The sequence below is a fragment of the Stenella coeruleoalba genome, assembly GCF_951394435.1.
Source record: "Stenella coeruleoalba genome assembly, chromosome: 19".
In the NCBI taxonomy this organism is placed as follows: domain Eukaryota; kingdom Metazoa; phylum Chordata; class Mammalia; order Artiodactyla; family Delphinidae; genus Stenella; species Stenella coeruleoalba.
In genome coordinates, this window is record NC_137165.1 from 30,814,428 (window position 1) to 30,875,375 (window position 60,948).

Here is a 60,948-nt window from a genome sequence, read left to right on the forward strand (position 1 = left end):
GGTGGTATGAGAAGAGGAAACTGGGGTCCTGAGAGACTTTTTCTTTCTGTGTGTGTAGCCAGGGGGTGCAGAGCTGGCAAGGCTGCTAGGTGTGCTGGGTCCTTGTTGAGTGATGGTTTTTCTGTTCTATTCAGGGAGAGAATGTAGAACCATGGACTCCTAGGGCCAGAAGAATCGCTTTCTCGTTTTGCTGATGGGGAAAATGGGGAAGGAACTATGGCTCTCCTATGTTACACAGGGTCTTCAGTCAGGAATAAAGCTGAGTGTGGTGACCCATGCCCTTTCCGCCGTCTCCTAATACCTTCTGGAGTTACGTGGTATGGGGGCTGTGAGGACGCTAAACAAGTTGCAGGTTGAGCCCCTAGGGGCCAGAGCCCCAAGGTTGGCTGCATTGCTGGGCCCGTGGTGGAGGGCTGCTGTCCTTTCACAGCCACGGCAGGATGCAGCTAGAACTGAGCCATCTGTTTCCTGCTGGGTCCACGGAGTGGGAAGGTCTGTCTGATAAGGTCGTGAGGATTTCCTAGCTGGCTTTGGTGCTGAACTTGTACTAGCCCTGAGAGAAGTGAGGGAACTGCCTTGATCTCATGGTTGAGGTCCTTTCTCTGGTGTTTACAGCCCACGTAGTGCCTGCCACACTGGAGTGTCTTTAATGTTGGCTTACACAGAATCGCTTCCTGGTTCTCCTGCAGGTACTCCTGGTACTTTCGTTCCCCGTTTTGCTTTAGCGTCTTGGCTTTTGGCGTTTGGAAATGCTGGTTTAGTAATGTGAGAGGTGGCAAGGGGCACGCCAGGGAGGCTTGCTCCTCTTCTACTCAGTGCTGTGTGACCCTGGAGTGGTCCTTTATTCCACTGGCTTTTCTGATTCCCTTGCTGAAGGATTGCGGGGTGGGCTTTTGAAAAGCAGGGTAACTAGAGGAACGAGAGATGAACGGGCTGTAAAGTGCTAGAGAGAAATAATGGAGCCTTTGTGGTGTTACATTATTAATGAAGGAGTGTCCTAGCCAACCTTAGAACCTGAGCTCCTGAGGTTCAGAGAACCGAGGCCGTGGACTGGGGGTGGGGTGGGGGTGACAGCTAAACTAATCAGACTCTCATTCTGATTTCTCATCCTCCAGCTGTCCTAATCACCTTTTTTCTCTTTTTTATTCTTCTTTTAGGAATTTGACAAGAAATATAACCCTACCTGGCATTGTATTGTGGGCCGAAATTTTGGCAGCTACGTTACACACGAGACAAAGCACTTCATCTATTTTTACTTGGGTCAAGTTGCAATCCTCCTCTTCAAGTCAGGCTAGGTGGCCGCAGTGAAGGTGTTAGTGGTGGCGGCAGTGATGGCAAGCAGGCGGCGTTGCTGGGACTGTTTTGCACTGGGGCCAGCATCAGGATGTCCTCTCCAATGGCTGTGCTACTGCATGGACTGTATACTCGATTTCATGTGTATGTCGCAGTAAACAAAACCAAACTTCTTTCTGTTTAGTTGCCTGGGGAAGAAGGCTGCTTTACGTTTATTTTTCAAGACTTAAATTTTTGTTGTTGTTGTTGTTGTTGTTGTTGTATTGCACTAGGAAATCTCTCCCACCCCTCTCTTTTCTCTTTCTCTCCCTATACAAATAAAAAGCCCTCAACAAAGCCTGTACGACTAGGAGGGCTGGGGAAAAGAAATAGGTTTCTGGAGGTGGAACTAAAACTGTGCAGCTGCCTCTTCTGGTGGTGGATGCTGCTTTGGGAGGGCCAGGGAGGCTGCAGGGGGGACAGCGTTAGGATTGACAAGGAGAGAGGGATAGGAAGGAGGGTAGGGAGATTGATCTAGTACCAGGGAGAATATTCCACTGAACTGTGATTCCACGGCTTGGGGCAGAGGGTGGGGCAGGGGCTGGATTCTTTAAGGGGCCTTGAGACGTGTTTGTCTGTGGTGTGTGGGAGTGGGGAGCAGACTTATCTTGCTGTCTTTGTCAGAAGAGTTTCTAAGTGAGGGCTGTGTCTTTTATTCTTTCATTCTTCCTGCCAGAGCTCATGCTAGGAGGATGTTGAGGGTGGGATTAGCTTGATTTTTTTTTTTCTTTTCATTCTTCTCTCCTTCTGTCTGCTCCCTGCTTAGCTCTCTGTTTTCTCATTCCTCCAGAGTTCTCTTAGAGCAGCCCCTGGTAGTTGGCTGGCAAGGGAATTTCTGGTGACTAGTTCTTAGCTAGGTCTTAGCAATCAAACCAAATTAATGTGTCCCTTGTTTTTCCTCTGTATATGTGTGTGAATGTGTGTATATCTTGGTTTAGGGTAGAGGGGAGGGAGGGGCAGGACTGTGGAATCTCTAAGGTGTATCGGTAGACAAGTGGGCCTTTATGTTAAAAACCTCTGGGGGCCTCTGTTTTGGGGGTGAAGATGGGTATCACCCTACCCGCCCTCAGCCATCTGGCCTAGACGCTGCTTGCCCTATGGCTGTCTGCTCCCGGGAAGGCTTTAGGAGGATAGTCCGGGATGAGCTGGGTCTCAGTGGAGAGGGAAAGGGACTTTGTGAGTGGTGGCAGCCTCTTGTGGGAGGCAGGGGTGGAAGTGTGATAAAGGCTGTTGAGGGGCTTTGGGGGAACTTCGGAGGTCAGTCTTGCAGTGGTGAAGCCAGGAATTAGGGGATGGAGCAGGACTGCTAGTGGGAGGAGATTCCAAGGGGAGTGCTCGGGAAATCTTGTCTGTGGATCAAACAGTGATGGGGTGGGGAATGGGGTGGGGGGAGTCATTACTGATTGAGCTGTTGATTCTTGTAAATCGCATTAAAAACTCTCATGTGTAGGGTTGATGCTGTGGAGGGGGTTTGGGATCCAGCTCATTCTCTTTTTTTTTTTCCGATTCCATCCTCGAGGTTGGTGGGGAGGCAGGAGAATGCCCCCTTCTCAAGCCTTTAGTGTGTGCTGAGCTTTCTTTGATGCTGACAAGGGAGGGTGGGGACCGGGATGGTGAGTGAGTTCCCTGTAAAACCCTTTGGTGGGCGCAAGACTGAGTGCTTGAGTTGAGGTTTATTTTTTTATGAGTGTCCAGATCTGTCTCCCCCTGCCCTCCCAGACTTGTGCGGCCAGTTGGAAATGTCTGGTGTGTGTCCATCTCTCCCTCGTTTCTGGAGCATCTCCTGTGCTCTGCATCCACGCCTCTGCCTCTTTTGGACATTAAAGGTCGATTGATGCACTTCTGAGCTGCTTGGGTTTCTTTGGGGGTAAAGGGGATGGCCTGGTGGCGGTGGTACCACACGTGGGAGGGGTGGGCATCTAGGGTGGAGTAGAACGGGGTCCAAAGAGATGCTGAATCAGGTCTCAGAGGACCTAGGCTTGGGCCCCTTAAGTGGAGGAAAATAACCAGCGGCGCTCACCCACAGGAGTTCTTGGGTCGTTGGTGGAGGTGGTCTGGTGAGCCTCATTTTGAGTCTTCCATATAGTCGATGCTGAGACCTGGAGACTGTTTCTGTTAGCTCTAGCCACTCAGGAACGGAGAAGCTGAGGATCTTCAGAAAGGTGGAACCTGAGTGGTCTCTGACTCTTGGGTTATCCTGGTTGTCCCACTTGGGGCTCCTGCCCACACACACCTGGAGAAGTCAGCAGTACCGAGACGCTTCTGAGAGTATCTGCCCACCCCTGTGACCCTAAGCCACTGGTGTCTGGGCTTATGGCTACAATTCTTGTGGAGGGTGTTTGGGAGCAGAGATGGCTTTATACTCATTTCTGTTGTCAGTTATTCACTGAAAAATGTTTCTGAGTTTTATACTTAGGCCAAGGATGCTGTTCACATAGGAGAACAGGACAGGGAAGTTCTCTTCTTTCATGGCATGTACATTGTAGTGCACAGAGCAGACGTACACATTAAAAAGCCAGTAGTGATAAATACTATCAAGGAAATAAACTGGGCAATGAGCTATTGGTGTTGGAGGTAGGTGGATCCGTTTCTTCCACAAAGTTGAAAGTTGGTGGGCTGGATCCTGGGGAGAAAAACCTCCAGGGCAGCGAGTTCCCAAGGGAGTAAGACGAGGGGCTCTAGAACCTCAACTTCTGTTCCCACCTTTGCTGGTATGAACGATTTGACAGAGCTGGAGCTTTGGAGGAGGAGAGGAGGCCATGGTCCACATTTTATCTGCGATAGGTGCCTCTAGGGTCAAAACTCATCCTGTCCTGATGGGAGAGGCAGTCCAGGTAGCATCTATGGACAGCACACTCCTGCACAGGTAGGTACATGGTGCTCATCTAGAAGGTTAATCCTGCAAGGCTTCCTGATGAGCCCCCACCCCATGGGGCCCAGGAGGGGCAACACTGGAGGATCGACTACAGAAGGGGCTGTGGAAGGCAGATGGGAACTGTGGCAGAGGAATGCAGCCACTGTCGGAACTGTGGCCAGGCAGAGGAAGCAGGAGCTTCAGTATCCCACCTCTCTTTCATCCTGTTCTCCAGTTTTCTGGGGACCTCCTTTTGGCCGAACCTAACAAAAGTCAGGCAGAGGACAAGGCTGACCCAGGGATACAGTCTGTAGGGGTCAACCCCCCCTCCCCCCAAGGAACGTAGCAGGAGAATGAATCTAAGAGGGGCAAACCAAGCCAGCATGGTAGGAAATTCTCTGTTGCTGTGGACAACGTGTCTGTCTCTCCCCAGAACTCGTGTCCTCTAGCCTAGACAGAAGGTGTGGCTGCCTCCTAAACTATCCCCTTACTTCCTTCAGGTCTTTCCTCAAACATCCTCTTATCAGAGGGGCCTGCTTACATCCTACAGAAAATAGTACCACTCCCCCATCACTGTTAACCTTACCCAATTTAATTCAGCATAGCACCTGCCAATGCTTGACATTCGTTTACTTATTGATCTTTCACAAGTAGAACATAAGCTTGAGAGCAGAGCCATTTTCTCTTTTCTTCACTGCTTTATCTTCAAGCCCCCAGAACAGCATCTGTGCTGTAGGGGATGCTTGATAAATGTTGATTGGCCAAATGCAAAAAAGAGTGCAAACAAGCATGGGCAACCCGGCTTTTCCTGAAGACACTTTTGCTTTTGGCTTGACTCCCCCTTGCTGGCCAAGCCCTGGAAAGGCATCAATGGGTCATTCCCCAAGTGTGTTCATGCCTCAGCCCTTCTTCCTTATCAGCTGTGGGAGAATGGAAGAGTGCGTTCTTAAAGTACATTTTGTTTTTAAAGCATTTCCGTTTATGTCCCTGAAACCTCCAAGCACCCCTCTGAGCTAGACCCCAGGCAGTCATTAGCCATATCTTTGGATAAGCAAACTGAATCAGAGAGGGTGGGTGACTTGCCAAAGCACACGTAGCTGGTAGCGTTACTAGTGCCCAGGCACTGTGACTTACAAGGGCTGACCTGGGTTTGACAGCAGTGTTCTCACTGATACTCCTTGAGATTTAGGCCCAGCTCTCTGAGCTTGGGAGTGAATGCCCTGTTCACTGATGTTCCCCTTCCTGGGCTCGCTTCAGCAAAGGCAATGAGGATAATTTCCAGGCCTTCTCTTCTCCTCACTACTCTTGTCTACCAAGCATTGAGGAAGTGCCCCTTCCTTCTTGAAGCTTCATGAAAGGGGTAATGAGTCTTCTGGATTTAGGAGAGAGCAGACTCCCAGAGTTCTGGCTCAGGACTCCCCTGAACTAAAGGCATAGCTTCCCCACCACTCTGGTAACAAGGAGTGACCTCTCATCTGTTGAGGTCATGTGTACCGGTATGTATATCTTTGTGACACCATGAGCTTGGTGTCCACACCAGTGTACATGCATACTCCTATGCACAGACTGCTGCTGTACCAGTATAGAAGGGTTCATAAGAAAAGGTCAAGGAGGACCCAAGTCCTTGTGCCTCTCCTCCCTTGCTTTGTCCAAACAAAGATGTGTTATAGTGAGGCTGCTGGACATTGCTGTCTTGGGCTTTAGAGAGAGGCCAAACATGCAAAAACAGTGTGGTGTTGTGGACAGACCTGGGGTTGAGTCCCAGCTCCTACACTTAACCACTTTATGAACTTGGGTAAGTCATTTGATTCTGAGGTTTAATTTCTTCATCTGTAATATGGGGATAATACCTATCTACCCAAAAGAGTGGTTATGAGGATCAAATGACATCATGTATGTGAAAGTGCTTTCAAATTGGAACATCATGATGGTGATGAAGATGCTGGTTATTAGGGTCAGTGATGATAAATCTTGGGGAAAGAATAAAGGATTCTGGGAAGTCAGGGCCCCCTGAATCTCCCCTCGTGTCTCGTACTGGCCTTCTCCTGCATTGTCCAATTGTATCATATTATAGAGAAGGAAGTTAAGAACCAGACAGGGAAACAAACTTACCTAAGATCTCATGGATGTTTGGGTTAATTGGGATGTAGAACTTGGTCTCCTAACTCCCTGGCTGGTCTGATCCTGAGGTGGTAGAGGGGACTAACTTATCACTTGGTGCTAAGCCCCCTACTGAACTCTGAAATGCCGTGTACTTGGTGATGGTGTACAATTCAGTGGTTTTTAGTATATTCAAAGAGTTGTGCAACCATCACCACTATCTAATTCCAGAACATTGTCATCACTCCTCAAAGAAACCTTGCACCCATTTGCAGTCACTCCTCATTCTTCCTTCTCTCTAGCCCCTGTAAACCACTAATGTATTTTCTATCACTGTGAATTTGCCTGGACATTTCATATAAATGGAATCCTACAATATATGGCCTTTTGTGTCTGGCTTCTTTCACTTAGCATAACGTTTTCAAGGTTCATCTGTGTTGTAACATTTATCAGTACTTCGTTCCTTTTTCTGGCCAAGTAATGTTCCACTGTGTGGCTATATCATATTTTGTCATTTTGTTTATGTATCAGTTGAGTGATTTTGGGTTGGTTCCACTTTTTGCCTATTGTGACTAGTGCTGCTATGGACATTGATATATAAGTTTTTGTGTGGACAGATGTTTTCAATTCTCTTGGGTCATTTTTTCTTTAAATGTCAGTTTACTTTTCTATTTGAAAAAAATCTAGATTGATATCGGAAAATTTTTTCTGTAAAGGGTCTGATAGTAAGTATTTTAGGCTTTGTGGGCCGTATGACATTGTGTATGTTGTGTATGTAGTTGTTCCGATTCCTGAGCTCTGCCATTGCAGCTTGAAAGCAGCCATAGCCAGTATGTAAACAAATAAGCATGGATGTGTTCCAGTAAAACTTTAAACAGGCAGTGGGTTAGATTTGGCCTGTGGATTACAGTTTGCCAATCCCTAATTTAGATGATAGACTCACATAATCCAACATTCCAAAAGTACAAACAGTGAAAATCCTCCCTCCCACTTCTCTCCCAGAGCCCAGGGGCTCCCCTCCTTAGAAGCAATTAATATTATGAGATTTTGTATCCCCTTTCAGGGGCAGTTGATAAAGAGCATATTTTTTTTAATTATTTATTTATTTATTTATTTTTGGCTGCATTGGGTCTTTGCTGATGTGCACGGCTCTCTCAGTTGTGGCGAGCGGGGGCCACTCCTTGTGGTGCACGGGCCTCTCATTGCGGTGGCTTCTCTTGTTGCGGAGCTTGGGCTCTATGCACACGGGCTTCAGTACTTGTGGCACGCGGGCTCAGTAGTTGTGGCTCTCGGGCTCTAGAGCGCAGGCTCAGTAGTTGTGGCGCATAGGCCCAGTTGCTCCTTGCCATGTGGGATCTTCCCGGACCAGGGCTCGAACCCATGTCCCCTGAATTGGCAGGTGGATTCTTAACCACTGCACCACCAGGGAAGCCCTATAAAGAGCGTATTTTTAAGTGGCCATGTAGTGTTCCACTGCGTTACAGATAGTTTAATAAATATGAAAGGACTAACATATCCGAAGGCATGCCCTGGAAGACAGAACACTATTCTAGGAGTGTCACCCTGACCTGCCCAATTGATTCCTCCATTAGAATAATCCTTTGAACTCCTGGGATTTGCCCAGGAGCTTTGGGGGCCATGCCTGATGAATATGTTGAGTGATCCCTTTTGGATCAAAAACAAGCTCTGACTCTCAAGGGATGCAAGATTTTCTTAGGTGGTTTTTGTGGCAGTCAGTTCCACCGCAGAGATAGAGAGATGCAAGCTGTGGATATCTATCCTACCTATTCTATCTATCCATCCATCCTCTATCTTTCAATTATCTATCAATCAATTTATCTATTATATCTATCTATATCTATCTATCCATCTATATTTGTTGCAAGGAATTGGCTTTTGTAACTGTAGGGATCAGGTAGGCAGGTCTGGAGTCTAGTGCATGCCATGAGGAAGGTCAGGCTGGAAACTCTTAGGCAGGTGCTGACGCTGCAATACACAGGTGGAATTTCTTGAGGGAAACCTCAGGCCTTTCAATTGGTTGGATCAGGTCCACCCAGATTGTCCAAGAAATTTCCTTTACGTAAAGTTAACTGATTGTAGGTGTTATCACATTTACAAAATATCTTCACAGCAACACCTAGGTTAGTGTTTGATTGAATATCTAGGTACTAGAGCCTAGCCAACCTGACACATAAAACTGATCAGCACAGACCACATCTGGTCAACCTGGCACCAATACACATCTCCTAAACCATACTTAATCTCCAAATAAAGATAATAACAAAGTCATACTTCCACCTAACATGATACAATGATCCTGTGTACAACTGAAAATGTGCTAACCCTTTCCCCAGAAGAGGAGGCAAAGCCTTTGGATGAAGTTCACTCCTCTCCTTGATAATCCTATAACTTCAATAATGTAAACTTAGTTTTTATTGATACATTTTATGTTAGATGACAAGGGGATAAGAGAGGGAAGAAAAAATACACAAATAAACATTCTCACAATAAAATAAGGAATAAATACTCATAATAATACAGCCTTCAGTTCTGAAATTGGTCAGGTGGTCGTAGCTGGTATTTATAACTACCTTCTTCTACTACCCATTCCATATTTCCTTTACCCTCAGCAAGCACCTCAGTGCTGGTTGTGGTTCTTTTCCTGGTGGGATGCCCCCAAACGTCCATTCTTGAAGGGTCTGTGCCATTAGAAGTCTTGCCTGAATTGTGTTGTTATGGTATTTCATTGGCGTTAGTCACGGGCTATGAGAGTACTAAGAGATGCCCTAAGGGATCTCCTGTATTCCAGACATACTTCTCCTTACCTCCGTTATGTAGTAGCAGCCCGCTTTCCCCTTGGCAGTCAGAATCAATCACCCCAGCCAGTACAGTCACTCCCATCTTTGTATATTTAGAAGGATGAGGACTCTAAAATGGAGGTAGCAGTCTTAACTTCCAGTTCAATGGAATCATTGTTGTGTTTCCAGGTGGAAGCGTTCCTCCCTTTGGAATGAAGATGTCTATATCAGCAAGCATAAGGTTGCAGACAGGAAGCAAAATTTTTCTTATGAATCACTAGGGTTAATATTGAATGCTGCCATGCCATTTCCACTCCTTGATTCCTGGAACCATGAATCCTAGCTGTGGGAGAAATAACACCATACATGGAATGCTGATTTGAGTACGGACAGTCTCCTGAAGGACGTTGCCCCAGCCCTGCAAGGTGTTGCCACCTAGCTAGTTCTGTAACTGGATCTTCAAAAGGCCATTCAGGGCTTCCCTGGTGGCGCAGTGGTTGGGAGTCCACCTGCCGATGCAGGGGACACGGGTTCGTGCCCCGGTCTGGGAAGGTCCCACATGCCGCGGAGCCCCGTGAGCCATGGCCGCTGAGCCTGCGCGTCCGGAGCCTGTGCTCCGCAACGGGAGAGGCCACAACAGTGAGAGGCCCGCGTACCGCAAAAAAAAAAAAAAGGCCATTCAACCTTTCTATCAAGCCAGCTACTTCAGGATGGCAGGCAATATAGTGAGACCAGGAGAATCCACGAACGTGAGCCCATTACTGCACTTCATTTGCTGTGAAGTGAGTCCCTTGACTAGAAGCAGTGCTCTGTGGAATACCGTGATGGTGGGTAAGGCATTCTGGGAGTCCACAGCTGGCAGCTTTTGCAGAAGCATTACATGCAGGGAAAGCAAATCACATCCAGAGTAGGAACAAAGCACTATCCCTTCCACGATGGAAGCAATCCAATGTAATCGATCTGCCACGAGGCAGCGGGCTGATCACCCCAGGGAACGGTGCCGGGTCTCAGGGTTGGTCTTCGCTGCTGGCAGACTGGGCACTCAGCACTGGCTGTAGCCAGCTAGGCCTTGGTGAGTGGACGCCCACATGGCTGAGCCCATGCATAGCCTCCATCCCTGCCATCTGGCTACTTTGCTTATAAGCCAATGGACAATGATGGGGTGGCTGGTCACCCTATCCACCTGATTACTAAAATCCTCCTCTGTGGAGGTCACCCTTTGGTGAGCATTCACATGGGACATAAATATCTCCACATTCCTTGCGCATTCAGAGAGGCCTATGACCTAGATTCCTTGTCACCAACTTTCCAATCACATTCCTTCCAAGTCCCTGGCTATCTAGTCAAACCATTAGCCACAGCTCATGAACCAAACTTATGCCTCTGGCCATTTCTTTTCAAAATGAACAACCAGGTGCCCTGATCAGAGTTCTGCCCACTGGGAAGATTTACTTTCACCACTGTCCTACAGGATGCACTAGAAAGGGCTGCAGTGCTGTAGCTGTCCATTTTGGGGGGATGCCTACATATCGTGCAGAACCATCTGTGAACCAGTCCTGAGTTTTCTCTTCCTCAGTCAGCTGGTTGTAGGGAACTCCCCATGAGGCCATAGAGGCAGGCTGGGAGAGAAAAGGCAATGTGGCAGGAGTAGGGACTATGGGTGTTTGGGCCACTTGGTACCAAAGAAAAGGAACTGAGATATAGATATTTATATATATGTGTATATACCCCCAAACCATATATAATATACATTCATACATATATTATACTATTGATAATATATGAGCAATAAGATAATATCAGTATATGATTCTAATAGGTGTGTTAGGATATATAATATATTAATATATGATATATTCTCTCTGTGTAAAGAGATTTACTGTAAGTACTTAGCTTATGTGTTTGTGGAGGCTGGCTAGGCAAATTTGAAATCTGTAGGCTGGCAGGCTGGGACTCTGATAGGAGCTGAAGCTCCAGTCCACAAGCAGAATTTCTTCTACCTCAGGGAAACCTCAATTATGTTCTTATTTATTTATTTATTTGGCTGCGTTGGGTCTTTGTTGCTGCGCGTGGGCTTTTCTCTGGTTGCAGAGAGTGGGAGCCACTCTTCGTTGCAGTGCGCAGGCTTCTCACTGCGGTGGCTTCTCTTGTTGTAGAGCACAGGCTCTAGACACGCGGGCTTCAGTAGTTGTGGCATATGGACTCAGTAGTTGTGTCTTGTGGGCTCAAGAGCACAGGCTCAGTAGTTGCGGTGCATGGGCTTAGTTGTTCCGTAGCATGTGGGACCTTCCTAGACCAGGGATGGAACCTGTGTCCCCTGCATTGGCAGGCGGATTCTTAACCACTGCGCCACCAGGGAAGCCCTCAATTCTGTTCTTAATGCCTTTCAACTGAGTGGATCAGGCCCACCCATATTATCCAGGATAATCTCCTTTCCTTCTTTCTTTCAACTGATTGTAGATATTAATCTCATCTATAAAACACCTTCACAGAAACACCTAGATTAGTATTTGATTAAATAATTGGGTACCATAGCCTAGCCAAATTGACACATAAAAAAACTGACAGAATTTGTAAACTGAGAAAGTTGTAACTTCTCTTAGAGGAACCCAAACATGTTCAAAGAGACAGGTCATTTTTAAAAGCAGTTTTATTGTAGTGTAATTGACATACAATAAATTGCATGGATTTAAAGTGTACGATTTAATAAGTTTTGACACATGTATATACCGTTAAAACTATCACCACAATTAAGATAGGAAACATTCCCATCACACCTAAAAGTCTCCTCTTAAGCCCTTGTAATCCCGCCCTCTCCCTTCCTTGCCTCCCTTGCAGCCCCTGTCACCAGACAACCACTGATCTACTTTTTGTCCCTGTAGATTAGTTTGCATTTTCCAGAATTTTATAAAAATGGAATCATACAGGGCTTCCCTGGTGGCACAGTGGTTGAGAGTCCGCCTGCCGATGCAGGGGACACGGGTTCGTGCCCCGGTCCGAGAAGATCCCACATGCCGCAGAGCGGCTGGGCCCGTGAGCCATGGCCGCTGAGCCTGCGCATCTGGAGCCTGTGCTCTGCAACGGGAGAGGCCACAACAGTGAGAGGCCTGCATACCGCAAAAAAAAAAAAAAAAAAAAAAAAATGGAATCATACAATGTGTACTCTTTTTGGGTCTGGTTTCTTTCACTCAGCATAATTATTTTGAGATTCATCCATGTTGTTCTTCTGTGTATCATAGTTTATTCTTTTTTGTTGGTGAGTAGTAGTCCAGTGTATGGATATATAAGATGTATTAATCCATTCCCCAACTGAAGGACACTTGGGTTTCTGTTTTGGTGATTATGAATAAAGTTGCTATAAACATTTGTGTATAAGTTTTATATTAATGTCGGGTTTTATTTCATTTGGATAAATAAGAGTGGGATTGCTGGATTTTATGGTAAGTGTTTGTTTACGTTAAAAGAAACCGCCAAACTATTTTCCGGAGTGGCCACACCATTGCACATTACCACCAGCAACGTATGAGCGTTTCATCGGCTTCCATCTTGTTAACACTAGCTATTGTCAGTTTTTCTTTTTTAATTTTAACTTTCCAAATAGGTATATAGTGATATCTCATTGTGGTTTTGATTTACATTTCCCAGATGACAAATGATGTTGAGCATCTTTTCATCTGCTTATTTACTACCTGTATATCTTTGCTCATCTTTTTATTGTGCTGTTTGTTTTCTCATTGTTGAGTTTTCAAAATTTCTTATATGTTCTGGAAAGAAGTCCATCATCAAATATAAGATTTGCAAATATTTTCTCTTAATCTGTGACTTGTCTTTTCATTCTCTTAATTGTCTTTTACAGAGAAAACGTTTAAAGCATTTTGATAAGTCTAATTTTTTTTTCTTTTTTCCATAGTGCTTTTGGTATATCTAAGGACACTTTGCATAACCCGAGGTAACAAAGGTTTTCTCCTATTTTTTTTTTCTAAAAGTTTTAGAGTTTTACATATAGATCTATAATCCATTTGGAATTAACTTTGTGTATGGTATGAGGTATAGATCGTGGTTTATTTCTCTTCTCATCTCTTCCTCCCTCCCTTCCTCCCCTCCCTTTGCATATTGTTTCCCTTCCAATGGTTTCATCATCATTTTTTGAAAAGACTCTCCGTTCTCCATTAAATTGCCTTTGCACCTTTGTAAAGATTCAATTGGCCATATCTTTATTTCTGGACTTTGTGTTCTGTCCCATCCATCTACTTGTCTATCTGTCTGCCAACATTGTACTGTAGTTTTATAGTAAGTCTTGAACTTGGGTAATGTAAATCTTCTTAGGTTATTCTTTTTCAAAATTAATTTGGGTATTCTAGTCTCTTTGCCTTTGCATATAAATTTACAAATCATGCGATCAATATTTGCAAAATATCTTTCTGGGATTTTTGTTTGGATTGCACTGAATTTATAGATCAATTTGGAGACAACTGACATCTTAACACTATTGAGTTTTCTGATCCACGAACCTGGTATTTCTCTTTGTTTTTGGTCTTCTGATTGTTTCCCATAACTGTTCTGTAATTTTCAGTGTACAGATTCTGCACCTATTTTATTAGTTTATATCTATGTGTTTCATTTTTCTGTGCTATTGTAATAGTACTGTTTTTTTATGGAAATAATGTAGAATTTTTATTCTGTTGTATTTATATATTTAATGTATCAACATTATTATCATAGATTTAAAAAATGTTTTATTATCTAGTAGAGATAGTTACCTGCCATTATCCTTTTTAAGAATATTTTTAGGTGTTTTGCTTGTTTAAATTTTTTTCTTTTTCTTTTTTTAAATTTAATTTTTATTTTATATTGGGGTATAGTTTATTTACAATGTTGTGTTAGTTTCAGGTGTACAGCAAAGTGGTTCAGTTATACATATACACATATCCATCCTTTTTCAGATTCTTTTCCCATATAGGTTATTACAGAATATTGAGTAGAGTTCCCTGTGCTGTACAGTAGGTCCTTGTTGTTTATCTATTTTATATATAGTAGTGTGTATATGTTAATCCCAAACTACTAATTTATCCCTCTCCTCCACCTTTCCCCTTTGGTAACCATAAGTTTGTTTTCTCTGTCTGTGAGTCTGTTTCTGTTTTTTAAATAAGTTCATTTGTATCATTTTTTTAGATTCCACATATAAGTGATATTATATGATATTTGTCTTTGTCTGACTTACTTCACTTAGTATGATAATCTCTAAGGCAACTTTAAAAGAATGTCCATTAACTGATGTATAGACGAAGGAAAGTGGTATATTCATACCATGGAATTTTTTGGACCATGAAGAGGAATGGAGTGTGGATTCATGTATATAACGTGAATGAACCTTGAAAATGTTAATGCTAAGCGAAAGAAGTCGGACACAAAAGGCCACATAAAACCTGTGAGATAACAGAAGTTTATTGTTTTAGGCCACTAAATTTTGGGATAATCTGTTACATAGCAATAGATAATGAATTCAGTGGGTTTGTAAGGATTAGTGTGAATAAGGGAATATGTGTGAGATGTTTAACATATAGAAGTCCACCATGGACTTCCCTAGTGGCGCGGTGGTTAAGAATCCACCTGCCAATGTAGGGGACACTGGTTCAATCCCTGGTCCGGGAAGATCCCACATGCCGCGGAACAACTAAGCCCGTGCGTCACAACTACTGAAGCCTGGCTGCCCTAGAGCCCATGCACTGTAACTACTGAACCCTGCGTGCTCTAGGGCCCACGTGCTGCAACTACTGAGCCTGCGTGATGCAACTACTGAAGCCCACGTGCCTAGAGCTCGTGCTCTGCAACAAGAAAAGCCACTGCAATGAGAAGCCTGCGCACCGCAACGAAGAGTAGCCCCCGATCGCCGCAACTAGAGGAAAGCCTGTGCGCAGCAACAAAGACCCAACACAGCCAAAAAAAAAAGAAAAGAAAAGAAAGAGGCCACCATGATGAATGGTGGTTAGTACGAGTGGGAAAAATGTCATCCAGTTCCAGAGGTTGTCTCTTGTGGGCAACCAGGGATGAGGAGAAGGGTGGGCCCAGGGGCAGGGCCTCCTCAGGTCACTCTCTGCCTGCCCTGGAGGAAAAGGACATGGATACACATACACTCCTTCACCCCTTAATCTATGTCTACCTCCCTTAGGGCGCTATCACTTCGTCTGTTGAAAAGAGTTCTATAAATACTAGTTATATACTATGTAACTAGCATACAACTAATAATTACCTATATAACTAATATATACCAGCTATGTAAATAATCTTTAGTATTTATGTGACTGAGGGCAAAGCCTTGCCTCATTTACTTCTGCACATCTAACACAGTGCTCTGCACACAGCAGACACTCAGTGCAGATCTGTGAAAAGAACGCATGAATAATAACGCGGGGAATAGCCATTGAACTAAAACAGAATGACCCACATATATTGACCTCAGTCACTTCTAGGATCCATTAGAAAGGGGTGTGAGGAAGGAAGCCATATGTTCAAGGATGGGTATTGCAGCCTTGCTTGAAATGGTCAGGAAGGAAAACTTGGAAACAACCTGACTGTCCATCCTTAGGAGAGTGGGTGAGTAAATTGTGTCCCATCCGTATTCTGCAATGTCATGCAGCTCTTCAGAAAGAATGAGTTGAGGGTCTACCCATTGACCTGAAAAGTTAAGATGATGTTAGTTGAGATAAGCAAGTGGAATTATCCTCTGTTGTCAAGGGATGACCAAAGCACCCTCTAAATAGGATGTGTGTGTTTGGACACGGCTGTGTGAGTATGGAGACATGGGTAGAGAGTCACATCCGAGCAGCTAATATTGCGGGGGTGGGGAAGAGATTAATCACGTTCCTTTTTGGGGGGTATTATACATACATCTGTCTCACTGGAAGCAATAAACGTAAGTTATTTTTGTGATTTTTGAATAGTTTAGTAAAATTCTAAAGGAAACCAATGGCAAGATCTTGGACCTAACTGTTGCCACTCTCATTTGCCTGGAGGTGGATCCCGGATGTTCTATTAATGAGTCAGGTGAGAGGAAAATGGATCCACTTCACCCTCAATTTTAAGGTGCACCACCCTCTTGCCTTCCTGACTGAACCAGGCGAGAGCTGCCCATCTTCCATAGGGAACCTACTCTTAGCCTCAAAACAAACTCTCCCTGTCCCTGCCCCCAACGGCCAGGCGAGACTGGGGATGAGGGAAGGGATTGCCTCCCCACGGCCCTGCACCTGGCCTGGGAGTGAACTCTTCCCTGTTCTCTAGAGAGAGAGTTCCTTCCCAGCCAGAGAAAAAAATATCTGTGGCTACAGCCTCTTCTTTGAGGGAAGGAAGTATGGTCAGGTTAGGAAGTGTTTCTCTGACCTGACTATGTGCACCGTCCTTTTAAAGGGAAAGACATTCCCAGGGTCTCTCGGTGTTGACAAATTAATTTCATTATAATATTAAGTATGTAGAAGCATAAAACTAGGTATACATGTATGCTTATAGCTCTTATGTGACTATGAAACCAGAAACAAATTTGCAAATTAAATACAAGCAAAATTACAAATTTTCTAAAATTCAAATGAATGACATTAATGCTATTTTTTCTTTCTATATCTAAGTCACACTTCCCGCCGGGAACGAGTGCCCACCAGCCACAGCACAGGTTCGCCTGGCATGCTGCCCTGGGTGTGCCAAGTAGATCACTCACTTCTCCTCCTTGATTTAAACCCCTGTAAATCTTCCCTTCTAACAACGCATCTTGGGGTCATTTGACTTTCACGTGGTATGAGTGCATCATTTAGGTATTAGGTCTAACTCTCATTGGCGCTGAATAATTAAAGTAGCCGAAGCTACCAGAAAATACAAAAGAGGACACTGAAATTGGGAGGCAGCTGTTAGTTTTAAAGCAGCCATTCATTAAAAAAAAAAAAAAGTTATCATTTTGACAACTTTTATGAATAGCCCTTGAGGGCATTGTGCTAAGTGAAATGTCAGACTGAGAAAAACAAATACTTTATGAGCTCACTTAGGTGTGGAATCTAAAAACACTGAACTCATGGAAACAGTGAGTAGGATGAAGGTGGCCAGGGGCTTGGGGGGTGGAAATGGGGAGATGTTGGTCAAAGGGTACAAACTTCCAGTTATAAGATGAGTAAGTTCTGGGGTCTAAGGTACAGCTTAGTGACTACAGTTGACAACACTGTGTTTTATACTTGAAAGTTGCTATGACGGTAAAGGATTAATGTTCTTACCATAACAACAACAACAAACTTGTAACTATGAGAGGTGGAGGATGTGGTAACTAACCTTACTGTGGTAAACGTTTCACAATATATACTGGTGTCAAATCATCACATTGTGCACCTTAAACTCACACAATGTTATGTGTCAATGATATCTCAGTAAAGCTGGGGGAAAAGGGAACAATGAAAACACAAAGTGAAAAATTATTCTAGTGAGTTCTTGTACCCCCATAAACACTCGAGTTAAAAATGCACTGGTGTAGGGGATGAGGGGCAGACTCAGAGGCTCGGGACCTCATCTTCATATCTGCCCCTCAGCAGTTGTGTGTACTTGGGCAGACAACCTTGCTAAGCCTCAGTTTCCCCATCTGCAAAATAGAAATAGTAACACATACTCTTCACGGTTCCTATGAGGATTAAAATAAATGAAAGAGTGCATATGAAAGTGCTTGACAACTTATCAAGATCAATAGAAATAGCTTACAAACATTATTCTTAGGGGCAGGGCTCAATGTGCTTCGAAGTCACCTTGTGACTTCGCCAGGTCCCTTGTGACAGCCTCAGTTTTTCCATCTGTAAAGTGGGGATAAAAACTATTGCCTTATGGAGTAAGGGATGATGTGGGCAAAAGCACTTCACCTACTAATTCAGCAGATGTTTGGTGAGAACCTGCTTTGTGCCAGGCACATAGTTTTCTTTCTGTTTCTCTCTGGCCTTCATTTTATCTAGAAATTGTAGTTTTGGACTGAATACTCTCTTTGGTCCTGCTACATTAGCTCAGCCTTTGGTTTTCTATCTGCAGTTACAAATCAATCAGTCAATCAATACTCATTGATCATCAGTCAAATGCCCTATGCTATGAAGGCTACAAAGATGGGGAAATCAAATCAACATTTACTAAGCATCTACTTCTTCCTTTTATCATCTCTGAGCATTAGCGGACCTGGTTTTTAAAAGAAGGGTTGTAAAGTAGCTGGCACAGTACCTGGCACGTTCCGGTAATATTTAGTTTCTTTCCAGAAAAGTCCCAATTCCCTTCTAATTTCGAATTGTCCTTGGTGCTTGTGATTCGAGTGTTCTGGAAAGGAAGGGACACACCGTTACCCTCTGCACTCGCTCTGTGCCCAGCTCGGCTTGTGCACATTATAAATGCGGTTGAACGCACACGGAGATGCAACACCACCTTCTGACCTAAGGTGGTAATGCTGCACTAGGGCTGGTGAGGGAGAGCTAGTTCTATGTGCAAGAAACCTTTGGAGAGAGGCTCAACAAGAGGCTCCGAGAGCGCGCACGCCTGTGTGTGTGTGTGTGTGTGTGTGTGTGTGTGTGTGCGCGCGTGCGCGTGTGCATGCATTCCAACTGTGGTAGATACCACTCTGCTTTTCCAACTCTGCCATCTGTCACATCAGAATATTAGCCAAAGTATGATTGAGGCATCCTGGCTTCTGGAATGAGAGGGTTGCTTTGAGGAATCACCTCCTCCCCCTATCACAGGTGGGTGAATCAGGATCACAGAGGTGAAGGCTGGCTCAAGGTCACCTGGAAAGATAGTGGCAGTACCCAGACTGGAACTAGCACTCCTAACTCTTCATTCAGGACTTTCCCCAGGACCCCAGCCAGAGAACACTTTCCTCCTGAAGTCTGGAGTATTTGGGTTTTAAAGGCATAATTTCTTTGAAGTACATGTGCAATTTGGGAAAAAACATTTGGTTGCTCGTGGCTGCAGGCAGGGAGTGAGGGGGAGGAGTTAAGAGAAATAGCATTTATTGAACATGCCAGCACTTTATATGTGTCATCTTAGACTTTGCCATCTGTACAATGGGGATAAAAACCTATTTGAAAGGGTTTTAATAAAGTAATAGCAATGTAGTAATATATGTAAAATGTTTACGTATATGTAAAGTTGCTGGAACATAATAAACACTCCTTAAGTTTTAGGTTTCGTATCAATTAGATTTTCTGAGATGCAGTGAAGTTACTTAGACACAGTCTGATCATTTGAGATCTTGTTTTTATTAGGCAGGTCTGGAGGAGTGTTCTGTTTAGGACTAGTTATCCCTCCAGTACTGAAGCGTGACCTTCCTGAGTATTCCACTCAATGCCCTGTAGATTGAGTTTTTACAGTCTGGCTGGAGACAGCAGCCTCCATTTCTGGCTCTGGGTGAGTGTGGGGCACTGTTCTCTCATCCTTTCAAACGGGTCTTTCCCTGGCCTCAGGTAGTTTGCTGACATGCATGTGCTAAGTACCCTGCTGAGTACTCAAGGCGGGGACTTGCAGGTCTCCAGGGTTCTCTCTGGGAGCAGCTCTCTCCTCTCCAGCACTCTGTCCTGAGAACAGCACCCACCTTGGTCTCCCCAGGCTCTCAGCTATGTCTTCTCAGCTCAGACTCCATCGGGGTCCCCTCATCTGCACTGAAGCCTGGACAGTAAGCGGGGGTGATCTTAGGGCTCACATCATTTGTTTTCCTGTCTTTTGGGGATCACCACCCTTCAGTACCCACCCAATGTCCAGAGTCTTGCTTGAGTATTTTGTTTTTTTCAGGCAGGAAGATAAATCTGACCCCTGTTACTTCCTCTTGGGCAGGAGCATAAGTCTATCAATTAGATTTTACTGCATAACAAACCACCCAAGACATAGTGGCTTAAAACAAGCATTCATTTGCTCATGATTTGGCAGTTTGGGTTGGGCAGTTCTGCTGTCTTGGCTGGGCTAACCCATGGGCCTGCAGTCAGCTGTGAGTCAGCCAGGTGACTCTCTTTCCTGGGCATTTGCCGGCTGTTGACTGGAGTGATGGGGCCAATGGGCCACGTGTCTCATCAGCCAGCCGGCTAGCCTGGCCTCCTTCGCATGGTCTCTCGGTTCTAAGAGCATGAGAAAGCAAGGCTCCATGATTCAAGTCTATTCCAGCATCACTTTTGCTATCGTCCCTTTGGCCAAAGCAAGTCACGAACTCAGATTCACGGGCTTAAGAAATAGACTCCACCTCTTGTTGAGAGGAGCTACGAGGTCACGTTGCAAGGGCACAAATACAGGAGGGCGAGAATGTGTGTGATTTTTTAGGATGAGTCTATCAATAGCCATCATTACTTCGCTTTAATCCTCACAGCAAGCCAGGAGGTGGATCTTACCATTGACGTTTCACAGATGAGAAGAAAACTGAGGCTCAGAGACATTTAGAGTTGCATACGATCTCACAGCTAGCAAAAGGCAGAGCCAGGACTTGAACCAGGGTCTGCTTGACTCTGAGCTCTTCCTGTAGTCACTGCCTCATATGCTGGGTGTGGCTTGTGTGCACGCGTGTGTGATTCCGATTAGGTGCATCTGTGTTCAGCACCATCAGTTGTTCATCCCCTACCCTGGTCCCTGCTGCCCTGTGGAGCTGCCCATGCTCTGGATCTTTCCTGATACTCCCACCCTCCCTCCCCAGACAGAAGGCCCTGGACTGGGACCCTCCTCTCAGGCCCTCTGGGCTGATGGATGCTTGGAAGGGACAGCTGTGTGTCGGTGTCTGTGTGCAGGAGCTCGAAGGTGCCCTTGACCTCTCTTCCCACCCAGCTTGCTTCTCAGTTGGTTGGTCCTTTCTCTCCGTGCTGCTTCGAAGCCTCCTTACCTCCATGGTCTCCTTTGTCCCCATCTTTCCCTCAGGCCAAAGACAGATGGGCTCATGTCTGATCCCACCACTCTACTGTCATCAGACCTTCGGTGTCTTCTGACTTTTTTTTCCTAGATGAAAGCTATATTTATCTTCCTGGCATCCAAGCCCTCCATGATCTCATCCTAACCTATTTTCCCAGCCTGTTTCTCACTGATCAGGTTCACTGCCTCCATAATTTAGCCAAGGGCACCGTGGCTTTGCCCCCGCTGGGTCTGGCCCCTGGATTGTCCTCCATTTCTGCATGGCCAATGCCTCCTCCCTTGTGACACCTCCTTGCTCTAGTTTATGTGTCATGTCTGATCATTCCATTCAGGCTGTAACTTCCTGAGGGAACAGACCTTGTCTCATTTGTGTTTGACTAGTTGCAGAGCTTTCTGTGGTGCCTGGTACCGAACTGGTGTTCAGTGAGGTGCCCCAGAGGAAGACAATCTGAGAGACACACTGCCTCACTCTCCACCCCGGGAGGCCCCACTGTCGAGTTCTGTGAGACTGACCTGTGTCCTCACAGTAAATTTCCCCTCTCTGCCCAAAATAGTTTAGATGAGCTCCTGTTACTGGAAATCAAGAGAATCTTGGTCAGGATAGGAAGAATGTGTGGTGTTTTAGCTTTCCTGGATAATATTTATTGGAATCTTGGAAGCCTTAAACACAAAGATGCTCTTTAGTGGTGGAAACCTCAGGGAGTAGAGGCAGTTAAGAAGAGAAGGTATTGTATCTGGGGATTAGAAGGGTGTGCTTTGCTGTTCCTCAGGGGACAGCTTCTCGGACTGTATGTATAGCTCGTTCAGGGACAGGAGAGGGGAGGTGTCTCCGAGGGTAGTTGTGACAGAGGCCTCAGGAGACCACCAGTCGGCTCCCCACTTGGTAGATTCCTGGCTCTTCCTTGAATTACACTCTGAGGGACATTGCTTCTGTGACCACTTGTCTACAGCCTTGGTTTCCAGTTTGGACCTAAGCTCTGCCTTATTGTGACAAAAGCAGCTAGTGCTGCAGGAGAAAGCCCAGGCCCTGGGAGGGGATCGGGAGAATTCTCTGTCTTTGTGTGGTGCTTTCAGCCCAGAGACAGGCACAGAGAGCCTTTCCCAGGATCCCCCGCAATTCCAGCCCAAGACTGAGGCCCTTCGCATGGTCTCTCGGTTCTAAGAGCATGAGAATAAAATCTTGTGGGCTCTAGAGCAAGGTCAAGTGCACCTCATGACCTTGGGGGAGGGGAAGAGAGTACAAAAGAGGCTGTGTGAATGCACCAGTGGGGTGGCAGAGAGGTGGGCAGGCTAGGGGGCAGTGCCGCTGGCTGGGATACCCACAGTGCTGGCCAGAAGACACTTCTCTTCTCTCCTCAGGCATGCTTTGAGGTAGGTAGACCATGAGACTTGCTGAGGCTAATGAAATGTGAGTGAAAGTGACATATGTCCCTTCCAGGTGGAAGCTTTTTCAAAAAAATCACGTTGGAAAAAAAAAAAAATCACGTTGAGTATTTATTTATTTATTTTGGGCTGCGTTGGGTCTTCATTGCTGCGCGTGGGCTTTCTCTAGTTGTGGCGAGCAGGGGCTACTCTTCGTTGTGGTGCGCGGGCTTCTCATTGCAGTGGCTTCTCTTGTTGCGGAGCATGGGCTCTAGGCACTCGGGCTTCAGTAGTTGTGGCTTGCGGGCTTCAGTAGTTGTGGCTCGCGGGCTCTAGAGCACAGGCTCAGTAGTTGTGGCGCACGGGCTTAGTTGCTCCGCGGCCTGTGGGATCTTCCCGGACCAGGGCTCGAACCAGTGTCTCCTGCATTGGCAGGTGGATTCTTAACCACTGTACCACCAGTTAAGTCCCAAGGTGGAAGCTTTAAAAGCCAGTGTTTGAGTTGCCACATCCCCTTTCCCATGGGCTGTAGTGAAGGTGGATGAAGTCTCATTAGCCTGGTTTCCTGAGTAATGATGATGAGCAGATCTGCCCACCCTCCCATGCTGACCGTGAGATTTGGGGGTTATTTGTTACAGCAGCATAACCTAAACTGTCCTGAAGATACAACAGAGGAGTGAGGATTTTAGATGTTTAAGGAAGGTGGAGAGACAGCTTCAGTTTGTTTCCTGGCATGTGTGTCAGCCTCAGAGAAGTCCTGCAGGGGAGGGGTCTAAGAAGACAGAGACCACTTTTAGGGGCTCTGCCTCTCTCCAGCTGACCCTGGTTCCCTGGATTTTGGGGATGGTGACACACTGACTATTCCCCCAGAATTCAAACCTGCTGTATCTCCACAGACCTGGATTAGAATCTTGGCTCAGGTACTCACTAGCTTTGGCAACTCACTTTACCTCTTGTGAATTTCAGTTTCTTTATTTGTAAAATGGAGTGAAGAGTACCTACCCTGAGGATTAAGGTAACACACATAAAGCACACCTCTTGTCATGTAGTAGACAGTCATTTAATGGCTGCTGATTTTTTTTTCTTTTCCTCCTCTTCTGTCCCTGGAGGTGGTGGGTGGGTAGGGGAGAGGATGGGCCACAACCATTTCAGACTACCCTCCCTATCCACCTCAAAATTCTACTTCGCTTTGCTCAGCTGCCTCTGCTAGTGATGTTGGCCAAATGCAATAATGAAATATGGACCATCTCAGACGGATGTTGTATTGTAATAAAGATCCCTAGATCTGCCTGAGTGTGTGTGCGTGTGCATGCATGCATACACATGCATGCACAGGAAGGAGAGATCAGAGGAAGTGATAACCTGAAATCGGCAAAAAACAATTGTTTCTGGAAAAACTTGCACCAGCTGCTGGGGAGCCTGAAGGCAAAGGTAGGCACAGGCCAATTCAGAGAGCAACAGGCCTAAATCAGGTGAGAGTAATGACAGTGATGGTGGTGATGATGGTGATGAGGATGGTGGTGGTGGTGGTGATGATGGTGGTGATGATGGTGGTGGTGGTGGTGATGATGGTGGTGGTGGTGGTGACAATGGTGACGGGGAGGATGATAACAGCTACATTTGTTGAGCACCAGCAGATGGAAGTAATGGTTCAGAACAGGGCTCTGATGTTGGGAAACCCTGAGTTTGAATCCTGTTCTACTTATAGCTGAGTTGAGGGGCATATTGGTTAACCTCTCTGTTATTCTTTGGTAAATGTGGAAACAGTGGTCTCTACCTTTTAGGGTTGATATGAGGATGGAAAGAGATAATATGTGAATTCTCAGCAGAGTGTAGTTCATTTTAAGTACTCAATACTTGGTGACTATTGTTATTATTATTACTCTCTTGGGCCAGGTATTCTGTTAAGCACTTTACATACATTTTCTCCTTTGACCCTTCCCAAAAGGATGTCATGATAGTATTATTATCCTCATTTTGCAGGTAAGGAAAGAGAGGCACAGGGAGCCCAAATAGCTGGCGCAAAGTCACTTGGCTTGTAAATAAAAGCATAATTTAAACCTTGGTTGAACTTACTCTGAGCCTTGGCCTTATGTCTAGAGGCTGTGGTGGTTTTTATTACATCAAAAGATTGAAAATATAAACATCCACTGGTTGGAAATTGGTTAAACAAGTTACAGGACATCCTCTCAATATATGTAGCCATAAGCAAAGTATTTAGGAAGATCTTCAGATATAAAATTAAGGGAACAGGGCACAGTAAAGAACAATGTATAGCACATTACCATTTCTGTAACAGGAGGAAATTATCACATGAATGTATGCATTTGCTTACATATGCACAGGATATGCAAGAAACCAATGACATTAGTTTCCTATTAGGAAGGGAACTGAGTGACTGGAGGACATGGGTGAGGAAGACTTGGCTGTATATACCTTTTTACACTCTTTGCATTTTTCCATGTGGTTCAAAGCTGGTCTATAAATTAACATGTAAATGATCAACATGGCTTCACTGACTTAATTTCCCAGCATGCTCTTCCACTCTCAGCTGCCACAGCTACACCGGGCTCTTGTTGTTCCTCAAATACTTACTATATGATATCTTGCTCAGGAGGGTTTTCTAAGCCTGACTTGGAAGAAGAGCATGAATTTGACCTGCTAAGAGCATGAATTTGACCCATTGCCAGCCTTGACTGGTCTCCTTGGAGGAACTTGCAGGGTGAGGGTTGGGAGCTTGTTTGGGCATCTGTGCCTGCATGTTACTGTCCGTGGTTCTGAATATCATCATTGCTCTTTAGGATGTGACTGATTCTTCTAACCCAGGGACACTAATGACTCCTGTGGAACACCTCTCAGAGATCTGGAAATAGGTAAGGAATAAGAAGGTGGAGGAAAATAGAAGAAGTCGAGGGAGAGAGCAAATATAGAGGCTGTTAGAAAGGCACAGTCCCAAAAGAGTGCCAAAGAGTTTTGGTTTTGAAATATTTGTTTCCACCATGAAAGAAATCACCTTAGACTTGCACAATGTCCAAAATACTGAAAAGCTGAAGAATATGGAGAAATTCGTACACCAGCTTAAGCAAATGTGGGTGAGTATGGATAAGATTGGGAGAGCAATATCAAGATGGTTCAAGTGAAATGATATCAGTTATTATACTAAAGAGCCCATAGTTTTTATTTATTTATTTATTTATTTATTTTTTGCGGTACACGGGCCTCTCACTGTTGTGGCCTCTCCTGTTGCGGAGCACAGGCTCCGGACGCGCAGGCTCAGAGGCCATGGCTCACGGGCCCAGCCACTCCGCAGCATGTGGGATCTTCCCGGACCGGGGCACGAACCCGTGTCCCCTGCATCGGCAGGTGGACCCTCAACCACTGTGCCACCAGGGAAGCCCGAGCCCATAGTTTTTATTTTCTTATCCCATACTCATTATAAAATCAAGCCATATGAAAATTTACATCTTCATTGCATATTATTATATATTTTTTCTATTTATAATATGAAATATTATATATGTTTAATACATACTATATAATATTAAAATTTATAATGTATAATATACATAAAATATATTATAAATGATATGTAATTAAGATATATAATATTACATGTAATATGTAATATTCCTTATTATATATTCATTATAAAGTTAAGCCATATAGAAAAAATTTAAAGATGAAAGCAACAAACCATCCAGTTATATCACTCAGAAATACCATATTTCATCGAATCCATGTTTTGATTCTGACAAATCATTTTTTGTATCATATAAAAATGCTGCCAATTAAACCATGGCACAATACTTTTTATCACTTAGAATTTTTATTGAAAAACTCTTTTAGACTTATTTAAACATATGTTTTACATTGTTTTTTTGTTTTGCTTTTTTGGCTGCACTGGGCCTTCATTGCTGCGCGCGGGCTTTCTCTAGTTGCAGCGAGCAGGGGCTACTCTTCCTTGTGGTGTGCAGGCTTCTCATTGCAGTGGCTTCTCTTGTTGTGGAGCATGGGCTCTAGGCACATGGGCTTCAGTAGTTGCAGCACGCAGGCCCCAGAGCACGCGGGCTTCAGTATTTGCGGCGCGCGGGGTCTAGGGCATGTGGGCTCAGTAGTTGTGGTGCACGGGCTTAGTTGCTCCAAGGCATCTGGGATCTTCCCAGACCAGGGATCGAGCCCGTGTCCCCTATATTGGCAGGTGGATTCTTAACCACTGAGCCAGCGGGGAAGTCCCTTATATTATTCTTATGCAAACATGAAAATGAAAATATATGTGAAATAAATTGAGCAATGTATTCCTAAACCATCTTCACATTTCCCCCCCATTTGGCCATGCCGTGTGGCTTGCGGGATCTTAGTTCCCAGACTAGGGATTGAACCCAAGCCCCTGCAGTGAAAGCAGAGTCTTAATCCCTGGACCACCAGGGAAGTCCCCATCTTCACATTTAGAGTTCAACTTTTCTGAATCACTTTTTGACTCCAAGTCGTGTGTGTATGTGTGTGTGTGTGGGGGGGTGTTTACCCTTTGTGCTTAAAGAATATGGGGGATGCGGCGTTTCTTAAAAGAGTGCTCACGAATCGTCTCTGGACTTTTCTTCCAAAGCACTGATACAGTTATGCATTTTGATGCTGACACTGTCTTCATCTTACCAGAAGGTGGCACCAATGTCAACTATTGTACTTCACTTCTGGCATCTGTCCAGCAGTCATTGCATGAACTTACTAGATTTCAAAGTTGCTTATATGTGAAAAAATAAATCTGCATTTTAGAATGGATGAAACAGAAACTCTGATAAACATGACTTCAAATATCTTTCTGTGCTTATATACAAAAAGAAGAATGAGTGGAGAAGTGAGAGAAAATTTTAGATAAGGTTAGACAGAAATAATATTGTAAAATTGGTCCCTACTCTACATTTTATCAATATTTAAGCTTAATTTTAATAAAATTCAACATGAGAAATTGATGTAGATCTGAAGAAAATGCTGTACTTTAAATATTTTTCCTTCACAGGAGATATTAATTACTGAAAGATCACCCCCCCAGGATGAAGAAAAATGATTATGAAAACCATAAAACCATAAAGAGGTTAGAGTCATTGATTTTCGAACCCCATTGTTCAGTTTTAGACAGTATTGATTGATTCCCTGCTCTAAAAGCTGAGGTGGTTAGCACACTATACTTCCTCCTCCCGTTATCAACCTCCTTATTTGTTACTTCTGTTGATTTTCCTTTCATTGGGGTTTATATTATTTATATTGCATTCGGTAATCATAAGTTCCATATTATATAATTAAATGTATCTAAAGCTGATCGCTTTAATAATCATGAAATAAAAGAAATAATAATAAGGGTTGGTCTTTTTTATACTGTCTTCTCCATTCTTAAGTTCTTTTGATTTTATAATTTTTTTCAAAGTAATATGTGCACATAATTAAAAAGTCAAATTTTACGACTTAGCTCTAAATGAAACGGCATTTCTCTGCTTCAAGTCTTCACCCTCCCAAATCTCACTGCTCCAAATCCCTACCTCCTACAGCAATCTCCTTTGCTATCACATTCACACGGCAAAGCATTGACTTCCTGCTGTTGAGGCTCTAGCTATTTTACTTGGTCCTCATCCTAACACATATGCATACACTCAACTTCTCATACTCCAAATATTTATAATTATCATTCATTTTCCATTGAGTCAATATCCACATTGCATGTATGACAGGTGGATTGGATCTTCTTTCTTTATTTTTGGCCGCGCGACTTGTGGGATCTTAGTTCCCTGACCAGGGATTGAACCCGGATCCTTGGCAGTGAAATCATGGAGTCCTAACCACTGGACCACCAGGGAATTCCCATGGACCTTTTTTTTTTAATTTATTGATTTATTGATTTATGGCTACGTTGGGTCTCCGTTGCTGCGCGCGGGCTTCCTCTAGCTGTGGAGAGAGGGGGCTGCTCTTTGTTGCGGTTCGCGGGCTTCTCTCATTGCAGTGGCTTCTCCTGTTGCAGAGCATGGGCTCTAGGCGCATGGGCTTCGGTAGTTGCGGCACATGGGCTCAGTAGTTGTGGCTCGCAGGCTCTAGAGTGCAGGCTCAGTAGTTGTGGCACATAGGCTTAGTTGCTCCGCGGCATGTCGGATCTTCCCGGACCAGGGCTTGAACCCACATCCTCTGCACTGGCAGGCAGACTCTTAACCACTGTGCCACCAGGGAAGTCCCCCAAGGATCATTTTTTGACAGTCCTCTGTATGACAACTTTATTTACAGTAATAGTCATGAAACAAAACAAATAATAATAAGGGCTTGAAAAGAAACACAGAGTAAAAATTTTCTTTTATTGAATTTCGTATCTATGTATAATGCCAGTAAAAAAAAATTTAAGTACAAAAACGAAAAAATAATCACTTGAATCTTTTTTTAAAAATATATTTATTTATCTTATTTTTGGTTGTGTTGGGTCTTCCCTGTGTGTGGGCTTTTCTCTGGTTGTGGCGAGCAGGGGCTACTCTTCGTTGGGGTTCGCAGGCTTCTCATTGCGGTGGCTTCTCTTGTTGTGGAACACGGGCTCTAGGCATGCGGACTTCCATAGTTGTTGCACGTGGGCTCAGTAGTTGTGGCTCGTGGGCTCTAGAGCGCAGGCTCAGTAGTTGTGGCGCACGGGCTTACTTGCTCCGCAGCATGTGGGATCTTCCTGGGCCAGGGTTTGAACCCGTGTCCCCTGCATTGATAGGCAGATTCTCAACCACTGCGCCACCAGGGAAGTCCCATCACTTGAATCTTGTGTTGTTTCTGGTATAGGTGCTATGGACACACTAACTTGTACTTCTTAAGATTTTTAAAATTAACTTTATGCAATGTTGAAGGCTTATATATTTCAAAATAGACCCATACATTGCTCTTTTACATTTTCCTTATTAAACTCCACTGGATTAACATTGTTTCATGTTAGTATGGGTACCACACTTCAAGTATCTTTATGAAATTCAAAATAATTACAAACTGAATCAGTTGCTGGTTTCACAACAATACTACAAATGACTGCAAGTTCTTTCAATTTCCTGCAGGACAAAAAAACACAACTATTTATCTAAGAGTTTTTATGTCTACCTAATAGATTTTTCTTGAAATATAGTTGACAATATTATGTTAGTTTCAAGTGTACTACATCATGATTTGACATTTGCATACATTATGAAATGATCACCATGGTAAGTCTAGTAACCATCTGTCCCCATAAAAAGTCATTACAATTTTATCGACCATATTCCTTATGCTGTATATTACATCTCTGTACTTATTTATTATATAACTGGAAATCTGTACCTTTTAATCCCCTATATCTATTTCACCCCCATGCCCCTCCTTTCTGGCAACTACCCATTTGTTCCCTGTATCTCTGAATCTGTTTTTGTTCTGTTTTGTTTGTTTTGTTTTTCAGATTCCACATATAAGTGAGATCATTTGGTATTTGTCTGTCTGACATCTCACTTAGCATAATACCCTCTAGATCCATCCATGTTGTCACAAATGGCAAATTTTCATTTTCTGGTGGCTGAGTAATATTCCATTGTGTATATATACCACATCTTCTTCATCCATTCATCTATATATGGACACTTAGGTTGCTTCCATGTCTTGGCTATGGTAAATAATGCTACAATGAATGCTGGAGTGAATATACCTTTTCTAATTGCTATTTTTGTTTTATTTGACTAAATACCCAGAAGCAAAAGTGTTGGATAATATGACAATTCTTTTTTTTTTTTTTTTTTTTTTTGTGGTACGCGGGCCTCTCACTGTTGTGGCCTCTCCCGTTGCGGAGCACAGGCTCTGGATGCGCAGGCTCAGCAGCCATGGCTCACAGGTCCAGCCGCTCCGCGGCATGTGGGATCTTTCCGGACCGGGGCATGAACCCGTGTCCCCTGCATCGGCAGGCGGATTCTCAACCACTGCGCCACCAAGGAAGCCCTGGCAATTCTATTTTTAATTTTTTGAGGAACCTCTGCACTGTTTTCCAGGGTGGCTGCATCAATTTACATTCCCACAAACGGTGCACGAGGCACAAGTGTTCCCTTTTCTCTACATCCTCCTCAACACTTGGTTTTTATGTTCTTTTTGATAATAGCCATTCTGACAGGTGTGAGGTGGTATCTCATTGTGGTTTTGATTTGCATTTACTTGATGGTTAGTGATGTTTAGTATCTTTTCATGTGTCTGTTGACCATATGTATACCTTTTATGGAAAAGTGTCTATTAAGTTCCTCTGTCCATTTTTAATTGGATTTTTTTTTTTTTTTTTTGGTGTTCAGTTGTATGAATTCTTTGTATATTTTGGCTCCTTATCGGATATATCGTTTGAAAATATCTTTCCCATTCAGTAGGCTGCCTTTTCATTTTGTTGATAGTTTCCTTCACTGTACAAAAGGCTTTCAGTTTGAAGTTGTCCCATTTATTTTTTATTTATTTTTGGCTGCTTTGGGTCTTCGTTGCTGCATGTGGGCTTTCTCTAGTTGTGGTGAGCAGGGGCTACTTCTCATCGTGCTGCGCGCGCTTCTCATTGCAGTGGCTTCTCTTGTTGCAGAACACCGGCTCTAGGCACTCAGACTTCAGTAGTTGTGGCACATGGGCTCAGTAGTTGTGGCTCGCGGGCTCTAGAGCTCAGGCTCAGTAGTTGCAGCACAAGGGCTTAATTGCTCCGTGGCATGTGGGATCTTCCCAGACCAGGGATCGAACTTGTGTCCCCTGCATTGGCAGGCGGATCCTTAACCACTGCACCACCAGGGAAGTCCCCCATTTATTTTTGCTTTTGTTTCCCTTGCCTGAAGAGACAGATCCAAAAAATATAGCTAAGACCAATGTCAAAAAGCATACTGCCTATGTTTTCTTCTAGGAGTTTTATGGTTTTAACTCTTACATTTAATTATTTAATCCATTTTGAGTTTGTTTTTTTGTATGATGTGAGAAAGTAGTACAGTTCGATTCCTTTGCATGGAGCTGTCCAGATTTCCCATCCTTTTACTGAAGAGGCTGTATTTTCCCCAAGGTGTATTCTTGCCTCCTTTGAACATATAAGTGTGGGTTTAAATCTAGGCTCTCTATTCTGTTCCATTGATCTGTCTGTTTTTGTGCCAGTACCATACTGATTACTGTAGCTCTGTAGTATAGTTTGAAATCAGGGAGCATGGTACCTCCAGCTTTGTTCTTTCTCAAGATCATTTTGGCTATTTGGGGTCTTCTGTGTTTCCATACAAATTTTAGACTTCTGTTCTAGTTCTGTGAAAAATGTCATTGGTATTTTGATGGGGACTGCATTGGATCTGTGGATTGCCTTGGATAGTATGGTCATTTTAATGATATCAGTTTTTCCAATCCATGAGTATGGTATATCTTCCAATTTGTGTTGTGTTCAATTTCTTTCATCAATGTTCACAGTTTTCTGAGTACAAGTCTTTTATCTCTTTGGTTAGATTCATTCCTGGGTATTTTATTCTTTTTGATGCAATTGAAATTGGATTACTTTCCTAATTTCTCTTTCTGATAGTTTGTTGTTAGTGTATAGAAATGCAACAGATTTCTGTATATTAATTTTGCACCCTGCAACTTTACAGAATTCATTTATTAGTTCTAATAGTTTTTTGTGGCATCTTTAGGATTTTCTAGATACAATATCATGTCATCTACAAACAGTGACAATTTTACTTCTCCCTTTACAATTTAAATTCATATTATTTCTCTTTCTTATCTGATTACAGTGGCTAGATCATCCAATACTATGTTGAATAAAAGTTATGAGACTGGGTATCCTGGTCTTTTCCTGATCTTAGAGGACGCTTCCTGCTTTTCATCACTGGGTATGATGTTGACCATTCGTTTGTCATAAATGGCCTTTATTATGTTGAGGTTTGTTCCCTCTGTACCCACTTTGTTGAAAGTTTTTATCATAAGTGGATGATGAGTTTTGTCAGAAGCTCTTTCTGCATCTATTAAGATGATCACATGATTTTTATTCTTCAATTTGTTAATGTTGTGTATCCCATTGATTGGTTTGCAGATATTGAACCATCCTTGTATCCCTGGGATAAATCCCACTTGATCATGGTATATGATCCTTGTTGCATTCAGTTTGCTAATATTTTGTTGAGGATTTTTGCATCCATGTTCACCAGTGATATTGGCCTGTAATTTTCTTTTCTTGTGGTATCTTTGACTGCTTTTGGTATCAGGGTGATGCTGGCTTTGTAGAATGACTTTGGAATCATTCCTTCTTCTTCAATTTTTTGCGAATAGTTTGAGAAAGGTAGGTGTTAGCTCTTCTTTAAATGTTTGGTAGAATTCACCGGTGAAGCCATTCGGTCCTGGGCTTTTGCTTTTAGCAAGTTTTTCTTTATTGGGGGGGTAGATTTTTTTATAATACTGATTCAATTTTGCTACTGGTAATTGGTCTGTTCATATTTTCTATTTTTTCCTGATTCAGACTTGGGAGCTTGTATGTTTCTAGGAATTTATCCATTTCTTTTAGATTGACAAATTTATTGGTGTATAATTGTTTACAGTAATCTTTTATGATCCTTTCTATTTCTTTTTTAATTGAAGTATAGTTAATTTACAATGTTGTGTTAGTTTCAAGTGTACAGCAAAGTGATTCAGTTATATATATATATTCTTTTTCAGATTATTTTCCATTATAGGTTATTATGAGATATTGAGTATAGTTCCCTGTGCTATACAGTAGGTCCTTGTTGGTTAACTATTTTATATATAGTAGTATGTATATGTTAATCCCAAAGATCCTTTGTATTTCTGTGGTGTTGATTGAAACTTCTCTTTCATTTCTGATTTTATTTGTTTGGACCCTCTCTCTTTTTTTCTTGATGAGTCTGGCTTAAGGTTTATCAATTTTGCTTACCTTTTTAAAGAACCAGCTCTTAGTTTCATTGATCTTTTTTATTTTTTAAGTCTCTATTCCATTTATTTCTGCTCTGATCTTTTTTATTTCTTTCCTTCTTCTAACTTTGGGTTTTGTTTGTTCACCTTCTTGTAGTTTCTTTAGATCTAAGTTTAGATTGCTTATTTGAGATTTTTCTTGTTTCCTGAGGTAGGCTTGTATTACTATAGACTTCCCTTTTAGAACTGCTTTTGCTGCATCCCATAGATTTTGGTTTGCTGTGTTTTTGGTTTTATTTGTATCCAGATATTTTAAATTTTCCTCTTTGATTTCTTCAGTGACCCATTGGTGTTTAGTAGCATATTGTTTAGCCTTCATGTGTTTGTGTTTTTTGCAGATTTTTCTTGTAGTTAATTTCTAATCTCATACCGTCGTGTTTGGAAAATATGTTTGATATGACTTCAGTTTTCTTTAATTTAATGAGACTTGTTTTGTGTCCTACCATGTGATTTATCCTGAGATGGTTCCATGTGGACTTGAAAAGAATGTGTGTTCTTCTGCTTTTGGATGGAATGTTATACATATATCTATGAAGTCATTTGGTTTAATGTGCCATCTGTCCATTGATGTAAGTGGGGTGTTAAAGTCCCATACTATTATTGTGTTACTGTCGATTTTTCCCTTTATATTTGTTAATATTTGCTTTATGTATTTAGGTATGCCTATGTTGCATGCATATATACTTACAATTGTTATATCTTCTTGTTGGGTTGATCCCTTGATCATTATGTAATGTCCTTCTTTGTCTCTTATTACAGTCTTTGTTTTAAATTCTATTTTGTCTGATATAAGTATGGCTACCCCAGCTTTCTTTTTGTTTCCATTTGCATGGAATTCCTTTTTCCATTCCCTCACTTTCAGTTGTGTGTGTCTAGATCTGAAGTGAGTCTCTTGTAAGTAGCATATATATATATTTTTTAATCCATATGTATATATCTTTTGATTGGAGCATTTGGTCCATTTACATTTAAAGTAATTATTGATGGGTATGTACTTATTGCCATTCTGCTAATGTTTTAGGGTTGTTTTGTAGTTCTTTTTTGTTCCCTTTTTCTTCTTTTGCTCTCTTCCCTTGTGATTTGATGACTATCTTTAGTGTTATGTTTGGATTCCTTTCTCTTTTTGTGTGTGTGTATCTATTATAGGTTTTTTTGTTTTGTTTTGTTTTTTGTGGTACGCAGGCCTCTCACTGTTGTGGCCTCTCCTGTTGCAGAGCACAAGCTCCAGATGCGCAGGCTCAGTGGCCATGGCTCATGGGCCCAGCCGCTCCGCGGCATGGGGGATCTTCCCAGACCGGGGCACGAACCCGTGTCCCCTGCATCAGCAGGCAGACTCTCAATCACTGTACCACCAGGGAAGCCCTATTATAGGTTTTTGATTTGTGGGTTATATATATATGGGATTATTTTAAATTGGTGATCTCTTAAGTTTGAATGCATTTTTATTCCTCCTTCATGTTTAATGTTTTTTAATTCCTCCTTCATGTTTAATGTTTTATTCCTCCTTCATGTTTAATGTCTTCCCACCAGGGAAGCCCTATTATAGGTTTTTGATTTGTGGGTTATATATATATGGGATTATTTTAAATTGGTGATCTCTTAAGTTTGAATGCATTTTTATTCCTCCTTCATGTTTAATGTTTTTGAAAGATTTCACATCTTTTTGTTTTGCACTTCCCTTAACTACTCTTGTGGATATAGATGATTTTGCTACTCCAGCCTTATTCTTTTCAAAATTGTTTTGGCTGTTTCAGTTCTTTTGTGTTTCCCATACATTTTAGAATCATCTTGTCAATATCTACCAAAAAACCTGCTGGGATTTTGATTGTGTTTGCATTGAATCTATACACCATTTGGGGAGAATTGACATCTTAACAATATGAGTCTTCTAGTCCTTGAACATAGTATATCTCTCTATTTATTTAGGTTTTCTTCCATTTCTTTGATCAATGTTTTGTAATTTTCAGCATACAAATCCTGTACACATTTTATAAGATTTATACATAAATGCTTCATTTTTAGAGCTATTTAAAATGTTCTTCTTTACATTTTGGCATTCAATTATTTATTGCTAGTATCTGCCATCTTGCTAAACTCACTTACTAATTTTTGGAATATTTTTGTAGATTCCTTCCAAATTTCTATATAAAAATCATATTTTCTGAGAATAAGGATAACCTGTATACTTTTTTAAAAATTAATTAATTATTTTGGCTGCATTGAGTCTTCATTGCTGTACGTGGGCTTTCTCTAGTTGCGGCGAGTGGGGGCTACTCTTCCTTGGGGTGTGCGGGCTTCTCATTGCAGTGGTTTCTCTTGTTGTGGAGCACAGGCTCTAGGAACGCAGGCTTCAGTAGTTGTAGCACATAGGCTCAGTAGTTGTGGTTCGCGGGCTCTAGAGTACAGGCTCAGTAGTTGTGGTGCATGGGCCCAGTTGCTCCACGACATGTGGGATCTTCCCAGATCAGGGATCAAACCCATGTCCCCTGCGTTGGCAGGCAGACTCTTAACCACTGCAACACGATGGAAGTCCCAACCTGTATACTTTTAATTGCTTTAATTTACTGGCTGGGATTTCCAGTATGATGTTGAGTAGAAGCAGTGAGAGTAGGCATCCTTGCTTTTTTCAATTCTCACAGCTTCTTACACATGAGTACTATAGATTGAGTAGCTTATAAACAACAGAAATTTATTTCTCACAGTTCTTGGACTCCTGGGAGTCCAAGATTATGGTGCCAGCAGATTTAGTGTCTGATGAAGTCCACTTCCTGGTTCATAGATGACCATCTTCTCACTGTGTCCTTACATGGTGGAAGCAGGATAGAGAACTCTCCAGGGTCCCTTTTATGAGGGCACTAATCCCATTCATGAGTGCTCCACTCTCATGACCTAATTACTTTCCAAAAGTCCCACCTTCTAATACCATCACATTGGGTTTAGAATTTCAACATAATAATTTTGGGGAAGTCAAAGTCCATTGCAGAGTGATTTCATCAGTCCCTTAATTGATGTTTTGGCTGAGATTGGAATAGTAGATTGAAAATAATTTCCCCGAAATGTTAAAGGCATTTCTTGATTTTCCTCTAGCATTCAGTTTGCTCTTGAGAAGTCTGAAGCTGTTCTGCTTCTTGTTCTTTTGTGGGTGGCCTGTTCCTTATCTCTGGAGGCTTTTAGGACTTCCTTTTTGTCCTTAGTGTTTTGAAATCTTACAATGAAGTGTTTGATATCGGTTTCATTTCTTCTGCTATATTTGGTGGACTGTTTTAATATTTGGAAATTTCTTGTATTATTGCTTTGACATTTTTCACTTCTGTAATTGCCATTCTTTAGGGAATTCCTAGTGAATTAATTTCTAAGCCTCTTATGTTTTCTCTCTAGTTGTTTACCACTTCTTAATTTTTTATTCTACAGTGAAAAGTAATTTAAACTTTATCATCTAATCCCTCTTTTGAAGTTTTTACATTTGTAAATAATTTGAATTTCTGAGAGTTATTTCTTGCTTTCTATTTTTTCCTATTCTCATTTTATAGATATTATATCTCCTTGCCTCTCTCCAAAGATACTAATTATATGAACTAGAGACTTCTTTTAAAGGTTTCTTATGTTCCCTGCATCATTTTTGTTTTTGTCCCATTAGTTTTTCTATTTATTTTGTTTTCACTCTTTCATGAAGAGACTTTCCATTAATTTTTCTATTTTTTCCACTCTTTTATCGAAGACTTTCTTAAATGCCAGTTGATCCTTGATTGTCTATATCCATTTAAGAGTAAGGCACTAAAATGTTGATTGAAACCTCTGTGTATAGGCAGGGCTTTTATACTGATATATTCTACTTGAGGGAATCAGCTGGCCAAATCAATACTTCACAGGAGGACTTCCAAGTGCCAGAATGTTAAGGCCAATTTTTCTGAGGCTGTTGTTTCTCCAAAGAAAAATCTTGGTTTCTTGCCTTTACATTAGATGCTAAAGTTTTACACTGGGTTAAGGAAAGAGATGAAACTAAGTCCTCTTTTAGTCAGGGAAGTTCCCACCTACATCCTCTCATTTATATTGCCTACATTTGAGTTTGTGACCCCTGATATTATAAGAATTCTTTTGTACAAGATGGACTTCGTGTCATTCTCAAGATTCTCTTGCTTTTGGCCCATCATGTTCATTCTTGTTGCGAGGTACTTTACAACAACATGGCAGACACTACAAATTGCCTACCCAGCACTTCCATTCCAAATCCCTCTCTCTTGCCTGCCTCCTACCAAAGCAGCGAAAAAAGCCAGGTATTTATGTCCCCAAACCACTTGGTAGCTAGGAGTAGTCATGTGATCAATTTAGTATTGGCCAATTTAGTATTGGCCAATTGGCCAATTTAGTATTGGCCAATTTAGTATTGGCCAACTTGGTAGCTAGGAGTAGTCATGTGATCAATTTAGTATTGGCCAATAAGACATAGGGGTGTTCACTGGGGATTTCTGGGGCAAGATTTCTCTTCCATGATTAAAGTCAAGAGATTCAGAAAGAGAAAGATCTTGTCCCACTCGCCTTTCCTCACCTCCAGCTTTTGAATGAGATTGTTTGGAAACATGTATGATGATTGAAGCTATGAAGGCCATCTAGGCTCATGAGGGAGAGGCCAAGGGCACCACAGACTCACTGAATCAGGGTCTTGATATCACTGAGCCATGGGTCCCTGTTGGCTCATCGGCTTTCACACTCTGATTTTGCTTAATTACCTATTTATCCTCCTCCTTCTTTCCTTAGCTCCCATCTCCTTTTCCCTTTCTCCTTTAGCTCTTCACCCTCCTCACATCTTTAAGAGTTTTGAAAGTGGGATGGGCTGAGTCACAGACACAGGAAAAGTTATAGGCCCTCAACTGCTTTCACCAAGTCTTTTCTGAAACAGGATGGGGTATGAATAAACAAAGGAGCTGCACCCACTATGTCCATCCTCTCAACTCTCCCCTCTCTCCTCCTCCCTGCTGCCAGAGAGACCCTCGTCTGTAGGTCATTCTTCTGTATGACGTCCTCCACTGGCTTCTCATGTCCCACAGGGTAAAATCTAAACTCATTAACCTGGTCCCTCAAAGCTCTCCAGAGTCTGGCCCCTGCCTCCTCTCTATACACATCTACCACGTCTCATGTGCTCCAGCCTTGCTGAGACTCAGGGGGTTTCTGGAGTGTATGCTGTGCCATTACGTCTCTGGACCTCTGTTCTCCCTGCCAGAGACACACTTCTGCCTACATGGATAAACTTCCCCTTTATTTAAATGTCTCCTCCTCTGGGAAGGCTTCCTCCCTCTCCCAGGCATGGTTAGTTGCTCAGCCATTTAGCCTGTCAGCATTCCCCTTGTAGAACTATTTCCTCTCTGAGGTGCATTTATATATTTCTGGATCTGTTTTCCCCATAAGCCTGTGAGTTCCTTGAGAGCAGAATGTATGTCTTATTTTTGTATCCTCAGCATTGAGCATAGAGGTTTACCTAGAACTGCCTCACACTGCTTTTCAACTCTTCAAGAAATTTAATTTCAAATTATTAATACCTAACTTAACAAAAGTTTGCTGAATGCCTATAATAGACCAGGCATGATTATGCCAAAACAATAAATCACATTGTAATCAATTTGTAAAATAGAAAAAGGAAGAGGATAAACCATCCATAACCCCACATCCCTTAACACATTTGTTGTTAAGATCTGGGTATTTACTACAAATATTTTAGAACAAAACTTTTAAAGTGGTTCCAGTGAGCCTTATTAGCTGCAGTGGCCGTGGCTCTCTGCCCGCTGTTTCCATTAAAATTTTACGGACCCCAGGAGAGGTGGACAAGCCAGCTTAGACCTCCCTTGGGTTCTGACCTTCCTCTGGGGTACAGTAGTGAGTCAGTTTCCAGTGGGGATTGTCAATGAAGTTAATAACCTCTCATCTGAATACTATTTTCTGTTTTCCATATTCTAACAGCAGCATTAGCTCATTTGTTCTCATCTGTAATCCTAATCTTGCCCGTCGTGCAGCTGAGGAATGGAGACGCTCAGTAAGGGGTGATGGAAAGAGTATTGATGTAACAGTCCTGTGTGTAAGAGCCAGCTATGCCATTAGCCAATCATGTGACTTGGAGTAGGTTATATCATGTTTCTAGGCCTCAGTTTCTGCATATGTGAAAGTAGAAAGTTGAATTAGATGACCTCTTAAGGCTTCATAGAATTTCAAAATTCCATGACTTTATGTCCTGTTCAAGGTTACATGGCTTGTTTGTGGAAGAACCATGGCAAGAATCCAGGTTTTTTGGCTCCTGGTCCAATGCTTATTTGATCACACCACAAAAAATCTGAGTTATTCCATGAGAATTTCCTCCAGAATGACTGGATGCTGTGGCTTTTACCTCTTTCTTCCCTGTCCATCACTGGGGTAGAAGGACTTGGCTGGAGGGGAGGAAAAGGGAGGGGCTGGGCGGGATGGGAGGGTGGGTTATAAAAAAAGAACAGCGCTGTAACACTTTGCACTTAAATCTGGGCTGTAAGGAAGCATGATCCAGGGTGTAAGTGGTGGAAATCTTGGGAAGAAAGTGGTCAAATCATTTTTGGGGGAAAGGAATGAAACTCGGTCATTGAGTAAGGCAGATTTTAAAAGAGTGAGATAAGAATAAGTCTGATTTCATGAACAGAGACAATCTCTGAAAGATAATGTATGGCGAGGAGACAGGAGAGCCACCTGTCCAAGGGCAGATGCAAAAGTTTTGTGAATCTGTAAAATAGCCTCAAGGTTAAAGCAGGAATGAGCTAAGCCTTTGAATAAAGAAAACGAATCGAGGGCAATTGCCCAGGGAAGCTGAGAAACCTCAGAGCTCTTGAGCTCCTGTTAACTTCCATCTTTTCCAGCAATGGGTGACATTTAAAGCAGAAAAGGGAAGGGAACACACACACACACACACACACACACACACACACACACACACACACACGGAAATGAGACCCTGGAGTGGTGGGAAGGAGGTGAGTCTAGATCATCAGGTCCAGATACACCATCTCCAAGGTGAACTCTGACCACGTGTGAACTCAACCATGACTGTGATCTTTTGTCTCTTTGTTGTCAGACTGGATAATTTGTATTGCTCTATCTTCAAGTTCACTGACTCTTCTCTCTGTCATCTCCATTAAATGCTTTCAGAGAATTTTTTTTCCATTGTTGTATTTTTTCAGTTCTAATATTTCCATTTGATTCTTTTTACAACTTTCATTTCTTTGCTGAGAGCTGCTATCTTTCCATGTGTTTCAAGGGTTCAATTTTATTGCAGGAAGCATGGTAACAATAGCTACTTTAAAGTCTTTGATAATTTCAACATTGGCTTCATGTTAGAGTTGACGTTTGTTCGTTGTCTTTTCCTTGTAAGTTATTGAAGTTGTCCTTTTTTTTCTTTTAAAGTTGAAAATTTTGGATTGCATCCTGGAAATTTTATTTTGTAAGACTTTGAGTCCTGCCAGCATCCTCTGGAGAACGTTTATTTTGTTTGTTTTTTTGTCTGTTTTAGCTGTCAGTTAACCCTGTAAGTCTTGACCTGTCTGCTCTGAGGTGTGGTTCCAAGGTCAGTGGCTTTTCAAAGCCTTTGCAGTGCTATTCAGTCCGCGCCAGGTGGGTGCCACCTAGTGGCCAGTCTGGGACTTGGCTAGTGGTCTACACTCTACTTCAGTTCTCAAAGCCTTTGCTGTGCTGCTTCAAGTCAGTTCCACCCATGCACAGACTTAAGGATTTCTTTCTCTCTGTGCTTTATGCCTCCTAGGTCCTAGGGGCCCTTTTTCCCAGTGTTCTGACTACAAAGTCAGGGTTTTAGCCTCCCTGTGTTGTCATGAACTTCCCATGACTGTGTTTGCCTTGGGGCAAAGTGGTGAAACTAAAGAGAGAAAAAATACGAGGATTCCCCTCACTCTATTTGGACTCCAGGAGCCTGTTTAGCCAGGTCCTCTGGCAAAAGAGGATTTTTGTTCAGAATTTTAAGTGCTTGTGCAGCAGGTGCAGGATTGTCACTCCATGACCGGGCTTTAGTTGGGATAGGACCAGGAGAAGAGAAAGAAAGGGAAAAAAATGGGTATTTCCCCACATATTCTCAGTCCTGCAGGGGCCCCCTTTCCCAGTCTTCTGGCCACAAAGAGAAGGCTTTTCTTGGACTTTTTTGTCCATGTCGATGTTTACACTTCTGGGGCTCTAGAGTCTAAGCAATAGCTATGGAAGGAAAAAATAATCAGGGAGCCAACGACTACGCTGGTTGTTCTTCAAGGTCTGACGTCCCTCCCTGGACTGCTTGCTGCAGTTCTCTTCTCAGAGCCCTCAGATTTCAGTTTTTATTTGCAATGAATGGGAAAATTTGGATGAGCCTTAGAATTCCTAGGTTATAGTTTTGACTCATGTGATGGAAATGTCTTTCTGCTGTGATCTCATTGTTCTTGAGCTATTATTGTACTCTGCAGTCTTTCATTTCTTATAACAACTTTGTATTGGATTTTCCCTTGATATTTTTCTGTGGCTCATTTTTGTGTGAAAGTAGTTTTGCTGAACTTTTAGAAGGGAACACAATTCATGCATTCCCCTCTTCTGTTCTTTTCATGTAGTATTCCAAAAAAATGTGGTTTCTTGCTTTCTGGGTTTAGTAATTCTGTTAGAGCTAGCTCTGTCCCCCTCCCCCCTCCCCCAGTTCTGTCTGTACTTTCTATTTTCTTTGTCTCTGTTGTTCCATCTGGATCGGCTTTGATCCCACTCCCAACAGTTTCTCTTCCACGTGGGATGTGTGCTGGAAGGAGGCTCTGGCTTGTCGGTTCTGACAGTTTCTGTGACTGAGACCATTCCATCCCTTGGCTTGTGACTCTAGGCTTTTGCATTCACTATCCACTGATCTCAGTTTCAGCTGCTATTTTCGAATTGGTCTGCCATACTTTCCAGAGAATACCTCTTGGCTATTTTTCATTTTCATTCTTTTCAGGTCCATTAGGTACCTCATTGCTTTCCTCTGCTTCCTCCTTCACAGATGCTGATACCGTGCGTGGAGTTTCTTCATTCACTTATTGGAGTCCATGGGATACCTCGTTATCTAGTTTTACTGTAAATGTTGTCCGTGGACGTTTACTTTGCTATCTAATGCTCTGCGGGTTTTTTTTTCCCTAACTCTTTTATTTTAGAGATTTTGGAATAGAAGTTGAGAAAACTTCAGTGACATTCCAAAGAACATACAGTTGATTTGTAGTTGAGCTGACAGTAGTGCACATGCCCTCTGAATCCTGGTCCAGTGTTGTTTTTGTTTTGTTTTGCTTTTTTGTTAAGTGAAATTAATGTAGATTGACATGCAGTTGTTGTAAAAAATAATAAAGAGAAATCTCTTTTACATTTTGTACAATTTCCTCCAATGGTAATCTTTTGTAAAATTATAGTGTAAGATCACCCCCATGATATTGCTGCTCTGCTGTTTTAGTATGGGGATTCTGGGAAAATTAAAAACAGTGCCGCTGCCACCACTGCTTCTTCCTCAAAATCATCCCACAGAAATGTGATGCAGATGGATCAACAATGAAACAAATCCTAATAAAGTTATAGAAGTTCAAAGGTAATGGCAGACTTTTATGATACGTAGGAGAAAGAATCAAACCATCTGTAAGGAAAAAAGTCAGACTGGCTTAGGCTTTTCCAGAACAATACTTAATTTTATAGACAATGAGGCAATGTCTATGTGGTCCTAAGGAAAAGAGAGTCTGATGCTACACTCATATCCAGATACACCATCATTCAAATATAAAGGAAACAGATGTTTTTATTTTATTGATTGATTGATGGATTTCAGGTATTTTCTTTTTAAAAATTATTTATTTATTTATTTATTGAGGTATAGTTGATGTACAATGTCATATAAGTTTCAGGTGTACAACATAGTGATGTTATAGACCACAAAGAAGTGGAAATAGAAGTGGAAGAGAATAATAGGAAGTAATCTTAGCATACTAGTTTCTTTTTCATTGTTTAAAGCTGATAAATCAGGTAATGGACATATGAGTTTAATTTACATTTGATAAAGAATGAATAGTAACACTACACTAACTAAGAAAGATAGTATACACAACTAAAATTGAGAAATAAAACAGAAGGGGGGAAGGGACCTGGGAGAGGGGGATATATCAATTTCCTTATATTTTAATATGAATAGTCAATAGATATTGTCTAAAGTTGGTAAAATTTTATATGTGTGTGTATTTATTTGTATATAAATAGATAACAAAAAGAAAAACATATATCATAAAAATAAAATACAAAAGAGTCATTAAAAATAGAGAATTTATCATTAAATAATATGATATAACCAAATATGGAGGAGTGGCCAAGATGGCAGATTAGGAAGACCCTGAGCTCACCTCCTCCCATGGGCACACCAAAACTACAACTATTTACAGAGCAACTACCAATGAGAAAGACTGGAAGACCAGCAGAAAAGATCTGCAACTAAAGATATAAAGAAGGAGCCACAATGAGATGGACAGGAGGGGCGGAGATGCAGTATTGTCAAGACTCATACCCCCGGGTGGGTGAGGATAGTTACAATTGTAGAAATTCTCCCCAAGGAGTGAGGGGTCCAAGCCCCACACTGGGATCCCCAGCCCAGGGGTCCTGCACTGGAAAGACAAACCCCCAGAGCATTTGGCTTTGATGGCCAGCAGGGCTTGCTTTCAGGAGCACCAGAGGACTCCACTCTTAAAGGACCCACACAAAGTCTCACATGCTCTGGGACCCAGGGCAGAAGCAGTGATTTGGAATGAGTCTGGGTCAGAAGCACCTGCTGATCTCGGAGAGCCTCCTGGAGAGTCAGGAGGCAAATGGAGCTCACCCTGGGGACATAAACAATGGCAGAAGCCCATTTTTGGGAACTCTTTCTACCATGAGGACACTGGTGCTGGCAAGCACCATTTTGGAATCCTCCCTCTAGCTTATTAAAGCTGGGATAGCCACACCCACCAGCCTCGTGGCACCAGTACTGGGATGCCTCAGGTCAAGCAGCTAGCTGGGTATGGACACAGTCCTACCCAACAGCAGGCTGGCTTAAGACCCCCAGAGTCCACAGCCACCCTGGGACCCGGCTCCACACACCAGTGTGCCTGCACTAGCCCGAGGACAACCAGGGCCCTGCAGCCAGACAGACAGATCCAGACCAGCCCACCAGTGGGCCAGGACAAACCTGGGACCAGCCTCACCCACCAGTGGGCAGGCACCAGCTCTGGGACCCCCTGGGCCCTGACCCTTCCCACCAATAGGCCAACATACCAATTCCAGAATCCCCAGTGTCCTGCAGCTAGAGACCTCAGGACCCAGCACCACCCACCACTGAGCCTGCTAGTCCTGGGACCCCCTGGGCCTTGAACCCCCCTCCAGTGGGCTAACACTAGCCCTGGGACCCCACCCAACTAGCCCTGCCCACCAGCAGTCTGACACCAGCTCTGAGAAACTTTGGACCCTTCAGCCAGCCACCCCAGGATCCAGCCCCACTCACCAGCAGGCTGACACCAGCTTTGGGGCACCCTGACCCTGCAGCCAGACATGTCAGGAACTGGCCCCACTCACCAGGTTGACACTAAATCTGGTACCCCCGGCCCTGCAACCACCCACCCTGGAATTTGAGTCTGCCCACCAGTCGGCCAGCTCTAGCCCAGGGACCCCACCACCACCACCACCAAGGCTCCACAGCCAGCTCCTTTGTGATCCAGTCCCACCCTTCAGGGGCTGGCAGCCTCCACACAAAGCATGGCCTGGCAACCAACTGGATGGGGGTCAACCATGCCTACTAGACCACCCACAATAGTCAGCCCACCATAACAGAAGGACCCACACAGCACACAGAGCATATAGTTCTGGTGACCAGAGAGGAATGAGGTGCTGAGACACGTAGGACTTCTCCTGCAAAAGCCCACCTCTCCAAGACTTGGAAATTTAACAAACTTACCAAATACATAGAAATAAAAACAGTGAATAGGGCAAAATGAGGCAACAGAGGAATATGTTTCAAACAAAAGAACAAGATAAAACCCCAGAAGAACTAAGGGAAGTGGAGATAACCAGTCTACCTGATGAAGAGTTCAAGGTAATGATCATAAACATGCTCAAAGAACTCAGGAGAAGAAAGAACAGTGAAAGGTCTAACTAAGAGTTAGAAAATATAAAGAAGAACCTAATAGAGATGAAGAATACAATAGCTGATATAAAAAATTCACCAGAAGGAATAAACAGTAGATTAGATGATACATAATAATGGATCAGCAAACTGGAAGACAGAATACTGGAAACCACTGAAGCTGAACAGCAAAAAGAAAAAAAGCATGAAAAGAAATTAGGACAGTTTAAGAGACCTCTGGGACAACATCAAACATACTAACATTTGCATTGTAGGGGTTCCAGAGGGAGAAGAAAGGGGAAGAGAACATATTTGAAGACATAATAACTAAAAACTTCCCTTCCATAATAGTTGAAACCTTCCCTAAGACATCTAGGTCCAGGAAGCACAGAGAGTCCCAAACAGGATCAACCCCAAAAGGGCCACACTAAGACACATTGTAATTAAAATGGCAAAAATTAAACATAAAGAGAGAATATTAAAAGCAGCAACAAGTCATATACAAGGGAACTCTCATAAGGCTATCAGCTGCCTTTTCAGCAGAAACTTTGCAGGCCAGAAGTGGGTGGCCCAATATATTTAAAGTGATAAAAGGGGGGAAAAATCTATGACCAAGAATACTCTAACCAGTAAGACTTTCATTCAGATTTGATGGAGATATCAAAAGTTTTACAGACAAGTAAAAGCTAAAAGAGCTCAGCACCACTGCCAGCTTAGTAAGAAATGTAAAATTCAACATCCATTTGTTATTGAAAATTCTCAACACAGTGAGTATAGAGGGAACATACCTTGACACAATAAAGACCATATATGACAATCCCACAGCTCACATCATTCTCAACAGTGAAAAGCTAAAAGCATTTTCTCTAAGATCAAGAACAAGACAAGGATGCCCACTTTCACACTTTTATTCAACATAGTAGTGGAAGTCCTAGCCATAGCTATCAGACAAGAAAGAGAAGTAAAAGGAATCCAAACTGTATAAGAAAAAGTAAACCTGTCACTGTTTGCAGATGACATGATACTATATGCAGAAAATCCTAAACATACCATTAAAAACTACTAGAATTCATCAATGAATTCAGTAAAGTTACAGGATACAAAATTAATATACAGAAATCTGTTGCATTTCTATACAATAACAAAAACTATCAATAGAGAAATTAAGAAAACAATCCCACTTATAATTGCATCGAAAGGAATAAAATACCCAGGAATGAATCTAACCAAAGAGGTAAAAGACTTGAACTCAGAAAACTATGAGACATTGATGAAAGAAATTGAAGACAACACAAACAAGTGGAAAGATATACCATGCTCACGGATTGGAAAAATTACTATTGTTAAAGCAACCCTACTACCCAAGGCAATCCACAGATTCAATGCAAGCCCTATCAAAATACTAATGGCATTTTTCACAGAGCTAGAACAAACAAATCTAAAATTTGTATGGAAACACAAAAGACCCCAAATAGTCAAAACAATCTTGTGAAAGAAGAACAAAGCTGGAGGTATCACGCTCCCTGATTTCAAACTATGTTACAAAGCTATAATAATCAAAATAGTATGTTACTCGCTCAAAAACAGACAGATCTATGGAACAGAATAGACAGCCCAGATTTAAGCCCACACTTATATGGTCAATCAGTCTACAACGAAGGAGGCAAGACTATATCTTGGGGAAATTACAGCCTCTTCAATAAACGGGGTTGGGAAAACAGTACAGCTACGTACAAAAGAATCTGGACTACTGGACTACTGGACTACTCTCCCATACCATGAACAAAAATAAACTACAAATGGATTAAAGACTTAAATGTAAGACATGAAACCATAAAACTCCTCAAATAAAACATAGGCAGTATGCTATTTAAAGTGTTGAAAGAAAAAAACTTATCAACCAAGAATTTTATTTCTCAAAAATGAAGAAACAATTAAGACATTAAGACATTATCAGGTCAACAAAGCTGAGGGAGTTCATTGCTCATAGACCTGCCCTACAAGAAATGCTAAATGGAGCCGAAACAAAAGTCACCAGGTAACTTAAAGCCATATGAAGAAATACAGATCACTGGAAAAGGTAACTACATAGGTAAATATAAAATTAGTATCATTATATTTTGGTGTGTAAATTCTCGTTTTGTTTCCTATATGGTTTAGAAGAAACATACATAAAGTAATAATTATGAATCCATGTTAACAGGCACACATGCATAAAGAAGTAATTTGTGGGACTTCCCTGGTGGCCCAGTGGTTAAGAATCCGCCTTCCAATGCAGGGGACATGGCTTCAATCCCTGGTCAGGAAACTAAGATCCCACATGCTGCAGGGCAACTAAGCCCACGTGCCACAACTACACAACCCGCACACTCTGGAGCCTGTGCATCACAACTAGAGAGCCTGTACTCGGTAACTACTGAGCCCATGCGCTCTGGAGCCCATGAAACACAACAAGAGAGAAGCCCGCACACTGCAACAAAAGATCCCACATGCTGCAGTGAAGATCCCATGTGCCACAGCTAAGACCCGATGCAGCCAAATTAATTAATTAATTTAAAATACAACCAGAATAGAAGACTACTGTTAAAAAAAAAAGTAATTTGTGAAAATAGCGACATAAAGGTGGGGAGGAAGGAGTGGGATAGGAGCAGTCTTAATGTATGCTATTCAACTACATTCAAATTTGATTGCTATAAAGTTAGGATGTTAACTGTAATCCTCAAGGTAACCATTAAGAAAAAACTTAAAGTATATACAGAAAAGGAAATAAAGAGGGAATAAAAATGGTACACTTGAAAAAAAATCAAACATAAAAGATGGAAGTATTGGAGGAGGCGAGGAACAGAATGTAAGACATGTAGAAAACAAAAGCACAAGGGCAGAAATAAGTATTTCATTATCAGTAATCACTTTAAATATAAAAGGATTGTACTCACCAATGAAAAGAGATTGGAAATTTTTTGAAAATTGGGCAACTAGTGATCGTTGGTCCTGGCGCCCCTAAAAAAATAAAAAGAGAGATTGGAAGAATGGAAAAATAATATGATCAAACTATATGCTGTGCATTAGTCTGTTTGGGCTGCTAAACAAAATACCATAAACTGGACAGCCTACTGGCAACAAATATTTATTTGTCACAGTTCTCAAGGCTGGGAAGTCTAAGATCAAGATGCTGGCATATTAGGTGTCTGGTCCTACTTCCCGGTTTGTAGACAGCAACTTTTCACTGTGTCCTCACATGGAGGAAGGGGTGAGAGAGCTCCCTTGAGCTTTTTTCATAGGGGCAGAGCCCTCATGACTTACTCACCTCCAAAGGACTCACATCCTAATACCATCACATTAGGGGTTAGGTTTCAACATATGAATGGGGGAACACAAATATTCAGACCATAGCATGCTGCTTACAGTAGGCTCACTTTAGAACCAAAGACAAAAATAGATTGAAAGTGAAAGGATGGGAAAATATATTCCATGCAAATAGTAACCAAAAGAGAGCTATTTACTATTCCATGCAAATAGTATCCAATAAGGAAATAAGGGGCTAATAATATTATAAACCAACTAGACTTAAAACACATACAGAACACCCAAGAATGGCAAAGTATACATTTTTTCTCTAGTGCACATGGAGAATTTCTTTGGATAGAGTATATGTTAGGTCACAAAACAATTACCAATAAATTTAAAAAGCTTGATCTTCTCTGACTACAATGGAATGAAGCTAGAAATCTATAACAAAAGGAAAACTGGAAAATTTGAAAATATGTGGAAACTAAACCATACATTCTTAAACAACAAATGAATCAAAGAGGAAATCACTTGGGAAATTAGAAAATACTTTGAGATAAGTGAAAGCAAAAGCATAACAACCAAAACTTATGGGGTGCATTGAAAGCAGTACTTATAGGGAAGTTTATTGCTCTAAATGTCTACATTAAAAAAGAAGAAAGGTCTCAAATCAACAGTCTAACTTTACCCTGTAAGGAACTACAAAAAGAAGAAAAACTAAGTCCAAAGCCAGCAGAAAAAAGGAAATTATATAGATTAGAGCAGAAATAAATGAAATAGAGAGTAGAAAAACAATAGAAAGAATCAACAAAACCAAAAATTGATTCTTTGAAAAATGAACAGGGACTTAATGGTGGTACAGTCGTTAAGAATCTGCCTGCTAATGCAGGGGACACAGGTTCAAGCCCTGGTCTGGGAAGATCCCACATGCTGTGGAGCAACTAAGCCTGTGTGCCACAACTACTGAGCCTGCACTCTAGAGCCTGCGAGGCACAACTACTGAAGCCTGCACACCTAGAGTCTGTGCTCCGCAGCAAAGACAAGCCATCGCAATGGAAGCCCGTGCACCACAACGAAGAGTAGCCCCAGCTCGCTGCAACTTGAGAAATCCCGCTTGCAGCAACAAAGACCCAACACAGACAAAAATAAATAAATAAACTTATAAAAAAATATATTTAGAATGTTTTCAAGATAATAGAGATTTAAAGCTTCAGCAGACTGAGGAATTTGTACAAATTCAACATAGTACCTTCTTTAAAAAAAAAAGAAAAGAAAAATGAGCAAAATTTACAAGGCTTTAACAAAACTGACTAAGAAAAAAGAAGACACAAATGAACAAAATCAGAAATGAAAGTGGGAAGGTTACTACAACCATATAGAAATGAAAAGGGTTATAATGGAATAATACAAGCAATTACATACCAACAAATTAGATAATCTAAATTAAATGGACAAATTCCTAGAAAAACACAAATTACCAAAGAAATTACTCAAGAAGTAATAGAAAATCTCAACAGACCTATAGCAAGTAAAAATTGTATTTAGCAGCCTCCCAACAAAGAAAAGTCGAGGACCAAATGGCTTCGCTGGTGAGTTCTATCATTTAAAGGAGAAGTAATGCCAGTACTGCTCAAATGTTCCCAAGAAATAGAAGGAAAGGGAACACTTTCCAACACATTCTACAAGGTCAACATTACCCTGATACCGAAGTCAAACAAAGATACCACAAGGAAAGAAAACTATAGACCAATATTCCTTATAAATATAGATGCAAAAATCAATAAAATACTAGCAAACCAAATCCAAAGGCACATTAAAAGGATTATACGCCATGACCAAGTAGGATTTATCCCATAAATGCAAATATGATTCAACATAAGAAAAAAATCATCAATGTAATACAACATATTAATAAAACAAAGGTACAACGCACGTAATCATCTCAATAGATGCAGAAGGAGCATTTGAAAAAATTCAACACAGTTTCATGATAAATACACTCAGCAAATTAGGAATACAAGGGGGAAATTTATGAAAAACCCACAGCTAGCGTCATACTCAATGGTGAAAAACTGAAAACGTTCCCCCACTAAGATCAAGAAAAAGAAGACCACTTTCCCCACTGCTATTCAATATTATATTGGAAGTTCTGGCCGTAGCATTTAGGTAAGAAAAAAAACTAACAGGCATCTATATCAGACAGGAAGAAGTAAAAGAAGTAGTATTTCTATCTTCAGATGACATGATTGTATATATACAGAAAATCCCATAGAATCCACAAAAAACTATTAGAGCTAATGAACAAATTTGGCAAAGCAGGGTCCAAGATCAACATACAAATGTAGGTTGTGCTTCTATAAACTGGTAAACAATCAAAAAAAGAAGTTAAGAAAACAATTCAATTTACAATAGCATCCAAAAGAATAAAATACCTAGGAAAAAGTTAACCAAAAAGATGAAAGACTTATGTACTGAAAACTACAAAACATTGCTGAAAGAAATTAATGAAGACCTGGGCTTCCCTGGTGGCTCAGTGGTTAAGGATCCACCAGCCAATGCAGGGGACATGGGTTTGAGCCCTGGTCCAGGAAGATCTCACATGCCGCGAAGCAACTAAGCCCATGCACCACAACTACTGAGCCTGTGCTCTAGAGCCTGCGAGGCACAACTACTGAGCCCATGCCCCACAGCTATTGAAGCCCATGCACCTAGAGCCCATGCTCTGAAACAAAGATAAGCCACCACAATGAGAAGCCCACACACCACAATGAAGAGTAGCCCTTGCTCACTGCAACTAGAGAAAGCCCACGTTCAGCAACAAAGACCCAAAGCAGCCAAAAATAAAATAAATAAATTTTTTTAAAAAGAAATTAATGTCACCGTTTACACTTCCCCCTCCCCATAGCCTCAAGTCCATTCTCTAGTAGGTCTGTGTCTTTATTCCTGTTTCACCCCTAGGTTTTTCATGACATTTTTTTTTTTAAATTCCATATATATGTGTTAGCATACGGTATTTGTCTCTCTCTTTCTGACTTACTTCACTCTGTATGACAGACTCTAGGTCTATCCACCTCATTACAAATAGCTCAATTTCGTCTCTTTTTATGGCTGAGGCATGGACATATATACACTACCAAACGTAAGGTAGATAGCTAGTGGGAAGCAGCCGCATAGCACAGGGAGATCAGCTTGGTGCTTTGTGACCGCCTGGAGGGGTGGGATAGGGAGGGTGGGAGGGAGGGAGACGCAAGCGGGAAGAGATATGGGAATATATGTGTATATATAACTGATTCATTTTGTTGTGAAGCTGAAACTAACATACCATTGTAAAGCAATTATACTCCAATAAAGACGTTAAAAAAAAAAAAAAGAGACGGTCCTTAAAAAAATAAATAAATAAAATACCAATGCCAGGAAAAAAAAAAAAAAGAAATTAATGAAGACCTAAATAAATGAAAGGACATCCTGTGTTCATAGATTGGAAGGCTTTAATGTTGTTAAGATGGCAATACTCCCCAAAGTGATCTATAGATTCAGTACCATCCCTATCAAAATTTCAAATATCTTTTTTGCAGAAATGGAATAGCCAATTCTCAAATTCATATGCAATTACAAGGGGTCCCAAAGAGCCAAAACAACTTTGAAAAGGAAAAACAAAGTTGGAGGACTCACACTTGCTAATTTCAAAACCTACTATAAAGCTACAGTTAATCGAAACAGTGTTGTGTCAGAATAAGGATAAACTTATAGACCAGTGGAATAGCATTGAGTGTCCAGAAGTTAACCAAAGGCATCTATGGTCAATTGATTTGTTTTATAATGGTGCCAAGACCATTCAATGGAGAAAGAATAGCCTCTTCAAAAAATGGGACAACTGGATAACCACATGCAAAACGATAAAGTTGGGCCCCTACTTCACTCTCTATATAAAAATGAATTCCACATGAATCAACTACCTAAATATAAGAGCTAAAAAACTATATAACTCTTAGAAGAAGTAAATCTTCCTGACCTCAAATTTGGCAACAGAGTTTTAAAATTTGACACCAAAAGCATGAGCAAAAAATGAAAAAATAAATATATTAGACTTCATAAAAATAAAAAACTTTTGTGCATCAAAGCACTTATCAAGAATGTGAAGAGACAACCTACAGAGTGGGAGACAATATCTGTAAATCACACATCTTATAAGAGTTTAATATCCAGAATTTGAAAAGAACTCAAAAAAAACAAAAAGACATCTCAATTTAAAAATGGACAAAGGACTTGAATAGACTTTTCTCCCAAGAAGATATACAAATGGCCAACAATGAAAAGATGTTCAATACCACTGATCATTAAGGAAATGCAAATCAAAACCACAATGAGACACCATTTTACTCCCACAAAGGTGGCTAAAGTAAAAAGACAGATTATAAGTGTTGACAATGATATGGAGAAATCATCACTGCTCATACAGTACCGGTGGGAATATAAAATGGTGCAGCCACTGGAAAACAAACTGGCAGTTCTTTAAAAGGTTAAACATAGAGTTACCATGAGCCAGTACTTCTACTCCTGGGTATATACCCAAGATAAGTGAAAACATATGTCCGTACATAAACCTGTGTACAGATGTTATAGCAGCATTATTCATAATAGCCAAAAAGGAGAAACAACCCAAATGTCCAAGAACGGATTACTGGATAAACAAAAGTGGTATCCATGCAATAGAATATTATTTGGTCATAAAAAGGAATGAAGTACATGCTACAAGATGGATGAAACTTGAAAACATTATGCTAAGTGAAAGAAGCAAGACATAAAAGACAACATATCATATGATTCCATTTATATGAAATGTCCAGAGTAGGTAAATCCGTAGGAACAAAAAGTAGATTAGTGGTTTTGCCCAGGACCGAGGAGAGAACAGAACGGGTAGTGACTGCTAAAGCGTACGAAGGTTCTTTTTGGAGTGATGAAAATATTTTGGAGTCAATGCTGATGGTTACACAAGTTTGTGAATATACTAAAACCCACTGAACTGTGCATTTTAAAATGATGAATTTTATGGTATGTGAATTCTATCTTGAGAGTAAACTTAGTTGATTTATATTGAGAAATTCACTCTGGCTGAAAGGACAGCAGATCAGAGGCTGGGGTGAGAGATACCTAAACAGTTGTACATGTGAAAAATGCTTCAGAGTTTACTCTCTAGAGGGTGTGACCTAGACCAGGTCCTAGGACGTAGCTCACTTTTTCACTGACCGGTGTTAGGAGAGGGTGGAGCGCTGCCCATGGTGCTGACCTCAGGGAATTTGGCTCTTGTAAAACTCCCTGGGAATTTATTTCCTTTAAGCACTCTTATCCTTCTTCATCTTGGTCCTATGATCAGAGCCCCTGAAGTATTTTGTCCCAAGACAGTTTCGCAATAATAATGTACATCTGATGTAATAGTTCACATACTTTTTAATAACTCCCGTTGCTCTCGCCCTCAGCAGCCTGAGCCCAGCTATATTTCATGAATTAAGCTTGAGTTTTGTCCCCCGAGGAATGTCCCTCTGCTTAAGACCAATCCTATATGTGTTCCTGGTCTGAGAGAGGCCAAGAGAAAAATGGAGCTGCAGGAGAAGGCTGGCCTGGATAATGGGAAGCTCTAAGTCCCCTTGGCCTCTTTGGGCTGGAGGTTGGTGATGGCTCCAGGGTCCTTCCCATGGACAAATCAGCCTTGAGAAGGTTCTTGCCAAAGCCCATTGTAACACAAGCATGGGGTGGAGGGAAGCTATGGGGAAGTCTTTGGGCAGAATGCTGGGGAATGGGATTTGAGGAACAGTTGATTTTATGTGGAGCTAAGACTTTTGTCTGTACTGGTGTATGTGTTGGGTGGAATTTAGGACAGAGTGGGAGGGAGAGCAGTATATAGATGTGAACGGTTTCTCCTTCACCTCCCACACATGTACTACAGCTTCTTCCCACACCTAAGAGAAAACAAACCAGGGCTTTCTCTCTCCCTTCCCGCCCTCTAATGTTTCCCTTTTAATCCTCTTTTCTCCCTCTTCCTCCTGCTTGCTGCCTCTCCCACTCACTTCAGGTTTTTATTCCCTCTCTGTTGCTATTCCTCCATGTTTTCCTTCCTCTTAAATCTTGTGTTTAATAAAAACTCTTAATGTTTCCAAGATGACCACAGAGTAGATTCACCCCCATTTTTGGAACCACTTATATCTCCTCCCCTCCTCTCTCTTTGTCCTGTGTAAACTAATTTCCTGAGAGCAAGACAGATGGGAGACAGGACTGAGTAATAACAGAAAAGGGTCTGGAATCCTTGCCTTACCCCACACATGTCCATGCCCCTCCTTCATGTTTCTTTATTTTCTTTCCCATCTAGAATCCCTCTAAATCTATTCTCTAGACATGTAGGTGAAACAATCATTTCCAAAGATTATTTAGGAGTCTGTAGAAAGAATTCTGGCCATGCTAAGATGATGCTTCTAGGATTGTAAACCTGGTGTTGCTGGGAACTAGGATGCCTGGATGCCCTTCCAGGTCCCTTAAACTGAACCCCTCTGTTCAGTGGCTACTCTCTCTCCTCACCTCTCACAGAGGTCTGCCCGTCTCTCCACCCACTATCAAGCAATCAAGCATTCTTTTTTTTTTTTTTTTTTCCTGTATGCGGACCTCTCACTGCCGCGACCTCTCATGTTGCGGAGCACAGGCTCCGGACGTGCAGGCTCAGCGGCCGTGGCTCACGGGCCCAGCCGCTCCGCGGCATGTGGGATCCTCCCGGACCGGGACACAAACCCGTGTCCCCTGCATCGGCAGGTGGACTCTCAACCACTGCGCTACCAGGGAAGCCCTATTTAACCCTTTTAAGTCTCAGTTTACTTAAAGTAAAGTGGGGATAATTAATAGTACTTACTATACTTTATAAGCATGAGGATAATATATGAGAATTAAACAGGATAATGCTTAGCATAGTGCCTAGCACATAATAAACGCACAGTAAATGTTAACAATCATTACCTCTACTGCTACAATGAATGTTTACTACTTCTACTACTATTAAGTGGCAGGTGGGTCTGGAAAGAAAGGTAGGAGCCAGTTTGTGTGGAAGCCCCTGAAAATCCATCTGAAAACCCTGAATATTTTCCTGTAGACAATGAAGAACCATGGAAATTTTTTGAAAAAACTTTGAAGGAGAGGGAAAATATCTTTTAGGAAGTTGACTTATGTATAACGTTGCACAGGGTGCATCTCTGACTGATAAAAGCATATAAAAGCGTGTAATTGTCAACGTAATAGGAGTAAAGAAAAAAAATAGAGATAATCAAGCTATGCCGTTGGCATTTTAGGAATCAATGAACAGGTGCGAGAGTTGAGAATGAAGGGTTAGGTGTCAGGGGCTTTCTCAGAGAGGCCAAACCATGCTATTGAAGCTGCTGCCTACCCAGTCTGACCTTGACACCATGTGGAGGAGCGAAGACACAAAGCCAGACTAAAGCGTATTACCCTTTGTAGGGGTTGCTCTGACAACGCCCCAGAAGTGCTGTTCCGCTCTTGCCTGTCTCAGGGCTTCCTGCCCTACTGTGCTAGGATAAACCCATTTTAACCCTGTTTCATCACATCATTTCCCTCCAAAAGTCTTGTGGGGGTCTCAATGGCCCATGGGGATGCTTTTCCAATGGTACTATTCAGGGAGTAGATGCAGCCTGAATAAACAATAAAGGGCATCTTCCCGCAACATCATTTTTTTTTTTTTTTTTTTTTTTTTTTTTGCGGTACGCGGGCCTCTCACTGTTGTGGCCTCTCCCGCCGTGGAGCACAGGCTCCGGACGCGCAGGCTCAGCGGCCATGGCTCACGGGCCCAGCCGCTCTGCGGCACGTGGGATCCTCCCGAACCGGGGCACGAACCCGTGTCCCCTGCATCGGCAGGCGGACTCTCAACCACTGCGCCACCAGGGAAGCCCCCGCAACATCATTTTTACACAAATATTTGAGGATAAATGTGAGTTTTAGATGAGATAAACGTGGTAATATTTTGAGTACTGTAATAGCTCACAGATAATTTTAGAGAGAATTGTTTTATATTTGTCTACAGAAGTTGATAGAAATCTTTTTACATATATTCATTCAGTTCCCTTGTAAAAAGAACTTCAGTGCATTTGCTGCTGCCCTTCCCATACTTCAGGTGGGGATCTTTCTATGTTCTATTATCTTTGCAGGGTGGGGCCTCAGGGCAAAATTTCCTGAACAATTACTGAAAACAATTCTGGAAAAGTGTAATCTGAGGGAATGGATTTTAACACCAAAGAACTCAGTTTAAGTGGATGTCTTCTAGAACTTTCACTTACTGAACTAAAGAAACATGTTTCTTCCCTGTCATATATATTTTCCATATCAATGACCAAACTTTAATGAAATAACGCTTACGCTTCACCAGCATTATTTCTAGGTCAATTCAGTGATGATTCAATAAAATGAACAGCTCATTTAAAAGGATGCATAGTATTACTATAGAGGAAAGAAGTACGTAATATTGAAGAACATTTACTTTTTAATCACATGAATACAAACCTTACCACATGTGAGTTTGGTAATGCCCACTATGTCCCTACTCTCTATGATAGAAATCTCTCAAATATAAAACGTGAAGAGTCCCTTCTTCCCTGTGTCATTATAAAGACAAAATAAGATCACATCTGCAAAGCCCTTGACAAAATTGGACATGTTATGAAAACTCAATAAATGGAAACTCTTAATTATTGTAGACTCTTCTATTTCTTCTATTGTTAGATTTTAGATTATTTCCTATTTTTTCTAGAAATAACGGTGAACTATACATCTATTTTCATAAGTGTTTGTTTACATTTTATAGTATATTTACAGGCTCAAGTTCCTGAAGTCACAATACACATTTTTAAAACTCAGACATAGGTTAATAAGTTGCATTCTAGATAAAGTATATTAATTTATACTTTTGCCACCAGAGTGTGAGAAGGCCTATCTCAATAATCCTTTACAAGTGGATTTTTTTAAGCTGATTTGAATTTGAATTTAAATTTCTTTGATTACTAGAGAATATGCGTCATTTATTTTTAACGTATCAGTCAATGATACTTCACCTTTTGTTTTTGTCCTTTTTCTCATAGAGTGGTATTTACAGATATATATTTTTAAATGTTCTTGACAGTTGTGATTTCCAGTTTGTATTTATTAATTGAATATCATTTACCGGTTACATGGGGGTTTCCTTGTCTTTTCGGATGTCTGAGGTCTTCTGTCAGCGTTCAGTAGCTGTTCTGTGTGAATCGTTCCACCTGTAGATGTATTTTCAATGTTTTTGTGGGAGAAGGTGAACTCCACATCCTACTCCTCTGCCATATTGATCCCCCTCCCTCCCCTATCCTATATTTTCTTTAACACCTTGGTCTTACAAAGTTTTACAAGCCACAATACTTAAATTTTAAGCCTCCCAAAGATTGTCTAGAGATATGTGTTTAATAGAAAATTCACATAAGTTTTAAAATATAAAACATGAGAGTTCAAGGAGATTTTGCATTTGTCCTGGGCTGCTTTGAGTTACCCCTGCAGATGGCCCCATGGCAACAAATGCCATTCAAGAAGTATTTATGTGGAAAAGTTTCAGAAGCTCTAATCATCCCAGCTTCACTACAGCCAAAATCATCTGCTTGGTTTTCTTCACATTTGCCTCTGAATTTGTACATGACAATTTCTTCTAATACACATCTCTCTTTCTTCAGCAATGAACCATAGGCAGCCCCTCAAATGTTCACTGAAAAGAAGTCTCTATTTGTTTATCTAAAATCATTAACCTCTATATCCTCTCAAGATTGATGCACCTAGGATGATGATGTTTGTGGTCATAGGTACTTGGTGACATGTGTATTCATCCATTTGATTGGTTCATCTATATCTGTAGAGCCTGTGGTTCACAGGCACAGCAAGTGTGAGTCAGACATGAAACCCATGGACAAGGACAGCATGGTACAAAGGGAAAAAGACCCATAAATGCCATACGATGTAGGGTATGGTTAGGGAGATAAGTCTGTGAAAGCCTTGAAAATGTATTTATCTCCATGGAAGGCTCTTCTAAGCTCCATTTGGGAATGCTACTCAACAAAGACTTTGATTAACTCAATCCTGACTCTCCAAAGGAGAACGAGTAAATTTTCATGGTTTTTGTTTTGCATATTTTCTCTTCTAGGCATGTGAGGAAGATCCCGTGGAACGACAGAACATCACACAGGTGTCAGAGTTTGTCCTCTTGGGGTTCTCACAGACCAAGGAGTTCCAGAAATTCCTGTTTGTGGTATTCCTATTTGTCTATGTCACCACCGTTGTGGGAACCCTCCTTATCATTGTCACAGTGACTTTTGACTCTCGGCTCCACACACCCATGTATTTTCTGCTCTGAAATCAGTCTGTCATAGACATCTGCTCTTCTACAGTCACTTCCCCAGAGATGCTGGTGGACTTCTTACATGAGACCAAGATCATCTCCTACCAGGGCTGCATGGCCCAGATCTTCTTCTTCCACTTACTGGGGGGTGGGACTGTCTTCTTCCTCACAGTATTGGCCTATGACCGCTACATAGCCATCTCCCGGCCCCTCCACTATGTCTCCATCATGAACACTCAAATGTGTGTAGGGCTGGTGGTGACCGCTTGGGTAGGGGACTTTCTCCACTCCATTGTCCAGCTGGTTCTGATGCTCCCATTGCCTTTTTGTGGCCCCAACATCCTGGATAACTTCTACTGTGATGTTCCACAAGTGCTAAGACTTGCCTGCACGGACACCTCCCTCCTGGAGGTCCGTATGATCTCCAACAGTGGGATGTTGGTCCTCATCTGGTTCCTTTCCTTCTGCTCTCTTACACTGTCATCCTGATGATGCTGAGGTCCCACTCAGGGCAGGCGAGGAGGAAGGCAGCTTCCACCTGCACCACCCACATCATCGTCATGTCTATGGTCTTCATTCCCTGTATCTATATCTATGCCTGGCCCTTCACCTCCCTCCCCATGGACAAGGCTGTGCCCATCAGCCAAACTGTCATGATCGCCATGCTCAACCCCATCATCTAAACCCTGAGGAACCAGGAGATACAGGCAGCCATGAAGAGATTAGGCAAGCACCTAGTGATTTTCAGCAGGAAGTGAACTTAAAATAGGTTGACTTTAAATGACAAATCTTCTCTCTGAACTTTTGTTTTCCCATGTGAGAAGTGGAGGAAAGTCTTTATGGAGTGTAGCCATTGAGATTAAACTAATATTTCTATGGACCTACTCCTGTGGCAGGTATTGTGTTAGGCACTTTCGCACTTTTATCTCATTCTCACAAAACTGACAATGGATATGTTCTTTTATATTAAACAGTTTTACAAATGAGAAAACTCAGAGAGAAGTGACCTGCTCAATGATGAACAGCAAGGGAGGGGCAGAGCTTGGCCATGAGATTGTTCCTCTGACTCCAAGTTTCAAGGCAGGAGATATGGGTGGGGTTTGAAACTCAGGGTCTCCCACAATCACAAGGGGAAACTTAGAGAGTTCCTCATCTATGGATGAATATCTGTGATGAATGCTCAACACTTTCATCTTTTTTTTTATAGCCTCCATTAGGACTTTATTAATAGATTTTTGTCTTTACAATACTAGGTAAAGACCAAGGAGTTCCAGAAATTCCTGTTTGTGGTATTCCTACAGCCAAACATAATATCCATTTCCATAAAATACTCAGTTAAAAAGACACACAACTTCTTTATATAAAACCTGTTTAAGTGTTCCAACTTTAATAATCCTATCAACTCTTACATTTTAATGTTCTCTCAATTGAATTGCAGCCTAACACTTTCATCTCAACTTTGGAACAATCACATTCTTTTCTGCTCCCTGCCTCTCTGCCTCCTTCACCGCGGTATTTGGGAAGTGTTCTCACTTTTAACATTTTTCTAAATATTTCCCATAAAAGTATTTTCCCTTTGGATTTATTCCTTTTCTAGAAAAATTCCTTGGATAATCTGAAAAGTATTCTACTTTCCCAGCCTAATCTTTACATCATTGGGATGATATGGCTGAGAAGAAGATGCTAATAGTATGGTTGGGGAACCAAGGTCAGAGGGCAGGGCCATGTCTATTAGTGGTCCAGATTTGAGGCATGGGTTCAGTCCAAAGCTGTCACCTCATGGGTTTTTGCCTTTCTCTTTGACTTTCTTCCCTGGGATGAGGGCTTCTTGAGGGCAAAGGCGTGTTTTATTCATCTTTATATCCTCCCA

General features: G+C 41.9%; 2 protein-coding genes across 2 annotated transcripts in view; both read left to right on the forward strand.

Moving 5' to 3' along the window:
* DYNLL2 (dynein light chain LC8-type 2) overlaps window positions 1-3,171 on the forward strand; it is a 7,324-nt gene extending 4,153 nt beyond the window's left edge. The window contains exon 3 of the mRNA XM_079904142.1: window positions 1,158-3,171. Within this exon, the coding sequence (XP_079760268.1) occupies window positions 1,158-1,295 (138 nt within the window). The 3' untranslated portion in view covers window positions 1,296-3,171. The remainder of the gene's footprint in view (window positions 1-1,157) is intronic.
* Window positions 3,172-32,126: 28,955 nt separating this feature from the next.
* Window positions 32,127-59,971, forward strand: LOC307176954 (olfactory receptor 4D1-like). Its single transcript, XM_079903554.1, is given in 3 exon segments — window positions 32,127-32,174; window positions 58,884-59,535; window positions 59,538-59,971. Coding segments are annotated over 2 exon segments (618 nt in total). The 5' UTR covers window positions 32,127-32,174; window positions 58,884-59,141; the 3' UTR covers window positions 59,762-59,971.
* The last annotated feature ends 977 nt before the right edge of the window (window positions 59,972-60,948 follow it).